The 72,089-nt window shown below is 36.9% G+C and overlaps 2 protein-coding genes across 4 annotated transcripts; one reads left to right on the top strand and one right to left on the bottom strand.

Moving 5' to 3' along the window:
• The first annotated feature begins 5,707 nt into the window (after positions 1–5,707).
• LOC140141237 (D-beta-hydroxybutyrate dehydrogenase, mitochondrial-like) lies at positions 5,708–48,501 on the top strand. 3 transcript variants are annotated; one of them, XR_011857381.1, is made up of 4 exons: positions 5,708–7,007; positions 44,040–44,192; positions 47,051–47,717; positions 47,760–48,501. XR_011857381.1 is itself a non-coding variant. In XM_072163041.1 (3 exons), exons 1-3 carry the CDS (start codon positions 6,668–6,670, stop codon positions 47,512–47,514), a joined length of 957 nt encoding a protein of 318 aa, XP_072019142.1. In that variant the 5' UTR covers positions 5,708–6,667; the 3' UTR covers positions 47,515–48,501. The 3 variants fall into 3 exon arrangements, 1 of the variants encoding a protein (XP_072019142.1); XR_011857382.1 differs by having other exon boundaries at positions 47,823–48,501; XM_072163041.1 differs by having other exon boundaries at positions 47,051–48,501.
• An 896-nt stretch (positions 48,502–49,397) lies between these two features.
• On the bottom strand, positions 49,398–58,737 carry LOC140141235 (sorbitol dehydrogenase-like). The gene is made up of 9 exons (XM_072163040.1): positions 58,648–58,737; positions 56,990–57,026; positions 56,085–56,249; positions 54,523–54,682; positions 53,907–54,025; positions 53,575–53,640; positions 52,402–52,580; positions 52,010–52,131; positions 49,398–51,236 (listed from the first exon to the last, which is right to left on the bottom strand). The coding sequence occupies exons 1-9, from the start codon at positions 58,705–58,707 to the stop codon at positions 51,071–51,073; spliced, it is 1,074 nt and encodes a 357-aa protein (XP_072019141.1). The 5' UTR covers positions 58,708–58,737; the 3' UTR covers positions 49,398–51,070.
• Positions 58,738–72,089: the final 13,352 nt, after the last annotated feature.

Genomic DNA, 72,089 nt, shown 5'->3' on the forward strand with positions numbered 1-72,089 from the left:
AAAATATTAACATGTTATATATATTTGAAGTCAGTCAACCGTGTTCCATTTACCCCAAGTGGATCTGTTGTGGGGTAAATGGAACACCAAACTAATTAATTAGCTAATTAGCATATTAATTTGCATAATTTCATCATTAAAATCTGCTATTTTATTGTTTAAAACATTTATGTTATTGTAGAAAACAAACATATTGCCAATATTGTAAGACAACTTTCAGCACAACATTCAAATATTTAGGAATCAATACCCTTAAATTAGTAATGTTCAATGAACCGTAGCACCACTTCAAGGTCAGTGACAACATTTGAGATTTTCTTCCACTCAAATACCGAGTAAACCCCCGCTTAGGGTATGAAACGAAAGCAGAACGTATGGCGTTGGGGTAAATGGAACAGTCGGTATGATGTTGCCAAATTTTTTTCTTGATTGAGGGAATTGTATTCTCAGCGTTCCATTTACCCCACCGTTCCATTTACCCCAATTTACCCTAATAAGGGCGTTTTGATAATCATATCGTGAAATAGATTTTTTTCTAAAGGAACAGAAAATAATATTTAACAATAACGAACGAACAAAGAGCTTATAGTCTTGGAGAGTAGGCAGTCTCAATGATGGAAATTGTAATTAAATGACATTTCGTGATCCACAGCATCATCTCCCCGCTTTTCTTAAAAACAGTTGAGATTTTTATCAGTTTATACCACTGGAAACCTCTGGCTGCATAATGTTTATACAAAATTTTCTTGTTGCAGATTATTAATTGGTTTAGCAAAAATATCGGGAAATTTGAATTACTTTCTGGTAACGAAATTACAACACATTGTCTATGGCGCAGTGTAATACACATTTTATCATGCATAACCATTATAACTCGCAAACGCAAAATCGGAATCAATTGAAATTTTGGGAAGAAGCTTTTTTCGTAGATATCTATTGAAAAAATGTCATAAAAAGAGGATGTGAGGTGGATCACGAAATACTGCTTTAAAGGAGGATTTCGTGATCCTAGCATCCTCTTTTTATGACATTTTTCAGTAGATATCCACGAAAAACCCTTATTCCCAAAATTTGAGTTGATTCCGATTTTGCGTTTGCGAGTTATGCATGATTATGTGTATTGTACTGCTCCATAGACAATGCGTTGTAATTTCGTTCTGGTATACCAAACGAAATTCAAATTTGACGATATTTTTGCTAAAAGAATTAATCTGCAAGAAATATTTGGTACATCATACATTATGTAGCCAGAGGTTTCCACTGGTACAAAAATCTCAACTTTTTTTGAAAAAAGGGGGAATGAGGCTGTGAATCACGAAATGTCCTTTTAAGTCAATGTTGTAAAATAAATTAAACTGTTTCTCCTCAACTTTAGACCTTGCAGATCTTTCAGAGAGTATAGAACTATAATAATTATAGAATCCTTGCTGCAGCTGTTATTATATAGTACAAAGAACAAAGAACTTTTCTATTTGTTTTAAACATTTGCTCAAGTTGAATAAGTTCTAATTCATTTATTTATCTGAGGTAAATATAATATGGAGAATTCAAACACGTATTAATTACTATCGGGATAGTTATAGCTCTTTTAATAATGATCGTGCCCACGAATATATTATTAGTGTTTTGTTGACCAATCTACGCACGAGTTTCGCGTGCCCATGATAAATACGGTAACAGAGCCATATGCATAAACGCAAAAGGCAGGCTGCAAAATTTCGATTGTTAGTTTCCCGCCAACCATGAGTTTAAAAAAAGTTTAATATAAAATGGATCACCTTGTTTTGTCATAAATTTTGATTGCAATAACCAATGTGCACAAAATTTAGTTCCCACGACTCACCATGCTCACGAGAGTTTTACTTCAATATATTTTCCATCTTTTTGTTCAAGACAATTAAAAGGGCATTTCATGATCCACAACCTCATCCCCCCCACTTTTTTCAAAAAAAGTTGAGATTTTTATACCACTGGAAACCTCTGGCTACATAATGTTTGTACCAAACATTTCTTGCAGATAAATTCGTTTAGCAAAAATATCGTCAAATTTGAATTTCGTTCTGGTATATGCAGAACGAAATTACAACATTGGCAGATACACATATTAATGGGCTATTCCAGAAAATAGGTGCACACCCCCTATAGAGGAGTCAATTTTCAATCAAAGAAATGTCCGGATTTCCAAGTTTGCTTTCTGAAAACGACTGGATTTCCAGTTGCCAATGTTACTGGAAAAAGCTTGGAAATCCAATCAAATGAAGGAAAAATCACGGATATGTTGAAAATGAGCTCTCATATTGAGGATTTCTGATTTTAAACTATTTTTCTGCCGGATTTTTTTTTTGCTTTTGGGCACTTTAAAAGTCTGGATTTCCAACAGTCACGACTGGACAAAAAGTCAGGATATCCGAACTCCTCTATAGGGGTTGTGCATCTATTTTCTGGAATAGCCCAATGCATAACTCACAAACGCAAGATCGAAATCAACTAAAATTTTGTGAGTAAGCCTTTTTTGTGGATATCTACTGAAAATCATAAAAAGAAATGCTAAGATCACGAAATCCTCCTTTAAGTTAGCTTTATAACTATAGGGGTATAATGGACCTGTCGAGTACGTCCATTTTGACAGTTTGTTTTATGGTTGTATGATCTGCCTCATCTGCCTGACCAAATGCTTGATGATTGAATGATGATTGGGTGATTGATTGGTTGATTGATTGATTGATTGTTGACTGATATTGCAGTAAAGTTATAATATTAGCGAAGTTGGCATAGCCGATATGAGATATGCAATGGAAGATAAGTTCACAACGTGGATGCAGGAAATGGTAAAAGTACGTTGTACATTTAAACCCATGAGAACTACCTGCCGATTGGTCGAAAAGAAGTTTTTATTATCAATTAGACCAATCGTCAACATTGTTAGAATAATTTCACCACGCAAAAACATTGGGATGAATTATTTGCAAAGCTCCATTCTGATTGGTGATTAAAGTAATGATATCATGTATAATTGACCAATCAGAGGCAATGTTAGATCGGCAAGTAGTGCTCAAGGGGTAATATATAGATTGTTTTAGCAATTGTGCAGTGGGAGGCCTATTAGGCCAAGTAAAAATAAAAACATGTTTAGCATCATGGTGTTTTGAAAAAAGGGAAGGAGGTTTTTTTTCTTTTTTCCCCCCAAACTGCACTAAATACCAATATTTAGGCCTAACGCCTTATTTTGTGTAGGCCTATTCGGCGTTGTGCATGATATCCGAAAATGAGGAGGGGAGGCACTTTTTATTTTCTTGTAGGGAAGGTAGGCCCCTCCTGTGATCACAAAATTCTTCTGAAATGTGTTTTATACATTTGCAAGGCTTATACAAAATTTCAACTTCTCAAACATCTCAGTGAGAGGAAGTTATAGGCCTAAATAAAAATATACAAAATAAAAAGAAATTTGAAAAATCTCCCAAAAAGGAGGAGGACGGGGACGCTAAACTTGTTTATTTTTTTAGTCGGCCTTAGCATGGCTAAGCATTTGAGTCTGGTCTCGTCAGGGCTCAAGTGTGTCTCCGCACGCACTTACGCGGAGCTGAGCGACCTTCTAAACGGAACTTTGCCACTTTGATGAGAGTAAATCGGGGAGTAAATAAAGCGCATAGTGTGTTTCATGTCGAGTTAAATCGGACTTACTGATCTTGATAGGACTAAGTGAATGAACTTCCGATCGCTAACACTCATTGGTATTACAGGGCCTAGCTCGAATTTAAGTGAACAACTTACTCGCATTCCACGGGCATTCCACGCGTTATTTGAAAGCTGATAAAATATTCTAAAGTTTCGCAATGATAAAATGCACTAAGATCCACAACATGCTCATATTACGGCACAATTCTTTAACCCCAATATAGTTTCACATACATTGAATGACCTTTGAAAATTTGAGTACAAAAACTCATACTCTGCAACATGAAGTCAAATTTTGCACTATGATTGTTTAATTGAGGTTATTGAACTATGCCATTGGGATGAGGCTATTATGGTCCATAGTAATGGCTACTATCTTGTTACAAAAAGGACCACCAAGTTATTGTTTTATTAATATTATTTGTTGATTCAGACATTTGAAACTTGTTATGAAGTTGTGGTAAACATTTGAGTAAAAAGGTCAGTGACAGGAGACCTTTAAGCTTGACCATTTTGGCCATACCTTCCGGTCAACACAACTTCAATGGATGATAAATAAATAAACAGATTTTTATCACATTTTTAGCAGATTTTTATAATGCGCTTACCATTTTTCAGATTTTTTTTATCATAAAATTTTACTGCAGCTGTGTACTGATATAAATTTTGGGGAAAGACTTAACCAATACGAAATAGTTCATTTAGAGGGGTCAGTGACACAAAGACGTAACGCCATCTTGGCAATTCTGAGATAAATGAGTTTAAAGATAGTGGTCCACAAAAAGGGGGTCATTCAGTGTGGGCTCCAAGAAAATAGGGGTCATTATGTGTGAGAACGCTACTAAAAATTGGGGATCATTGACGGTGAAAAAATAACTTTCTGGGCAAATGTGTGACATTTTGCATAAATTTTACATTTTGAAGCTGGTAAAATTGCTACAAAAATATTAAATTTGTTCAAAATTCGCGCGAAGCGCGCAAAATATTTCCAGATTTAGTGTAAGTTTCTATATAAAAAAAAAGGGGGACAATTGTGTGTATTATATGCTGATGAGAAAAGGGGGTCTATTGCACTTTTAGGGCGTTTTTCGTATACTGACAAACCCAAAGACATAAAGACTAATTTATTGCAAGATATATGCCCTATACATTATAATTTTTGGAAAACATATTTTTTAATCTTTTTACACAACCAATTATCAAAAATAACATAAATATTAAAATTGTAAGCTAACTCGTAGCCTATATACTCAGCATTCTGACTGCTTAGACCTGTGTCAAGTCTTTTAATCTAGTAGCTATATAAGAAAACATTAAAAATTATTTTTGGACCATTTCCCCTCAAATTGCAAAAATACAAGAAATTTTTGACTTTCATTGCCAGTTAAAAATAACTAAATGATTTATTAATATTAGCTATGTTTCATTTAGCAAAAACAAAATAAAATAATATATTTAATGTCCAAAAAATTAGTGCTGTATTTTTCTGGAATTTGGAGTTGTAAATACCTGTATTTATATGGCATACCTGTACAAAACGGTGGGTTTTTCTGCATGTACCGTGATGTAATGAACTGTTGGCTATCTATAACAACTGGTCATTATTAGACGAAACCGCAATTCATTACTGTTATTCCAAAGTTCAGCTTAACCCTTTATTGCTATGTTTTGAAAACGTGCGGTCAAGTTTTTTCCTTCATAATAATTTATAATTACCGGTTTTGAATTGACCATGGGAAATGTCCAGTCAGCTATCCATGCCATGGCCAACGACACTGTTACGCCACACTTCATTCTACCCGAGCGCACTGATCAGAAGTTTCAACAACGCGTGCGTACCGGCACTGGTCTACGTAGGAGTCTAACCAAAAGTTTTTACCAGGTGCGTAGCACTAGCCTCGTACCCAGTCTGTTACCAATGCCATTTTACACTCCAACTCCAACTCAACCGCTCGCTGTGCGCTGCTCGCTTCGCTTGATTGTCGAGGGGCGTCGCGGTTTACGAACGGGTCTAATTCTACCAGGTGCGTTACTTTAGAACTAGCAATTGCTTTTAAAAACTTTTAGAAATTTACTAAAAGTGAAAGCGCGGCGGCCAGTGTGTCGGTCGAGCCGGCAGACGTATAAAATCGTGCCAATTCCAGCACTGAGACATGCTTACAACTTTTTCTTTCGCTCCATTTTTCCTTGTCAGAACAACTACAGGGCAATCTGGCAACGGAATAGCCTGAGGGCTTTTGTTGGTGACCCAGATATGGTCGCGTTTGCTTCATAGCTTGAACCGAATACAAGGCCGAAAACAAATCACAAGCCAAGGCTCTCAATTTGTTGCATTGTACACTTGTTTGCACCGCACTACTATACTACGCATTCGCTCGCGTGGAAGGTCACGATTTCTGTATGTACTGACAACAACACTTTTTTTTCTCACTTTAAATAGAGCAAATTTTCTATTTTTTTCTTCACTTCGACGCCATATAATGCGCTTGAATTGTTAAATTGAACTAGTTACTTACATGGCTCGTAACAGGAGTCAAGGCACGAGTTAAGGCATCGCGATTTCACCTTAAATGAGGTGAGATCCCTAGTGACTGTGATAGTATTACGCGGTGGGAGTTGATTTGCAGGGCATACAGGCATTGCCTTGTCAAACTTGTTTGCAGTAAGTTTGGTCCTGGCTATCTTCTGTTTGGCACAAGTTCAGTGCACGTCGTGTCTTCGTATATCGGGTGGTCAAATCGGAAGAGAGCTCTCTGGACTAAAATTCTTCAATTAAAAGTCGTCACCCTGGACGAAATTAGGACCTTTACATGTGTATGATGTGAGAAATTGTTATAATCAGCACTAAGGGAGTCAACAATCATAGAAATTACCAAGATTCGAACCAAGGATGATCGTATGCTGCGTATACCAAACAACCACGTGACTTTATTCTGCTAGCCACTGGTAAAAATTTGTCAAAATTACGGAACATATTGGACTCCTCATCATCATGATAGACCTAATGTTAATAGTAGGCATACTTGTTGCCACGTTGCTGGCATGGAATGCCCTTAACCGACTCCTTCCACGCGGTCATGTTGATCCGCAAAACAAGGCCATTATGGTCACTGGTTGTGACACCGGATTTGGCCATGCATTGGCCAAACGATTGGATTCTTTAGGATTCACTGTTTTTGCTGCGTGTTTAAATAGTAAAGGTTTGGGAGCTGACAAACTGAGGTCTGAAGCATCTTCAAAATTGGTTATTATGCAGATGGATGTTACGAACGATGACGAAGTCTTGGCGGCAGTGGAAACGGTGAAGAAACACATTGCGTATCCCGAAAAAGGTAAACTTTTAATATTCCAATCAATTCCATATAATAAAGTTGAAAAATAATGACTCAAATTAGAGCCCGAACCCAGTGTCACCTGCCAATATTTTAGAATAATTGCAAGGAAGAGATTAGATGAGTTACTAATATGGGAGGAGGCCCGTAGTCAATGCTGAGAAATGCGACGCAACAACCCCCTTAAAGAGTCCACCAAGAACTTCAAGAGGTCCATCTCCCTTCACTGGGGTCTTGCATGATGTAGGCAAATGTACTCCCAAAACTTTTTTGGAAACGTGCCGCGGCAGTCACTGGTCAACATGGTCAAGATTCACTTTCAGTCTTGTATAAAAAGACACCCCCCAAAAAACCCCCAAAAAACCACCCCAAACACACATTTGAATACGGACTTGATTTGGCTTTTGTAATCTAAGGCCATGCGGGTGTGATGTGAAAACGCCGTGTAAATGCGAGAGCTGCGCTTCATTTATATATGACACCTGATTACATGTAATTTGAAGTTCATTCAGCTTCACTCTTAGAAAAAAGGTTCCAAGTAAAAACTACTAAAAATGTGCGTAAGAATTGTAAGGGGCCCTGTTTGTAAAACCTTAATTAGTTCTATAAGGCTTCTGCAGAAAGCCCATGCAAAGAGAACCATTTCGCTATTAACGTGAAACATTCTGTACAGGCCAGAAAGAACCATTTTGGGGCTCATGTAATGTCCTAGAATGCTGGCTATGTATACCCCTAGAACCGGGCCTCGAAAGGGGTGTCATGATTAAAAGGACCAATGATAAAAAAAAGTCAAGGGCCGGTTTCTCGAGGCTCGGCTAGTAGCAAAAATATAAGGACCGGTTATACCTACCATTCTAATTTTTTACTATGTTGACCAAACTTTTAACATATAATAAAACCACAAATATTTTGCTTGTCATACCCCATTATTAAATTAATGAAATAGCTGTTTGAGACCTCAAAGCCATGGTAAGGGAGAAAACGGGGTAGAGGAATACGGTGTACGGTGCTGCTGACTTCCTGAATTCGAATTTCACACATTTATCTGACCTTCCTTAATTTGCTGTCCTGAAGTCTGCTACCCCAGTCCAATGTCATCTTTCAGGATATCTATATGTCAGGGCGGGTCTTCCAGGTTTCCGTTTCTCGTGCTTGGATATCCAATGAAACAGTTTGGATGCCAGCTGAGGAGGCTCCTCGCTTGTGATGGAACAGTTGCAGAACAAATCATGTCACAAGCGTATGGAGTACCGTATAGTCAAAGACGGGGGCATTTATCCTCTCCATCTACACTAATAAGTGAGAGAGATCCCAAGGGGGCCCGGGGGACATGGGGGAGGGGTTGCACATCATAAATATTTGGTGGGTATTGCTGCCCCGGAATTTTGAGGTGGTGGGTCTTTGAGAGCGGACGGCGTACCGGTAAAGAAAAAGGGTGGGGGGGGCATTTTGGGGCTGCGAACATACAAGGGTCTCATTCTTGGCTTTCTTGTTGCAAATCGTCTGAAACGGCAGAAATATGAGGAATGCGCAATTTTGGGATCTTTTTTATAGAGCTGAAATTATCAAATTCAAGGCGGTCTTTATTAGCTCTATTTTGGTCAAATTTAGAGGGTCTTTCGGAGCTGCAAACCCCCCCCCCGTCCCCAAAAAAGGGGTCTTGTCTTTCCGAGGAGCATACCAGTATGAGAGCTAGTATGGTCATTTGTCTTAACCCCCCCCATCATCTTTGCCCTTAAAATGAGATAATGCTCAGATAAGATACAGATAAAGGCAAATGTGACGAAGCCTGAGATGGCGAGAGACGTAAACAGAGACGTGCTCTTCATATCAACATAAAAATGAGTACTAACGAAAAACTCCTAACTTGTTGATAAATTAACCGATTAATTAGCCCAGATGTATAAATGTGACCGTACACCACGAATGAGCCGTAAATGTCCTCAATTGTATTATGAGTTACAGTGTAAAAAGGGCATGAAGGTCGTATTCATAGGTACCTCTATTTGGTGCTACGTGTACCTCATTTAATGAGATACACGTAGCACCAAATTGAAATGAATATGACCTTCATGCCCATTTTACACTGTAACTCAGAATACAATTGAGGACATTTACGGCTCATTCGTGGTGTACGGTCACAAATATTTTAAGTGTATGGCCTACAATCCGCGAAATTAATAGTTGGCACACTTGCACTAAACAAGGGAAACGCGGGCCCTATTAAAATTGGGGAGGCGAGGGAAACATGCATGCAATATATGTGAAGTACAGACGCCCCCCTATATCTCACCCTTCCCCACCTGTCAATGTTGGAGGGTCTCACGGACCTGTTGACAACATGGCTTGGTCCAACATTGAATTGGGGGAGCGGGGGCAGAGATATACCAAAAGACAGGCAAAGTGTGCCAACCTTTTTTTCGTGGATTGTAGTTGCAATTTTGTTTAGTCGTTGCCGTAGTGGTTAGATTTTATTCAAATCTTCAACTGGAGACAAGGACAAGTTCAAACTGGACACAATATCATGTTAATAATACAACTTGCCGGGCCGTTCAATTTGAGCCCTGGAAAAACTTTTCATAGGTTACATTATTACATAAAATCGGCAAAATAATTTAGTTTTACAATTTTCGTTGCACATGTTGCATACTTTAATGCTTTTTAATATTGAACGTAAAATAAGTCATACATGATAATTAAGGGTAGCATAAATAGACTGGTGAACGCGAATGTCACCTGTGTTAATGTCATGTGTGAGTTCCTTGGGAGACCATCAAATTTGAGCCCTGGAAAAACTTTTCATAATTATAAAGCTACATAAAATCGGCAAAATAATTTTGTTTTACCATTTTTATTGCACATGTTGCATACTTATCATGCTTATTGAACCTAAAATAAGTCATGCATGATAATTAAGGGAAGCACAAATAGACTGGTGAACGCGAATGTCACCTGTGAGATGTCATGTGTGAGTTCCTTGGGAGAGTCTGAGACTCTGAGCCATGAAAGTTCGTGGGCTGGACCCATTTATTTAAAGTATTTTTTACGAGTAGCAAAACTGTTAGGTGAAGAGAGTACACCCCCTCAGTAGCGTAGCCAGCGGGGGCAGGGGGCAGAGTGCCCCCTGACAAAAAATGAAAGAAAAAGTGCCCCTCTGACAAAAAAAAAATGAAAGAGAAAATCAGGAGGGCAAAAAAAGAAAAAAGGCAAGGAGCCCCTTTTCTAGCAAAATTCAGGGCCAAAATAGTGTAAAATATAAAAATTTTCCGCGCTACGCGCGCACATTGTAACAATAAAGCCCTTTTTTAGCCGGATAATGGGCGAAAATAGTGTAAAATACCATTTTTTTTTCAAGCTACGCGCGCACATCATCCCAATAAAGCCCTTTTCGGGAAGCTCGAAGACATAACAGTCTCTATGTATTGTATGATGTAACTCCAATTTTCGTCTGTGCCCTCAAAATTTTATTTTGCCCCCCCCTGACCAAGAAAGCTGGCTTCGCCCCTGCCCCCCCCCCTCCGCCAAATTTTTGCCAAATTTTTTGTCAATACTTAAATAACATTATGTTAAAATATTTGAACCCAGCAAACACAGAAATGTTCTTAAAATGTTCTTTTCAAAACCTTTTAATAACATTTAAATGTCGGGTTATATAAAGGTCATGAAAACGTTTTTAAAACGTTATTGCAAATATTTTGGGCAAACATTTTTCGCAAAATATATTTTTTCAACTCCCAAAATAACATTCTGTTTAGAATGTTTTGTATCAAGTTTTCAAGAATGTTTTTGGAATGTTATTAAACCGTTTTTATACCCTTTATATAACCCGACATTTAAACGTTTTCTGTAAAACATTTTTGTTTGCTGAGCAGTAGATTATCAAAAAATGTTTTTTAAGGTAAAGAAAACGTTTTATACTCTTAATATGCCCTTTATATAACCCGACATTTAAACGTTTTCTGACAACCTTTTATAACCTTTTGCGAATGATGTCGAAAACGTTTTGTGTTTGCTGGGTAGTTGCTCTGAATCGTGTTGCTTGGAAAAACTTTGTAGTCGCCAACTCCGCAGTCGAATATATAATTCATGATATTGGTCAGTGCCACTCGTCATGCTCCTTTCAAAATGAAGACCTGAGAGAAGAAAACCGAAAATTCACTTGGCCCCTCAACATGTATACTAAAGTTGCGTATAGTTTCGTATAGTTTGGTAATGTTTTATACATCTTCAGGGGCCAAAACAAATCTTTCACAACCTTTCATGATGTTTTCACCCTGGAACATGCATTATACATTATAAAACACTACACGTAACTTTAGTGTATACATGTTGAGGGGCCAAGTGGGCTTACGGTCTTCTTGCGCTCAGGTCTTCAAATTAAGAAAACAATGGGTCATTAATAATTCAAAGTTATCTCGTCCCTTTACAATCTCCAACAGGAAACTCGCAATCAATAACCTTATCTCAAAACATGATAAAATGCGAACACTCTTGAAATAGCACGTGCATAACGAGTTTATTCATTTACGATAATCTTCAACTGGGTTTATGAATGTATTGCATTGCAATTTACTAAAGAAGTGTATCTGACGTGGGTGGTATATATTTATATTTTAGATAAATAATATTTATATTGTGTTTACTGAAAGAGGACATTGACTGTGCAACCAACGTCAGAGTGCTTCACGTATTCAAAGTTAGGCTCTTGTTCTTGATAAAGCACGCCTACTTTATCTATTTACGCTATTTACTCCAGGTCCGTGAACTTGTGAAGAATAGATGATAGTTCCCATTTTGTTTTGTTTCACGTATTTTGAACTTTGATTACTCGGGCGAAGAAAATAGTAAAGCAGATATTAACTTTTGACATTTAAATTTAATTGTATACAATTTATATTTGTTATTTGAGGTTATTATCCTATTGGTCGTTGTAATTGTAAATATTTTGTTGCTTGTATCTGTGATTACATACACTGATGTGGACCATAATAGCCTCATTCCAATGGCATAGTCCAATAAATTCAATTAAACAATTATAGTGCAAAATTTGACCTCAAGTTGCAGAGTATGAGTTTTTGTACACAAAGTTTCAAAGATCATTCAATGAATGTACAGATCTTTGTATTGGGGTTGAAGAACTGTGTACTAATAGATGCGCATGTTGTGGATGCTAGTGATAGATTCTGGCGATGAATAATGATCAAATTAGTGGCCATACGCCGAATAATCGACGTAAAATATTCGATGCAGCATATCTTCATTATCTTCCGATTTCCGATTTTATTAAATATTGCAGTACCTATTTTTTAGTATTTCACATCAACAGTGGTGTAGATTTCTTTCGGAATTAAGCAATTCAGTGTCATCTCTTTACATGCATTTAGGCCTCTATATCATGTACATCATGTGCAATTTATCTCGATGGTTGTAATATTGGAGCCAAACTAAGTAAGCCCGTATTGTCATCATGTGAACTTGATTGTAAGAACCACGACTGCATTTTTCAAGGCAGTTCTTGTTTAAATTTCTGAGTAATTGTTTGAACATGTTGAGAGGCCCTAAATTGCCCCTAATTTTGCTGAAACATCAGTGTTCAGCCTTTATTAGGCCATCCAGCTTACTATTAATAGTATACTCACTTGACTAACTTTTTGGTCTTATTTTAAAGTCCCGATTGCGGTGAAACAACCCGCGTAATAACTATATATGAGTATTTGTTGCCCGAAATCGGACAAACGGGACTCTCGGACCTGGTTCAGACCAATTTCAGACTGAATATTCGTTATTCAAATCACTTTTATCTTTTAACTAAAACGTTTGTACCGTACCTTGTAAGTGAAAAACGTATTCGCCATTGATTGTTTGGTGGCGAAAGGTATTAACCTTTTCGGTAAATCCCATAAGCCTTTGCGAGTAGACCTACAACCCAATGCGCACATCGTTTATCGAACATCGTTACTGCGCATATTTGCAAGTCGGCGTGACGTCAAATGACGAGTTCTCAGGTGTACTCTCAAAGGCTTATGGGATTTACCGAAAAGGTCAATTGGCTATCATATATTCAATGACGAATAGGCCCTACTTGTTTCGCCACGGTCAACAAAGATTCGTTATAAAAGAAAAAACAACTTGAAACAGATAAGTAACGAATACTTGATGAATCGAATGACCGACGTCGAATATTGAGACATTAGGCCTATACCGTAAAAATTCGTTAGTAAGCATATGTGCCTATTAACGAGTTGCTCGGACAATAACAAATTTTAGGGTAATTTATTAAACTTTTTCATTTTTTCCTGTACAAATATCTGTAACATGCACAGATACACAGATAAAAGTGTATAGGCCTACTCTAAAATTCGTCCTTTGCAACTCGTTAATAGGCACATGCTTATTAACGATATTTTACGGTATAACGATTGACAACCCCCTCCGTGTCATTGCTTACATAAATATGTTTGTTTGTTTGTTCTATCACAACACCAGAAACACCAGTTTTGGTTACCATAATAACGTGTTATTCTGCCTGACGGGACCTTTCTCAAAAGGACAAAAAAGTTACTAATGATTAAAAAAATTCTATTATTTCTATTTTGACTCGGTGTTTATTTTGAATAAAAATATATTGCAAGTTCTTTACTCGGGTTCAGACTGTCTATCCATGGGTCATATCAAAATCATTATCCGCCCACCAGTTTCCTATATACATTGACGGTGAAAAACGCATGTTTACCGGTAAATCATAATAGGTATGGGCATTATATACTTCAAGTTCACATTCACGGATGGGTGAGTGTCATTATTATGTGTGGTCCCCGCAAAATTTATTGCTAAATTGGAGCAAAATTAGGTCGATGACAGATTATTTCATTGCATGGTTTACCCCCAAATCATGCCATTATGAGCTGGCTTGTTTGAAATGTTTGTGTTTTGTCGATATTTGTGGGCATTTAAAATAAGCTTCTCATTCCATGAGGGGGCCACATAACTTTGGGTATCCATGATTTGCGGCCACTGACATGACTGAGCAATCCCGGGCCAGCAATTTGAAACAATGGATCTTTCGGTGAAATTTGTGACACCAAAAACTAGGGTTATTGGGTAAAAAGCCCCTCAATTAGTGAAAATAAAAAAAAAAATGGGGATCGTCATATTACCAGCGCTGAAATATAACATTTGGCAATGTGTGCTGCGATACCGTTTTAGATGTATTATGTAGTTTAACTTGTTTAAAATTATGACAATATTTTGAAAAATATAATGCAATAATGTAGAGAAAAAACCGCAAGGTCCGTCGTATCGGTGAAATGATTGCCATTAGCATGATTTGGTTACTGAAAAGCAATGCATTAGGATGAGAGGGAGTTGATAAAAGACCACTTCAGTGAGTGCGTATTAGTTTGAGTTTCGACGATTTTTGTGTTTTGGGAACTTTTGGCTAAAGATTCACGATGGGCCAACTTTCCGACAAATGTGAAAACATTTTGGGAATAATATAATAATCCACCTATTTTCACACAAAAAAGAGGACATTAATATCAGAAGGCCGAAAATGAGACCCATTTTAGCGGCACTATGCCGGGCCCCGTATAGCCATTTGTACCGAGGACTCACGAGAATGCCCTAAAACTGGCTCGGGGTGCAGGCGCTTCATTTAGCTGCTGACATTTTTGGTATATCGATGGGTGGGTTTTCAGAGAAGACCAACGCTTGGGCGCATTTGGGCAATAATGCACTGAAAAGTATAAAATTTTCGGTAAATTGGGCGCTACTTGGATGCGTATTGGGAAAAATTTGTGTAGGGGGGGGGGGCTACCCATATCATGGATACCGGGTTGCAAAAACAGCAAAAAGTAGGTATTGAGAAAGTTAGCATCAAAAAGTCTTCGTGGCACATCGTACAAAATTGTTCGAAAACAAATCCCGGTTCGTTAACCTGAGTATTTTGCTTTCTGTGTAACATAAACAAATGAATGTTAGTGCAAAATTCTAATTTTAAAACTAAAACGTTTTGATAGTACATCAAGTTCATGATCCAGACGTGTGCTATTCCAGTTAAACCCCCCTGTGGAACTTAGACATGCCCTTAATCTCACATGTTTCAAATGGGGTGTATGGTAAATGGGTGACTCCATTTGAAATCTACACCCCCTGTGAGATTAAGGTCATCATGTCTTCCATAGGGGTGATTGATTTCACCTGGAACAGCGCAATCAGAGGTTGACTGAACCAGGGATATGAGACACTACCGATTCACACGCAGCTGACATGACACTTTTCATGAATAAGTAAATAAATGAAGCTAATCATTCGTGCAATGTTTTCTTTTATTTACTATTTTGTAAATAATCGAATATAAGAATGAATTGAATGACGCGGTACAAAGTTCAATGTCTTCAAAAACATGCGATTTTGATATTGACACAACTGTGCAATGTGGTTTTTGGTTTTGTTGGTTAGCCACTGGTCACTTTTACCATAGACCATTGCTTTTACAGAACTGGACATGGACATGGCAGATGGTATAGTGGAGGTCATTGAACTTATGTAATCCTGATGGGAAGCCGTCAGCATGTTCAAGACAAATTGCTGAAAAGGCAATTCTGCAAAGAAGTACCCCCCCCCCTCCCCACAACCTCTATCATCCTTGTTTAGCCTAACATTCATGCCAACAACAAGCTACAACAAAATAATACCCATTTTGCCCGGACGGTCCGGCGAATAGCCACTGACCTATACAAGGGGTGGAGGCTGGTCGTGTACCGAATTTAAAACTGCCTTATCCCTAATTACTACCTTCACCGACATCACCGTAAATTCAAGTTGGGAACTACTAATTACCTACCACCACTCCTTCTCCTATCTATTTTTTGAAAGAAATGTCATGAGGATTTTTAATCTTTGTCTGCATACAGTATAAAAAGTATTTAAATAATTTACTGAAAACCTTACGTAGCATTAAGACTGTTAATTAACCATATGTTGGTAACGCCGTCATGGTCTACATACGATTTCGTGTGTATGTTCATATCTGCATTTTACATGGTCAGGGTTTGCATCAAAAGCAGAGTAGTCTTTCCGGTGCCCGGGTCTCCACCCAACAATTCGCTCATTGTATACTGCCAATGATACAATGATGTAGTGTAGTAGTACATGCCGTATACAAAAACTTCTTCCAAACAAAACATTTGAAAGAAAACGTTTAAATAACGTGCATGACTGCAAACGTTTTGAGCAACATTTGTTGAAACGTTTTATAACATTTAAAACACAACATAAACGTTTTATACCAACCTTCCTACTGTCGTACATGCCCATTTTAAAAAATGGTCATAATTTAGTAAGGTGGGGTAACTATTACACCAAAAAGTTCGGAAAATACCAGAAAGAACCAATTTAGACCTGAAAAGGCTATACAAAGGCATGCCAGAAAGAAACGTTTTGCGTTTCTTCAATTTTCAAGAACCTTTTCTAAGGGTTCTATACAAGTTATACAGGACAGTATAGAACCTTTTTCTAAGACCGCTATTGGCTCAATACTGTTTATATTAGTCATCAAAGTATGTTGAATTATTATCGACTGGTATTTTGATATTTATAGAAACTATGATAAATCAAATCTATGGCTTTCAAATCTTTTATGAAAATAATAACATTCAATATACAATGTAGTTTTATGGCGTATAGAAAGAGTCGGTAGACTATGAAATTTGAACATAAACATGAAAAATATAATGATAAATCGTTTCTTTGTAGTACACACATACTGGATAGGTCAACCAACTCGCATATATAACTAGAGCTGCAAAAAAGTCTTTCTTTTATCTCTACTTGGCTACCGTCATGTGTCAGAGTTTGTCTGATAAAATGTCAAATCTTTTATTTGATATTGCATGGCATGCTATGCATTTTGACATGCCAGTATTATTATATTAATTATTAGGGTTGTTATCAGAGGCGGATCATAGATGGATACTTAGAGTTAAAATTTGCCGAATTTTTCGATGAATTTAATAGTGTTATTAACTCCCGGTTATCCGGCGTGATTTGGTTTTAATAACTCATACACAACTTTAAAGGCACTAGTGTTTCACTCAATCTAAAAGAAGAATCAAATCAGAAATCTAACATCATTAAAAAAATCAATCAGAATTTCGCATTTTTGTACTAAATGTAAGGCCAAAAAAACTTCATGTTTTGGTACTTGTCCCCTCCCTCCTCAATTTTTGATATTTGTCAGTTTTTTGTTTGTTTTAGATTTTTCAAGACATTTTAACACTTTGGAATGCTTTAGGAAAACTTTATACACATATATATAGGCCTTAATATGTTTATTAGAGAGTCAATACAAATCACTTTCAAGTTTCGGAGGATGTGATTTCCATTGAGCCCTTTGTTTCAGCTTTCAACATGAAAATTCTTGAGTATTTCCAAGTATGTCATTGGTGGTATTTACTAATAAATGCCGAAGATATTTCCCATTGTGCCACACACACAAAATATTAGGCCTACTACCATTCCAAGTACTAGTACTTGTCAATGCAAAGTAATGAAACATGATCTTCATCCACGATTCCACGGCGTTGTCTTTTTTAAAGACAGTTCTTGTTTAGGTACTCTATAGGGGTGTATCCCTCAGAATCTCACATTTGAAAAAAGAAAAAAGGGTCTCCTGCTTTCGAGCACTGTTGGAAAATACAGAAAACTAATATATGCTAATTTTACATTAATTGAAGGGGGGAACTTTCTCCCTTCCAATATCTGTGATCATATTCGCAGTCGCGTCACTTGCAGAGTAATTTTAATAGGCTAGTGCAGTATCCCTAGGGCTCCCATTCTATTTAGGCTGATTAAATGATTTAGTTCTTGTCCAGAGGATTTTCATGAATATAAATATGAGGGAGGGCGTTAAAGATCTAGGCTACATTGCAACTTGGATGTACGGCCTACATGATATACGTTTTATCATCTCATAAGCGCATTTTTTGACATATGGAATGCCCATATCAATAGGTTATATTATTATTACAATACTGAAATATTTTAGAAATTAAAAAAAAAAGTATTTCAACAAGCGACTAATTTTCGTCGGATTTATGCAATTTTTTGTTGTAGTCCATATAAAAATAAGCGAATTATTCAGTTTGCTATTTGGCATATGGGCCTACCTAATACGTTTGCCACCTCAGAAGTGCATTTTGACATGGAATGTCCATTACACGGCCGTTTTTAACGTCTACTTTTATCGAAAACAACGAAAACTGAGGGGGTAAACTATTAGTCTCGTATATACGTTTGTGGCGTGTCAGACGCCTACACAGCGAATGCCCACCGTTACTGATGAGTACGTTGAAGATATGGACACGTAATACGCTTTAAGCTTACTGAAAGTTAAGTTTTTAAGCTTACTGAAAGTTAGGTTTTTAAGCTTACTGAAAGTTAAGCTTCCTTAAAATCCCATTAGATCATGGTTATATAATAGTTAAAGTGTCCAATATCTTCAATTTAACAATAATTTTGTCTCTAAGCTAAAGCAATTAATGTAAGTTTAATTGAATCTATTCCAAAGTGAAAGTCCGATTCTTGAAGACCCGGTCAGTAAACATAAACTGTGACGGTGAATCTGAACATACCGATGCACGCTATTTTAGCCTATTTAACATCGTAAAGAAGTACGACACAGCAAAATGTACAATTTACTCCAGATTTTAGGCCCGTAAAAAATAAGTTACGTAGCTGGTTAAAATAGACTAAAACTTATCGTGTATTGTTGCGTACATAATTGGTCTTTCGTAGGAGCTTAATGATGAAATCGGAACATACCGGTAGGTTATTTCAGCATCGTAAAGTACTACGGAACCCAGTACAGAACAAGATATTAGACAATGTAGAATTTTATCGGGAATTGCTACGGAACCCGATTGCTACCCCGTAAATTGCTACGGAACCCGTAAATTGCTAAGGAACCAGTAAATTGCTACGGAACCCGTAAATTGCTACGGAACCCGTAAATTGCTACGGAACCCGTAAATTGCTACGGAACCCGTAAATTTGCTCCGGAACCCGTAAATTGCTACGGAACCCGTAAATTGCTACGGAACCCAAAAAATTGCTACGGAACCCGTAAATTGCTACGGAACCCGTAAATTAATACGGAAATTTTGGCCCGTAGAGCATTTAGTTACGTAGCTGGTTGAAACAAGCTAAAACTCATCGCGTAGCGTTACATTTGTAAATCGGACCAAATTTATTCTTCGGAAGAGTGCGACGATGATATCAGAACATACCGATACACTATTTCGGCATTGTAAAGAACTACTGAAGGACAAAATATAAAAAATGGAGAATTTATCGAGATTGGTAAAAACAAGCGAAAAGTCATAGCGTATCGTTACGTATCTCACACGAAGCAAATTAATGCTTCGTAAGGGTTTGACAACAAAATCGCAACTCACAATGATTTCAGTCAGCGCACACACACTACATGTTATACTTTTGGGTTTCTATGTAGAGTTTACATGTACATGTACTGTACTGTAGTACAGTATCATGAGTGGCTATAGTGCGTGTATTATCAGTACATGTCATATCATTTCTGCAAAGTATATGGACTGTGACACTGTTATGCTCGCACAAATTATTATCATTAGCATCTGTTTTACTTGTAAATAAAGCGAGGATGATATTATTAACTGTTTTTATGTTCCAATATTCTGACTAAAATACGCTATACCGTACGGTATGATTCGCATTTTGTGCAGTGAGTGAATTTAGTGATGGTGTACGGACATATGTTGTCTATTATCAAGCATCTAAGGAGTGTGAACGGTAACTCTTGGATAGCATTTTTATCTAAAGCTTCTGGTTTACTTGAAAAAATTAATAAAATATAATTGGGAGTGTTTTTGTGGGTCTATTCTAGTGATCAAAATGGGCTATTTTCAACTTCGAAAGGACATTTCGTCGCCATTATCGGCGACCGATTACATTCGGTAACTATGTAGGGTTGGGCGGTATGGGAATTTTGAGTCAACAGTACCGCTATACTTTTATGTGCTAATTGGTATCGGTAGTTTACAATTATAACTCTTTGTATCGCCCTACACCACTTTAACGAAATAAGACTCCTTAAGTCAAAACTGAGGGCGCTCTAGATAAAAGTAGACATCACGCATAGGCGGCGAACGGCCGTGATTAGGCCTATGAATTGACTAGTTGTTGACAACACAATATTTTTTAAATCACTTCAACAAGCGTTAAATTTTTGGTTGGATTTATATAAAATCCCACTGCACATTAACTTGACATGTAAGTCCATTATAGGTCCATTTATATTAGTGACCTATAAAGACCTGCTATGACCCCAAGACCCAACCATGAACCCATTTAATCAACACCTAATCAAATCAAGCATTGTGATTGATATAAACACTTGGACAAGGTCAGTGGCACTAAGGCCTGATACACAATCAGATTATCATGAGAAGATTATCATTAGGTACCCCAATGGTCAATCCCGTGCTTCTATAACCTATACACGGCCAGATTATTACATGTACACGGCCGGATTATTACACATCATTTACAGTCATGTATAGCAATGATCACGATGTGATTACTGATTATTACCCAAACGTTTAAATGTCGGGTTAAACATTGGGTATAAAACGTTTTAATATCATTCAGATAATATTTTTGAAAATTTGATGTAAAGCATTCTAATAATGATATAAGTGTTTACAAAATATTTTCCCAACATGTTTGCCCACATTAACACAAATGACCAAACGGGTATGTTCCCCCAGAACCCCCCCTTTGTGGGAGGGGGGGGGGGTTGGCAGCTCCAAGCTAAGAGACCCCTAAATTTGACCAAAATAGAGCTCTGAAAGACCCTTGATTTTGATAATTCAGCTCTAAAAGATCGCAAAATTGCTTATTCCTCATATTTCTGGTTATTTCAGGCGACTTTCAACCAGAAAGCCAAGAATGATCCTTGATTTTGACTGTTCGGAGCTCCAAAAGTCCCCATTATATACAGTACTTGTTCGCAGCTCCAAAAGGCAGGCCAAGAGGCTCCCTTTTACCGGTACGCCGTCAGCTCCCAAAGAGCCACCAGCTTAAAATTCCGGGGGAACATACCCACCAAAATGTACAGGGTGACTATAATCAAAGTAGAAGCTATCATACGCAACGTAAAGCAGGCCGTAACACTGGTCCAATACTTAAATTGATTAAAAATAAAATCAGCTTAATTGTAAGTGCCTGATGAGCCCTTAGGCCATTTTTATAAAATAAACTTACTTAAAGTGCCCTGTCCGGTAGGATATGGGCATGATGGGTGTGGTTCTCCTTCCCACAACCCTTCCCATACATAATTTTATACCGTATCTTTAGTACAGCTCTATATTAACTTTAACACAGACAATCAGGCTAATGCGAATTTTCTATGATGTATTTAAGGTGGTATTTTAAGCATTTTGGAAGTGCTTTCATGTTGTGAACAGATTAATTGAATAGGACAAAGAACAATGAAGAACACTGATCAACATGTCTTTTGTTTGGAGCTATACGGACATACGGTTTTCATAATACAAACATTTTAAATATCTTTGTATTGTATTGTTTTTATCAATAATCAATATAGTATGACTTGAAAGTGCTCATTAATATGTATGTTTTACCAAAGCAATGCATAAATGTTCATAACAATTTTATTTAACAGAATATTGGCTTCAAACTTGGTCAAAGTCCCGGGTCAAAGTGTTCCTGATGACTTTCAGATAATTTATGCATAATTAATTAGCTAGCAGCCTTAATGTGCATAATTAATAAGCATTTATGCAAATTAGCTCATTAATTATGCAAATTAGAGGGCGGATTCACTCACTATATAATACATTAGAACATAGAAACAATTTGACCAAATTTCAAGGCAAAAATATGCAAAATAAAAGTTCCCTGAACATTTATGCATTGATTTTTAGCAAAATATTGGCAAAAATTACATATTAATGAGCCTGTTCCGTCATATTAACTCATTTTATAACGTACATTGATTATTGATAAAAAAAACCCATTAAGATACAAAGAAAATATAATTGATATATTATATGAAAACCATAATGTCCGATTTACTTCATACAAAGGCATATTGGTCAGTGTACTTTGCCTTGTTCTATTATATCTGTTTAAAACATGCTCATACCATTTTCTAGATTCCAGAAAATGCCTCATATACCACCTTAATTTGTACAAAATTTCCTCGTTAATTCTCACTATGAGCCAAAATAACATCATCCCTCAGTTCAATGTTCCCTCCATCAGCAATCATAAATCTAAAAGCTGACCTCAAATTTTGGAGTATAAGTTTTTGTATCCAACACAAAGGTCAAAATAATTACGAGTGTATAAGCATATTATTGGGGTCAAAAAGCTTTGCACTTAGAGATGAGAATGTTTGACGCGTAGTCACAGTTTATGAGCATGATGAGGAACACTTTAAATTTTTGAAAGTGACTGGGATTAAAAATCTCTGTATCAGTCATGTCAATTAAAGTATGCATATATAAGCCTACATTTATATGTCCAATGATATCATAATTAGGCTATGTCATGTATAGGTATGGAAAGCCAATCCGATCAAAAATTAAAAAAAAAAATTACTATACAAAAAAACCCTTATTTTTGATCGGATTGGCTTTCCATATATAGGTCATAATTGGCTAATATGACCGTCTATCACCGTCACTTTAAAATTAAATATAAGAAAGTTATTAAAGTTTTTACCTTTCAATGTTTGACAGGAAAACGTTGACCAGGACCAATTTTTGACCGCCATACTATAATTATGTCAGTGCAATTTGAAGGTTAGCAACTATTTTAAACTGTTGCGATTTGGTAGTTCACAGCATCTTGCGAATGGTAGCGAGCTTTGGCAAAATTGCATTGATCATTTCATGAAGAATTCAAATATCTCAGATATAGTTTTGTAGGTCCTGTGGTTCTTGAGTTATGTTGTAAGAGTTGTAAAGAGGGCTGAAACAACACTGCACTTTTGTAAAACGTACATAACTCATTAACAACGATAAATCAAGCAAGTATTCAAAGTATATGATTTGTAGAATAAACTATATGGCCATGCGTTTTGAACTGGGCCCATATATAGGTGGAGTTGTGACATCTGCGCGGCACAAATGACATCATCTATTTAATTTTCTCTATAATTATGCAAGATATACAGCTAAATTTGGTATTAAATTAAAGCACTCATGCAGGGCAAGAGGATAGAAGTGATAACACATGTAAAAAAATTATTATGTTCTGTTAATTACTTGTTAATTAACGAAGCTCCGGGTGGAGGAGGATCTGGCGCAGGAGGATCTGGCGCAGCAAAATTGGCATCTGTGGTGTAACTAAGTTAAATCATGTTCATATTAGGATTTATTACATTTGAGTACATAAACTGTGGCTAATTACTAAAACTAATCAGATTTTGATCATTTGGATGTTTGTTTATGAGTGTTAATTACCTTTAATTAAAGAATTATTTCAAAATTACAGGCCTACGTTGCATTGGTAGAACTATGACTGTACGTCAAGTTCTTTGACCAGGGCGATCATAGTTTTGCAGTCAAGGCCTCAAATTGATTCATAGATTCTGAAACTGAACCTCATACATGTATTATGATGTATACCTAGCCTAATCAAGCCAATTAAAAAGCATTTGCATACATTACTGACAAACTTGGTTATGACTTGAGCAAATAAAAAAAAAACACGAGAAACAAGGCCTATTTGTCGCGATGGAGTGAATGCAAGTGATGATATGGATGAGGGGGTGTCAGAGGACTCTGCAGATCAAACAGAAACAGATTCAAATGTGACACAGGTTATACCGGTTTGATTGTTAAGGACCTAGCTGTCACTGAAATTCAACCATCATCTGATGCTATATTCCTATTTCTTGCTTCATGTCATATCAGATGGCGTGGTTCCTCTTGAAAACAATTATATGCAGTCAGATTATGGTCATAATTAATATGTATAGCACTCAGGTACAAAGGTTGTTATTAAGGAAAAAGGAAGGTTTGCTAAGGAAGAGAGCAAGGAGAGAAGGCCATTGTACCACAGCAGAAGTGTGTTTTAAAATATTGTGGTATCAGTCTTTAACAAAGCAAAGAAAAAAAGAGGACCATGAAGATATGTGTACAAGTGCATTATAAATCTGGATAATGAACATGACAATCATTACTGCTTGCTTGTTAACCACCTGTTTCAGTACAAAAAATGTAAGTTTTGTTTTTAGCAATGGTTTGAATTGTTTTGTATAGGTAGTATATAACTCTTCTGTAAAGTTGTTAGCAAATTTGTACAAACATTGGAGAATTTTCACTGAAGTCGACGCATTTGTATACAACGAGATAACGCAGTTTAATACAAGGTATTAATACTTATTTTAGTAGGTTTGCTGCTTCTGTATGCCTTATCAAATTGAATTAGACCATTTAATACATGTCTGGTGTCCTCAAGGGTGAGTTACAGTAAGAACATGGCAAGGTAAAATTTTCTGTTAAAAAAATGAAATCTGTTGGGTCATTTTTCTAGCCCGGCGCAAAATATGGTAAACATTGCCGAGGTATAGAAAGTTATATATGCTTGGAAAGCTCTGACTGTGAGGAATTCAAATCTGCAATAATTAATCTTGTAGGGTATGCAGCATTTCTTCAAAAAAATTTTTTCCAATAGTATTTTTTTTCATGAATTTTGGAGGTTCTCAAATTCATAACCTTTTAGGAGTACATCCTATGTTAATTTTAAGTGCATTTTTGAACTCCTCAGGCAATTTGCTCCCAGAAAATGTATACTTTTGTGGGGTTAATGCATAGTTTGAAAAAGTTATAGCCATTGAAACGAAAATACACGCGATTTACGCAAACTTAAAGTGTGTCACACGAAATGGGCCCAACTTAAAATGCATGGCCATATTGCAAAACATCAAAGTTTTATTTTTCAATAATATATAGATTAAGATAATGAAAATCGATTTTTTTTTGGCTGCTTCGACAAACAATACATCGTGTACCCTTAAACGCGGGATCAAGGCTCCTATCACACACAACCCTCCTGTAAAACTGTAAAAAATTACAGTTTCACCAACACAAAATGTTTTAGATAAAACGTTTAAATGTCGGGTCATACAAAGGGTATAAAAACGGGTAAATAATACTAAAAAAAACCCTTTTTTTAAAACCTGATGCAAAAGATTCTAAACAGAATGTTATTTATGTGTTGAAAACACATTTTGCAAAAATGTTTGCCTAAAATATTTTAAAATAACGTTAAATAAAAACGTTTTCATGACCTTTATATAACCCGACATTTGAAAACGTTGTGAATAAACTTTTTTAAGAACATCTTTCTGTTTGCTGGGTCATGCACACTGAAGAAGAATTCCAAAACATTTTTAATGTTTAAACTGTGTGTCCGAGGGAAAGATACCGAATTAAGGGTGACACAGATCATGAAATGAGCTCTGTGGAAAATGTATCCAACAGTTACAGTAAAATGTACATCAGTTCTTTTAAAACATTTGAATTGCCATACCCTTATGCAGTAGAATACGGTCTCTTTATTTCTTATAAACTTAAAAAAATACTTCAGTAAGAAACAATTGTGAGTGCGGCGATACATTCAAAATATCTGAGGCTGACGGGACGCTTGACATGAACACATGTCTTGATCAATTTAGGGACATTTCACAGCTTTACTTCCGCTAAGGATATCCGCATGAAGGAGAAAACCAGGTCCACCTTAAAGAACTATACGTCATGCACCTTAAACTTGCCCTAAAGAAGACCTCTTTGACTTGCTATATAGTCACGATAATGATGCACGCCGCGATTTAGTAGCCCAATTGGGCGACTTTTTGAATACTTTCAACAGAATTTTTGACTGTTTCCTGTCTCATATAGAAATCAATGGTTAAGAAACAAATTGGGCGACTTTTTGACATTGGCCACGGCGATTAGTTTTATGTTCCATAGAAACCAATGATTATGGAAAATATTGGGCGACTTTTTAGTGATTTGACCCGCCGCGATTCAGGCGGAAAATCATTTGGCAACCCTGTATAAGTTATTGAGATGTGACAGTTGCTGTCAGAAGATGGGCCCATCAAAATATTTGGAGTGAAGATTACAGATAGGCGTTGATGGATTTAACCAACTTCGGATGACTTCAATTAAATAGCATGATATAATGTGAAGATTCAGGTCAACAACATGTTATCATGGTTATAGGTATATAAGGGGCGCACCATTAGATTTCCAGGGGGGCATGGGAGTTTTTAACTAGTGAGAAAAAAAAAAAAAACTTTGCCCACTAGTGAGAAAAAAAAAATTAATTTTGCCTCACTGATGAGTAAAAAAAAAATTTCCCCACCCAACTTTGTATAAATATGTACATTAAAATTGAAAAAAAATAACTTCGCCGCCAAAGGCGGCGAAAAAAAAAAATTTGGTGCTCTTGGAGGCGAAAAAAAAAAATTCCGCCGCCTTCGGCGGCGAAAAAAAAAATTCTGCCTGACCCAAACTCCCATGCCCCCCCCCTGAGAATCTAATGGTGCGTCCCTAAATGGTGACAATAATTTGAGGGGTATGAGTTGAGAAAGGTTTCATGGCAGGTTTAAATGTCCCTGGATTTGGAAACGAATTCCTTAAAGCAACACAGTGCTTTCGTCATTCAGAAAATTCAGTTTTTTGCACTTTTGTTAATTAGATGTGCTATTTATCTTGGTAGAGATTGAAAGCCATGTATTAAAGACAAAACAGGACATTTTATCTTCTCTGCTTTAATATGTAGAGAAATTAGCTGCATACCGGTATGTATTTGAAGGGTGTCTCAGGTGAATGAACTGATATGGTGGGAATTACCTTTGTGGCAACTTTATGCTAAGGAATTTCCCAGGTAGGGTATAGATATGTGACATAATAATGCGAAAGAGACTATGGTACTAACACGGTAATAACTTAATAGGGCTGTTGTCGACATGGCTGTTGTCGACAATCGGAAAAAATTGGGCTAATTGTCGACAAAAACTAGTCATTAAAATATTAGAGATAAGCTTAAGATCACACAATTATTTACCATTAAATAAAAAAAAAGTAATAATTGAGCATAAGATAACAATCATAGGGTGGATTTTGCAATGATAAGTTACCGATATGATTACGTGTAATTGACAGTAATATTAAGATGTGAATAAACGACGCATAACGTGGTCTCTGAACTTAATATTTGGACTTTATTGATGTATTGCTTTGTCAACAACTAGCCGACGTCGGATCATGAGATTTGACGGTTGCCGGCTAGTCGACAATGAAAATTGTACTCGACAATAGCCCTAATTATATCACGATACTGCCGAAGCCCCATGGTTCAGATGTGATGTGGAAACCGCTCATGATGCAGTCATGTCTACAGTAGAATTCATCTCGACCTTTGGAGGACTTAAACCCCATTAAAAGCTATTAAACCAAGATAACACTCATTGAAGCAGCTCAACTGATTAAATCAGATCTTCTCTGGTTGTGCACAAGTGTCTGTTTTACATGTGCGACATCGCAATAAAGCTGGTATTATAGCTTCAGTTGGGTAACCGATTATAAAGGAAACGAAAGGAAACAATGGTATGTGTACCTTTGTCACGAAATGAGACAATGACCTGCTTTTTGTTAACCAGCATTCTTAAAATGAGCAACATAATGATTGTTGACTTAACACGGTTTGGAAATAATTTCTTCATATTTTTGGTGTTATCTGTCGTTTACATATCCTTCCTAAAACACAAAAGTGCGACCCTCTCCAAACATCTAAATTAGCTAAAATTTAGGACATGTTACAAAACTATATTTTCTAGAACCTATTTAGAATAGTTTAAATGTAGCTTGTACCGTTTTTTGTGGCATCCTTCAGAACGGAGCGGTCCGTTACCAATATAGCTCAATATTTTCGGTCAAATCTCCATTCAATTAACACGGGGAGTTGGCTAGCTATGAGCTAGCTATGCTTTGCCCTCACTCATATTTTACAAAAGTGCGACCATTTCTGAACATCTAACCTAGCTGTAATTTTAGGTCATGTTAGAGAAATATATTTGCTAGAAGTTTGGAGAATAAATTAAATATTGGCTGGTTATTTTTCACACAGTGATGTTAACTAGGCAAGTGTCCATTCTTCCAACATACATCATTTGTAGAGGTCACGCGTCAATGGTGAGAGCACTGTGTATTGTGTATAGGAAAACGGACAGTAACTGCAGTATGTCTAGTTTAATAACAATCATAATAAGGGCTCAATTTTAGATATCTTTCTTGGTCTGATCTATAATAGTTCAAAACCAGTTCAAAAAGTAAAAAGTTGCAATCAACTTTAAGAATGCATACATTGAAGATGTCCTGAGATGACCCTTCGCTAAAAGTGTTCAGTCAGGTGGCAGCAATACGCTCACACCTCTCTATATGACGGATTGTTGACTTGCAATATCCGTTGCTCCCTTACATTGTTACCATTATACCCCGTACACCTGTAGGTTAACTCTCCAAAGGAATGACATGGCATGCATACCCATGTGTGAGTACCGTTCACACGATGCTCACTAAACTTGAGTTTAAAGATCCCGAGCCGCGGCTGTCAAAGCTGTAGGCCCTACGCAATATACACAGGACCTAAATATGAAAGCGGCGCGTTGAGGCTCGTGATTTAGGCTGAGCTCGGCCTGAAAACCTTTAAGGAAGCCCTGCCAGAGCAGTTCGTCTGGGGTGAACCAAACCTGTCTGGTTATTAAATTAATCAGTGACAAGGTTATCTCTGAATTTGACAGGTGCTAATTGATGTTTTAATGTTATTGCACCAATTTCCACCTGTCAAATTCAGAGATAACTTTGTCACTGATTATTGATTACCAGGCAGGTGGTTCACCCCAGAAGAACTGCTCTGGTGGGGCTGTCTAACGACTGCAGTGCTGCAGTGCCTACCCAACTTGCTCTGCCTTTATCAAGCCCCGGAGGGGGTCAAGCTATATGACTTTCAGTTAACTTACACTCTAGTTTAGTTTATGCTCGTCTGAACGGACATGTGGTCTCAAGACGAATCAAGTCATACGAATGATAGATACATGACCCACATAAGAGTATCATCAAAATTGTTAACAGGTATCCTCAGGCGCAGGGAAAGTCCCCTATTATCATCTTACACAACAGAGCAACTTGAACCAGAATGAACCCTCTTTTGTGTCCACAACATACATAACAATGCCTAAACTTATCGAGGAGCTCGCGGCTAGGTCTTGAGGTTGCCCTTAACAGCTTGATCCTTTCTTCTTAAAGTTTGGATAATTTTTTTTGCAACGTTTACACCTGTTTTGTGATATGAAATAGCCCATTTTTAGCGAGATCCAGAAATAGCTGTATGGTAATTTTATCCCGGGAATTTGATACACGAAGATCTTCTTCTGCGGTCGTTCACCTCCTCCCAAGCTGCAATTTTGAGCTATATTTTGTATTAAAGATATACTTCTAGAAAATGACTGCATCGATCATTTCATGTCCTCGATCATCGATGCGGCCCATTGACTATATTGCCCATGAGCACTTACTAATGCTTGTAAATAAACTTCAATGCATCCGCCTCCGGACCTTATAATGTGAAAGCACCTAAAACGCGAACTTGAACTTACGAAGTATGTTGAAAAGCACATAATTAAAACATAAGATCATGGAGGTGACAATAGATAATAAATCCTGAATGCATAGTTGCGTACAGTTATATATCTACGCCTTTTCTATTCTTCTATTCTATTCTATTCTATTCTATTCTATTCTATTCTATTCTGCTCGAATCTAATCTATTCTATTCTATTCTGTTCCACTCTATTCTATTCTATTCTATTCTATTCTATCCTGCTCTATTTTATTATATTTTATTCTATTCTATTCTATTCTATTCTATTGTTCTATATTATATGCTATACTCTTTTTTCGCTAATATATTCCATTCTACGCTACTCTGCTGTATTCTATTCTATTCTATTCTATTCTATTCTATTCATCCGTTCCGTTCTCCCTTTTTCTTTTATTCATTACTGCAGATCCGTTCCATTTAAGTATATTTATTCTATTCTATTCTATTCTATTTTATTCTATTCTATTCTACACAACGCTACACTATACTATACACTACACTATACTATACTATATACTATACTATACTATACTATACTATACTATACTATACTATACTATACTATACTATACTATACTAACTATACTATACTATAAATCCGTCCCATATCATTCAAATTTACTCTATTCTACTATTCTGTTCTGGTCTGTGTGTTCTATTCCGTCCCATCCATTCCATTCTATTCTATTCTATTCTATTCTATTCTATTCTATTCTATTCTATTATTCTATTCCATTCCATTCCATTCCATTCCATTCTATTCTATTCTATTCTATTCTATTCTATTCTATTCTATTCTATTCTATTCTATTCTATTCCATTCTATTCTATTCTATCCCGTTCCATTCCATTCCATTCCATTCCAAGTGGTTGAATATATTACTCATTAACAGTATTCTCATCCGAAACAACTTATCAGGTACCGTTTCTTTCATTACAAATGATGCTTTCACACGTGCAATATCCGTTGCCCTATTTCGCAAATAGGTCAACTTTAAGGGTCTATTCCTCTGTGCTGTTACGGCAGGAAACTGCCTGTTTCCTCCCCCTATATCAGTATGAGAGTAATGACTCCTTCGCCCGGGATTTAAAAAAATGAGTCCAAGTTCATATAAAATGTTAAGAGGATCGGTAAATCAGCTACTGAGGTATTTTAGCATGAAACAATAATTCCATTACTAAACTATGTTTTTACACATGTTTGTGCTACACGTCTATGAAGAAAACTCGAAGATGATGTTCTACCGAACCTTATCCTGCATAATACTGCACCGTCCTCCTACCAAAGATCCCGCGTTTGCTTGCTTCGGAATCCGGGGGGGTATACCAAAAAAAATTGGTGGGTATGTTCCCCCATAATTTTGAGGTGGTGACTGCGTACCGATAAAGGGGTCTTTTGGAGCTACAAACAAATAAAATGGGGGACTTTTGGAGCTGCGAACAGTTAAAATCAAGGGTCTTTCTTAGCTTTCTGGTTGAAAATCGCCTGAAAAGGCCAGAAATAGGAGGAATGTGCAATTTTGGAGTCATTTAGAGATGAAATTATCGAAATCAAGGGTCTTTCGGAGCTTTATTTTGGTCAAATACTGAGGCGGTCTTTCGGAGCTGCGAAATCCAAAAAGGGGGGTCTTTTCGGGGGAACATACCCGTATGGTCATTTGTGTTAAGTGCCCCCGGGGAAACCATGTTTTTACACATATTTGTGCTATAACGTTTCTATGAAGAAAACTCGAAGATGATGTTCTACCGAACCTTTATCCTGCATAAGCCTATACTAGCACCGTCCTCCAACCAAAGATCCCGCGTTTGCTTGCTTCGGAATCCCGTTCGGAATATTTTTAACGGTGTCGATATCAATATCTATGATATCTGTAGCCCGGATCTGCAGTACAATATTTGACTACTTTCCTTCTTTTCATGCTTATTTTGTAAACCTGTAACGTGTCAAAAGCAACAGTGAAAACAAGCATTATCTTTCAAATCGGTGAACAATACCGTCCGACTTTCGGCAATTTGTAACTATATCGCCCACCCCTGGCGGCGATTTAGCCATGAGCTCCATGACCCACTCCAGCATACGTGCTCTATCACACTTTTATCAGCTTCCGATTGTTTTAATTACACTTTGTGCTACACCAACTAATTAGGATTGCCTCATTGTGATTTAGATTCCTTAATCATTGTTAATCTAACCACAAAGCACGGTTTGAATATCAAGGTAATTCAAAAAGTTCTGCTTGAACTCAAACCCGGGCCTCAGTATCAACTCCACTTTTAGATGGTTTCCCGGGTATGGTTTGCAATTGCATAATTAAGTTTGTGATGTTAGTTTCAATATCTTTTTGCACGTTTCAAATACATTAACACAGTATAATTGACAAAAACTCTTTTAAAAAAACATTACGCCGCTGTCGCGTCGGGCACCGCTGTTTAGCAAATAAATACTGCGATAGTAGCTATAAATTCAAGAATGTTCTTAAATCATACTTAAAAGTTTTGACAACAAGCTACTACAAAGTCTCAAAAATGAAAAGTCTTAAAGAACTGAAGATGTGGACGTGAGGGGTGAAGGAGAACATTTTGAACGACCCTCATAATTATCGATGTAAAACTAGGGATGTAAAACTTTATTGTAAATGTTACCGGTGTGTGATGATGTTATGAAATTTCCTTAGTTTAATAATGAAACTGTTGGTAATTATTGTAGGATATTTAGTAACTAAAAACATGTGATATTTTACGTGATTGGTTGGGAAAAATCATGGGAAGAAGATCATGGTATTCAAGTAAGAGTCTCAAACATCAACTAAGCTTGTTAAGGGTCACTGACCTATGATTTAAGGTCATCGACCTATGACACATGAACATAAGCTGGTCATCCAGCTGGTCAGCATGATGGTCAGTTATGTTTGTGTGCTGTGCCATGTAAAGCTACCCAAGTCGCTTTGAAAAAAATGAAAAAAATTTGTTGTTATGCCAAAAATCTCATTCGCAGTGTGAAAAGTAGCAGATCGTGGTTCTTAATATTGAAGCGGTATATAAGGCAGTAGGCTTGATTTATACAATGCACTCCCCGCTCAACATTTTGTGCGGTTTTTGGTAGATATGTACACTCTAAATTACAGGGATTTAAATTCAAATCCAAAAGACTTACTTTCAAAACTTTCAGAGACTGTAGTTAGGGACCAATCAATATAGGATTAAAATAAGTCTTTACAAAGTTTTATAAATTTCAGTCCCACAGGGATTTAAAAATGCAAGTCCATTGGATTTAATATTCAAGTCCTTTAAGATTTACTTTTAAGCATATCTGGGATTTATTTCAAAATAATATAAATCTTTAAGTTTATGGGGATTTAAATATCGATATTAAATACAAGTCTGTGTGACTTCTTATCAAGCAGATAAGCAGATTCACGGCAGTAATACCAAGTCAGGACTACTTCTTTCATAAAGTTCAAGTGTAGTCTGCAGTGCCAGTGATAATTTCAGTGTCACTGCAGTGGCCGAGTGTGATCCTTCATACCCATTTATAAATTATATTATGTGTATAGGTAAGCTTATACAGCAGAAGCACAGACTACTATGCCTCGGCGATTGAAGATATTCGTTCACATTGGCCCTTCGTGCACAACAATTTTTTCATGGAAGCTTTTTCATGGAAGTTAAAGTCACTGACATGGGCAATTACAGCATCTGTGATGCCATTCTGCAAAACAAATTCGTCAATATCACTTCATTCATTCGCTCGCCACCACACGAAATCGCAAAAGAAAGATGGCGGCTGAGCAATCCAGGAAAACGTTTCGATTTGATCACGTGCACGCACCATCGCGTTGTGATTGGTTTACTGTTTAAGTCTTTCGAAAGATTTAAAAATAGATTTTCTTTTTCCCGATCCCAAAGAAAATTTAAATCAAACCCCGCGTAAAATAAATCTTAAAGACTTAAAAATATTCAAGTCTCAACTAAGATTTAAATTTTAAGTCTTTCTGATACCAAAAAAATAAGAGAAAAATGCATTTTGCCAATGTTTTTCTTTTCCTCAACGCATGAATCACGCAAGACTTCTCTCGGATTGCCAGTGCAATATTTGCATTCCTCGACATATTCGTACGATGTACATATACCCGTTTCCTGGACCCAATAGAGAACTGATTCACTTAGCAAAATAGGGTCTCTATAGTTTAAATCATCGAAAATTATAACTTTGAAGTGATAACTCTTAGATACATAGGCCTATCGTCGAAAAATGCATGGCGAAGCAAGGATCTTTATGTCTGGTCTAAAATACTAGTATGCCGAAGTCGTCAAGAACTGGGAACTTCCAGAGATTGAGAGGGGACAGATTGAATTGGTACAGGTCTTGACAGCCATACGGTATCTGTACGTATCTCGTTTATAATTAACGAGGATCACTCTCCCTTATATCAGTCACTTCTCATCCCTTTCCTCCTTTCCTGAGGATAATGAACTTTTGTGTGTTCGGAATTTTGATTTTTTTTTTTAGATCATCGACCCCGTCCAAAGATTCCAATATTCACAATAGCATAGTCACGGCTATTTGTTTGTAGTATAATCTTGCATTGCTGGCGTGATTTACCATGACTTTTAAGCCTTAAACATATTTTCATATTCCAATCATAAAAATGACACATTTCACAAGCTCGCATAACTCAAATTGTTGCTTAATTAGCCATGCCAGTTTTATAGTTCAACAAATATGAACCGACAATATCGCATGATGTCCAATAGCACAGTAAAATTATGCAACCAAATCCCCCGGCAAAATCCACCAAATTTAACAAAAAATAATGGCGCACAAAAAATTGATATACTCTTCCTGCTTTACCAAATCAATTGTGACACGATTGGGTATCACAAACCGATAGGCCTACATGTAGGCTATGGTAATTTACAGTTAATGTTCAGATAGACCCTATTTTTTTATACGTCGGATTCTTTTTTACACACAAAAAATTTCATTGGAAGCCCTCCCACTCGGCTACTTTTAAAAGGTAATCCGGCTTCCTTAGCCTCTGTGCATTAAAGTACCGTTGTTTTATTTTATTCTAAAAACACTTTCAGAAACTTTTCAGTATGACGTGCTGTGGTGTAGGCGTGGAATATAACTTTTTGTATCAAATTTAAACGTATGCATGGGTGCGGAATTGGCAAAATGTGGACTCTTTTCCAAACAAAATCGCTTACATTCATCCAGAAAGTGAATTTTTAAAACCACTAAAATCGAGTTTTTGGTGCTATTCTGAAGATTTTGACGTGGAAAAGTTGTTCCTTTCTCATTTTTCCTTTGTAACTTGGACCTTATTTGGTACATTTTAACATTTTTATCCTGAAAAGGGGACCTTTTGTCGACGCACCTATTTATGACTCACGGTACAGACAAACTAGTGTTGGGAAACTACATGTATAGTGATGAGGGATGAGCAAAGCGACAATCTTGGCAAGCTGCTTCAATGATATATTACGAAAATTGCAGTTCAAAAGTTTTATGTGAAATATACTCCTACTTAGATCATAAATTTGTCAGGGAAAGGTTTATATTATATCTTGGTCTTCCTATGACCTTTCTAACAGCCATATAATTCAGATATGCATGACGTGTAAAATTTATGAACTGAAAGATATTTAAAACACTCTGCAATTCTATACTTCCTGGTCTTTCATATATGCACAGAGGCCTATATATGCCTATAGTTTGTTGACCATTTTTAGCTAATATACCTTTGATATCAGAGACTGGATTCACGAAGCTGATTTGACAAGAGAGCACTTATAGAGAGCTCTACATTACTATCTTATGACCTTAGCTATAGTATATCTTCGGAAGATATCACTGCTATCTTCGGTCATATAGCATCACTAGATAACACCATTATCTTAGGCAGGTATAGAGAGGTATAGAGGTAGAGAGGTATAGAGAGAGACCCACTGTAAATTCCCATTCCAATTTGCAGCCAAAAAGGGGTTTTTTTTTCGTTTGAAGACATGGATTATTAAAAAAATAAAAATAAAAAACCGCATTTCGCATTTGACTTTTTTGACCTGCTACAGGAAACAAACATGTTTTTTTTGGCCTAACGTCGTTATCTTAGACAGGTAGCACATCTGTCTTAAGTAGATAGCATTGCTATCTTCGGTAGACAGCATGCATTACTACCTATAAAAGGTATAGTTAACATCGCTATCTTAGACAGATAGCACGGCAATTAGGTAGATAGCACTGCTATCTTCGGTAGACATCACTGCTACACCTGAAGTACAACATCGCTATCTTAGACAAATAGCATGGCTATCTTAGATAGATATCACTACTACCTTAGGAATAAATAACATCGCTATCTTAAACAGATAGTACGGTTATCTTAGGTAGATAGCACTGCTATCTTCGGTAGACAGCACTACTATAATACCTAGATGACATCGCTATCTTAGAAATAATAGCATATCTATCTTCGGTAGATAGCAATGCTATCTTCGGCAGATAGACCACTACCTTTAGGTAAATTAACATTGCCGTCTCAGAGTAGCGGTATGGATAAAACAACTGTAGCACAGTTATCTTAGGTAGATAGCACTACTGTCTCCGGTAGACATCCCAGCAAACACAAAACGTTTTCAACATCATTCGCAAAAGGTTATAAAAGGTTGTCAGAAAACGTTTAAATGTCGGGTTATATAAAGGGTACATTAATGCTCTGCGTGCTAGCCATGCGCCTCAATGGAAAAAGTTTTGAAATATTTTCTCATAATATCAAGAGCTATCTTAATAACTACTGAATCAATACTAGGCTTGTTTGTACTCATTTTAATGCATTTTTCATGCTGATTCCAAATATGGTCATGAAAATTTACATTTCTGAAATTTTGAATTTCTAAAATTTTTTGAAACTTGTCGTCTGCAGTCGACACCCGCGTGGAGAGAGTTAGGCCTAATGGTATAAAACGTTTTCATAACATTAAATAACATTTGTTGGTAATTTACTGCACAGCAAACACAAATGTTTTACAGAAAACATTTAAATGTCGGGTTATATAAAGGGTATAAAACGTTTAAATAACATTCCAAAAACATTTTTGAAAATTTGGTACAAATCATTATAAACAGAATGTTATTTTGGGGTTGAAAAAATATTTTGCAAAAAAATGTTTGCCCAAAATATTTACAATAACGTTTTTAGAATGTTTTCACGACCTTTAAATAACCCGACATTTAAATGTTATTAAAACGTTTTGTAAAAAACATTTTAAGAACATTTCTGTGTTTGCTGGGTGCAAATATTTTTACATAATGTTATTTAAGTGTTGACGAAATATTTGGCCAAAAATGTTTGCAAAAATAGTTTACAATGACATTTCGAAAACATTTAAAAAATATTATTGTAGTGTGTTTTCATACAAAACGTTTTAAAACGATTTCATGACCTTTATATAACCCGACATTTTAATATTATTAAAACGTTTTTACCTAAACCAAAACCCCAAATATAACTTATTTCAAACGTTTTAAAAACGTTTTTGTGTTTGCTGGGATCGCTACTAGCTTAGTAGATAATCGCTGTCTTAGACAGATTGCACAGCTTTCTTAGGTAGATAGCACTGCTCTCTTCGGTATACAGTACTACCACCTATATATCATCGCTATATGATGTAGATAGTATGCATGTAGGCCTATACAGGTACATATATCGTCGGTTCTATCATTTAAAACCTTTAGCGAAGATATCTTCGGTAGACAGCACTACTACCATGAGATAACATCTCTTTGATAGACGGGTATAACTGCTATCTTAGGTCGATAGCACTGCTATCTTCGGCAAATAACACCACTACCTTTATGGTATATAGCTAACATCGCCGTCTGCTATCTTAGGTAGATAGCAGTGTTATCTTCGGTAGACAGCACTACTGCCTTTGGTAGGTAACATCACTATCTCAGGTAGATAGCACTGGTATCTCCGGTGCTATTATTTAGAAAGATTAGCAAAGCTATCTAGATACATATAGCGTAGCTATCTCCGGTAGACAGCACTACTACCAGGGCCTTAGTTGTGTTGTCAAACTGATTGAGTGCCCCCAGGTTAAGGAAGAAATCAAACAAACAAACATACTACCTTAGGTAGATATCATCACTATCTAATAGATAGAGAGCATATAGCTATCTTATGTATATATCATTGTATTCATTGACTATCTTCGGTAGACAGCACTACTACCTTATAGGTATATAACATCGCTATTATATAAATAGCACATGTATCTCAGGTGCTGATTTAGAAAGATTATTTATCAAAGGTATCATATGGTTATCTTTAGTAGATAGCACCGCTACCTTTAGGTAGATATCATCGTTATTTTCGGTAATATATCTCAACTAGACTAACATCTCTGATGTAGATACACATAATACTACAGGTAGATAACACATCCAGCTTAGGTAGCACAGCTATCCTATAGCTTCATGCAACAATATCTAACCCCAATAGATACATAATAGTACGGTACTCCTTTCAAACGGTAACACCGTTATAATGTATAGACAACACCGCTAAGTCTGCTATCTTGGGTAGATAACACCACTACAACACCGCGACTTATAACAAAAAAAGCGTTTTATTTGATTTAAAGTTATTTAGAAGTTTTATGCACAATCGAATTCTTATGAAATGTATGACAAATATACCAAATACCGATAGGTAGGGCACCTGTACTCAAAAGAATTGCTGCCAGCTTGCCTTTGCCATGTATGTAGAATGCAAGCTGCATGATTTATGAGCCTACTGTTATAATTTGTCAAAATAAATATGGCGTCATATTTGTAAACTTTAAAATCCTTTGAAACATTTTACGAACCATTTTTGTGAAGTGCACTTTAGTTGAACCACGAAGTATTATTATAGTTTTGGTTATTGTTTACCTGTATTTGGCTGTTCCAGTTTAAATCATTACCCCCCCCATGGAAAAAAAAAATGACCTTAATCTTCCTCACAGGGAATGTACATTTCAAATAGCGTTATAGCTGAATGAGTGACTCCTTTTGAAATCTACACCCCCTGTGTCAGTGTGTGTGGGAGATTAAGATAGTGTCTTCCATAGGGTGTAAGGATTTCAATCGGAATAGCTTATTTTCGTTCTAGGGCCCATTCGTTGACGTTTTCACACTTGAAAGAACCTATTTTTGTCTGGATGTTTTTGACCTGAAAATCAGAGAGTAAACAACAAGGCCAATGTTCTCAATGAACTTTTTGAGCAATAACCTAGAGAATGTCGTTTCTTAGAGACAGTAAATTCTGAGGTTTACTTGTATACATGGGTCATACTAATTGTTTATTTGTTTGCTTAAACGATCGTTGCTAATGGAGATACGCTTTAGTACCGATGGGACCATCAGGCTCAAACAAATTGCTCAAGCCAAGCTAAAACGCAGGCTGGCTGGCATACAGGCCTATACTTTGATCAGCTCGTAATCGGCAGGAATGGTTAGGTTTTTACCGCTATACCGAAAAGTAAACCCACGTTGACCTGTCTGGTCTACATTGTGTGTTTGAATAAAGTAGTCAAAGTATAGGTTTTCAATTAATACTTTATGATGCTTCTCGCGAGATGTCACAAGGCAATTCTCAAAATAAAATATATTGATATTAATCCGTGATGTTATAAGGCCCGCCGATTACGAGCTGATCAAACTATAATAACCAGCGGGGTGTGATTGGGCTCTTCAGTAAAGAACACAATCTCCTGTTCCTGCAGCAATTGCCTCATCTCCTTAACTCTCTCCACGCGGGTGTCGACTGCAGACGACAAGTTTCAAAAATATGTGACCGTACAGCACGAATGAGCCGTAAATGTCCTCAATTGTATTCTGAGTTACAGTGTAAAATGGGCATGAAGGTCGTATTCATAGGTACCTCAATTTGGTGCTACGTGTACCTCATTTAATGAGATACACGTAGCACCAAATTGAAATACCTATGAATATGACCTTCATGCCCATTTTACACTGTAACTCAGAATACAATTGAGGACATTTACGGCTCATTCGTGCTGTACGGTCACATATTTAGAATTGTTTTTTTATCAAGTTCAGAATTGTACATTTTCATGACCATATTTGGAATCAGCATGACAAATGCATTAAAATGAGTACAAACAAGCCCAGAATTGGTTCAGATATAGCTGTTGATATTTTGAGAAAATATCTCAATGTTGAAGCCCGCAGAGCATTGACTCGTATCACGCGACGAATACGGAATACATTGCAAATATTCAAATTATAGGAAACTAAAAACATATAGGCCACTATTCAGGTTATTGCCCTGCTCTTCATGCTCTTGTTGCAACAAGTTGTTATTCAACCTGATTTCACTCCTGATTGCAGCCATTTATGCCTATTGTAGGAAGATTTCCGACGTACGCCTACATTTCAGTATCTTGTTTGTTGAAGGCTTCATATACCTTGTCATATATGACAGTTTACCAAATGTTTACCTGTTGGGTGTGTCTTTCTTAACTTGCATAATATATATAGATATATATAGACATGTGGGTGTTCTGATCCTTTTTATTGTCTGGAAGCAGATATTTCTCATGGTTTCAAAGCAGGTTAATGACATGATGTTGATGTTGGTGTGATATGCACTTGTGCACTTTTCATATTGCTGACTCAACCAAGAAGAAGATGTTTTTCAAAATTGTCGCACCGTCAACAATTTGGTACTCTCCAACTATACGCTCGTATAGGTAGCATATTTATGAGCAAACTGACAGTTTTCTTTACCGATGCTATAAGCCTTTTTGAAATATGGCGGGCACAAAAGGAGATGGCGTACTTTGAAGTGCGTAATCTTTTGTATGCTATACTCAGCTGACAAAAGTACTCACTTCAAAGTACGTCCTCTCAAGTTGTGCCCGCCATACTTCAAAAAGGCTTATTGTTGCAGTGACGATCTGTGTACAGCTGATGATTTCTGCTGCTTAGCAACGGAGTTGCCAATTGATTTTTCTTCAGTTATCAGATCGTCAAAGACGCCACTCAAGTTGTATTGCCCCTCGTCTCTGTTCATCAACTGGCAACTCCGTTACTAAGCAGCATAAATCACCAGCTGTACACAGATCGTCACTGCAACAATTAAAGCATCGATAAAGAAAACTGTCAAGTTTTCGAAACGTCTGCAAGTAAGTGGACATATTTGGACTAGTCGTACATGAAATTATAAATAACAGTTTACCATGAACAGTCCTGGAGAACATCTTCAAGAAGTTTGTATATCGACAAGACACTGCTGTCGTATTATAATTGCTGTAATGTAAACCGTGTTTGGCTCATCACTGGCTCATCACGTTGACTGGGCTATTCCAATTGAAATCCATATTCCCCCTATATGGAAGACAGGACATTATTTTCTTACACAAGGGGTGTAGAATTCAAATGGGGTCACCCATTCAAGTAACCCACTTTGAAGAATAAGGTATATGTCTAATTATTGGATGTTACCGAAGGAGCACAGCAAGATGCACAGAATGTAACATAAAGATTGTAATTCTGCGTCGTAACATTATTACTATAATCAGATAATCAAATCATGATTTTAGTCGATAATTTAGCTAAACCAGGTAGTATCATACCAAACTTTATCTTGTATAAATAGCTGAAAACATACCGCACTGTTTATAAACATGTATATTATCAACTAAAATCAAATTATATAAATTGGATGATAGGCCTATCTGTACAGAGGTTAAATAAAGTCGTGCAGATATCGCCGTGTTCACTGGCCTATGATAGATCTATAGAGCGTATGAATTAGAGCGTAATAGCATTGAGTCTTTTCATAGAGTGAACTGAGCTTAAATTTATTTTCCAAGGGTAAAAATATGAATGGACATTGAACTTAAGATAAGCCGGAAGGAAGTGATATGGCATATATTTATGACTATTTGTGATATTTGTGTATTAAGGCGGATCGGAGGGGACTGTACTGACCAAGCATTTTTTTGTACTTAAATATTGAGACAAATAAAGCCGACACACAACACACAAGAGGAATGGTGTGGGTTCTATAAAGGAGATCCCAACGCTTAAGGGAGTACTACACCCCTGCCCAATTTTGTGCCTATTTTTGCATTTTTCTCAAAAATTATAGCGCATTGGTGACAAGTAAGATATGTATATTATTGGGGCAAGGACTACAACTACTGCACTGAAAATTCAGCAACTCAAGCGTCCTTCCTTTTGAGAAAAATGCAATAGGCACAAAATTGGCCAGGGGTGTAGTACCCCCTTAATATAACAAATCATATGAACAAGTTTACTGTCAGCCTTTGGGTCAGAAGAGAGGACATTCTATAATTCAATCTCACCAGAACTGACATGCTACTCGACAGCATTTTGAAATCATGCAAGCGAGAGTAAAAAGAAGAAATTAAGCGCAGATTTATTGTGCGCTACGTATGCAAATACCTATACACAATCCTCAGCACAATTGACAAGAAATCGCTAACCAATGTGGCCTCAGCACACCATATAACAACCAGCTTCTTGCAGAAGCGCACACCCTATATGTACCAGAAACCATCGCAACCAGGATCAGCTCCCCCGAGTTCTTGCGGTGGAATAAGGTGATGATACTATCCGGTGTTAAACTTCTGCGCATTGGGCTATTCCATTTAAAATCCCACTACCCCTGTGTAAGATTTTGGAAACATGTTCCACAGGGGGAGTATATGAATTTCAATGCAATTAACACATTAGGCAGCGCCATTTGATTCTGAGAGAGATTCAACCTGAATCTTCCACAGAGGGAGGATGAGTTTCCAATGGAGCTGTCTAATGTGTTCATTCCATTTGAAATTCATACTCCCCCTGTGGAAGATATTTCCAAAATCTTTCACAGTGGTAGTGTTGATTTTAAATGGAATAGCCCATTGGTGTGTTTGCATCGATGTGAGTTCGAAAACTGGTGCAGTCCTTGTTTGTTTGTTCTCCTGACGTGAGAGAATTGAGCTATAACTTGAAAATCCCATTGTCACGTCAAGAAACCATTGTCAAAAGTTGGTGACGATCCATGATAATACCATTTCTTCCTTTTGATGATTATACTCAGAATAACATTATAGGCATATTCCAGATCGGTGCTGATGTTTAGATGAAATGAGTTGTCATTACTGTATTACCTGCAATCAGGGAAAAACTTTTGGCACACTTTGACTGTCTTTTGGTGAATGGGCAAAGCAATTATGTTGACACCAGGTCTGTGAGCATAGGCGTAGATCCGGGGGGATGGGGGGATTTATCCCCCCCAATATTTTGCCAGGGGGATGGTCCATACAATCATCCCCCCCCCAATGTTGACGCCTGATAACCTCATATTTGCCCATTTTAGCCCCAAAAGTGCAAATTTTCGCGCGCTTCGCGCGCATTTAATCTACTTTTATACCATATTTCATCAGTTTAGCTTCAAAATAGCAAAAATTCTTGCGCGCTTCGCGCGAATTTATATCATAAACTAATTCTGTCGCCAAAGGGTGCTGGATTGACTATACTTCTAGATTTTTTCCAACTTCATCCCCCCATGTCAAAAAGAAATCTACGCCACTGTCTGTGAGACCCTCCAACATTGAAAGTTGGGGAGTTGGGAAGGGTGAGATACAGGAGGGAGTCTTCAAATTCATGTCAGAGCAGCATCACTATGTAGCCTTCATACTATTGATATGACATGTATTTGAATTGTTTTGAGCAAGTGTGCCAACTATATTTAATGTATTTTGTTTTCGCTGATTGTAAGGTAAAACTCTAATACATAAAATCAGCCGACGCATCGGTATAGTAATAGTGGCTGCCATCAACAAAATATATTTAGCTTGCTGCAGAACTTTTTGAATGACCCTCATTATTTGAAAAAGCAATAAAGCTCTAATACATAAAATCAGCCGACGCATCGGTATATAATAGCGACTGCCATCAACAAAATGTATTTAGCTTGTTGCAGAACTTTTTGAACGACCCTAATTATTTGAAAAAGCGGTTCTTTTAATGCGAGAGCATAAAAAAGTTAGATTTTTTTTATCAAACTTATCTTTTTGTCAAATGGTCAAATGGTGGACTTTCTAGCTATTTTCTCTGCCATAAAGGCTTCAAATCGGTTCTTGAACCCATCGTATTGTTCTACGCTTCCTATTCAGGCCATTGTCTTATCAGTCACGTGATCAATTAACCTTCGCTCTTTCTTCTGACCATTTATAATAATTATCTCTTTTTCTATTGATTTTCAGGTCTTTGGGGTTTAGTTAATAACGCAGGCCTGTCCACTTTTGGTGCAATAGAATGGTGTTCCATGGATGTATATAGCCGGTTACTAGAGGTTAATTTATGCGGTATGATACGGGTCACTAGAGCTTTTCTACCCCTGGTGAGAAAATCCCAAGGTAAGTCTAAAGCAGTGACAGTGTCATGGGCCCAGTCCAGCCATCCCGCCCGCCCGCCCCCCCCCCCAAAAAAAAACTTTGGCTCCCCTGGTTGTACCCCACCCCACTCAAAATAAAAACTACGAAATCCCACTATTTACAAAACGTTCAAACCTGACTCGTAGCCTATTGTTATAATGTCATCCTTTCATATTATGATAAAGTAGTCTTCGTAAGATAATCCCTTCAAGAGGTGAGCTCTTACAGGAAGTTTTAAAGGACTGCCGACTCTACGATTTACCGTTATATTGATCTTGAAGTTTGATATTTATTTATTTATTTATTTATTTATTGGTTGATTGATTGATTGATTGATTGATTGATTGATTTAAATTTATTTATTAGTTTAATTTGATTTTAATTGAGGCTTGTATTGTTTCTTTATGATTATTTTTGGTATTCAATATTAGTTTTATTACCATTATCATTTATTCTAATTATCAATAGTTAGGCCTTAATATAGGCCTATTATAATATGCTCCGGTACTCTACAATGTTTATTTAATCTTTGTTTGTTTCATTTATTTGCTTATTAATTTTTATTATTTTTCAATTTATAAACTGAGTCTAAATCTAACTGAATTTATTTATATATTCATTTATAAATTCATTTATTAATTTATTTATAAATTCATTTATTAATTAATTTATAAATTCATTTATTAATTAATTTATAAATTCATTTATTAATTTATTTATAAATTCATTTATTAATTTATTTATAAATATTTATTTATTTACTCCTTGCAGCCTTGTTACTTATAATATATTTGTACTTGAAACTTGAGAACTTTTGTCAGCCTGACGATGAATGGGTAGGCCCCCTATTGATTTATGGACAAGTCAATTGGCTACAATCTATTGACACACGATCGGTGGTGATCATGTCATCGAGGAAAAAATAATCCCACTTATAAATTAGGCCTATAATAACAATAGGCTACGAGTCAGGTTTGAACGTTTTGTCACTATTTGGGGCACAAAATGACACATTTTAAGCAAATATTCCGATTTTCACTTGACCATCCACCCGGCTGCCTCCTTGCCGCCCTGGAAAAGTCCCGGTGGACACCACTTGTTAAAAGTGAGCGTAATTTTAGGAAAGTAATCGCCACCTGCCAATCCTAAACTTTTTTATCTTCTTAGTCTTATCCATAAACCATAACTCTTATGGATCCCTGAACTCTAATCCGATTAACCCTGATATAATAATAATCCTAGCTTGACTTGACTTGACTTAACCTAATCCTAAAAAAAATAATCTCTTAGCGTGCACGTGGTGGCAGTTATTCTAAAGTCGTACTCAAAATTCGATGCTGTTTTGATTGTTTCTTTCCTGAAATACTCTAAGCAAAAATGATGCCGAGCCAATCCATGTCAACTCCAGGGATGTGCACCGCAGCACCTCTTCAATTGTTTTCTTCTTTTTCTACGTGGTGGTAGATATTGATGAGAAAGTAAAATCTTGAAAATTTGAGCTTCATACTCCATTTCGTTTTCCTGTGGCATCAATTTGAAATTTAGGGGGGTCAGCGTAAAAAATGTGTCGCAACGCGAAAGACGACGTTTGGAGGTCCATAAATGTATAAAGGGAACCCCTACAACTTTAAAAAGTATGTATCCTGGGGTACTTTTTTGTGAAAAATTCAAATCTGGCATCAGAAAACTTGTAACTCCTTTACTTAAAAAGATATAGGGCCCTCAAAATGCAACTTCGTCCATCCAGGACCAACTTCGGGGGGGGGTCAGAACTCCAAAAGTAAAAATAATTTTATTGTCCATTTTTTGGCCAGTCAGAGCCCTTTGGTAGGACATTACTCTTATCCAATATTGAGCCTATTAGAATACTTTTAGCTGAGATATTACCCATGCAAAACCCCAATTGTACATTTTTTGTACATTTTGACCCCCCCTGAAAACCAATGTCAGACATTTTGCACCACCATCAACTTCAGGTATGTTGAAGATATGTTCTTGGACAACATTTCTGAGAGATATTGGCTTGGGGTCTTGATGGCTTCAACACATCAGTTAGGTTTGCCTACTCCATAGAGTTGTACACATTTTTGATTTCGCATGTATAATGACTTAATGTACAACTCTATTGAGAAGGCATGTAGATTATTATAATATAAAAAGTTATTACATTCTGGGCATTTCAAGAGTATCGAATGTTGCAGTTGGAAGAGGTAGGCTTTTCAATAAAAATCAAAATTGATGAGTATCAATCATTTTGATATAGGCCTAGATACAGCCTGTACATGGTTCAACACAGCGCTCGAAGATAAATGGCTACATTCAAGAATCATTGACGGTTTCCTGCATGGAGAGTAAAATAATGAGGAACCTCTTTTTGAACTTTTTTGAACTTAATTTTCATACCGGGCTTTCTTGTTTTACCATAAGTTCTTGCCTTTGAATAAATTATTCAATTTGCTAAACTACCATTATATACTTCCAAATTATAGAGGGCGACATTAAACTTTCAAGAAATGCGGTCAGATGGTGACGGACACAAAATGAGTTGAAATATTGCATTCAACGCCAACCAATGCGTATAATTACGGCAAAAACCAACATCTAAAAAGACGCGAGATTTTAAAGTTTATACTTTTCATTAGGGGTGAAATCAAAACTCGACCGGTGGTTGACCGCCGGTTCTCATTGTTTAGACCAATAGAAACCGGACGGAACCGGCGGTCAACCGGTCGCGTTTTGATTTCATCCCTTACTTAATGATCTCTATTGCCCCCTTTTTGTGATGATTACACTAACGATTTTTCCCTTTTTTCCCTCCTTCTTTTTTCTTCGTCATCCAGGGAGAGTAGTGAATATGGGCAGTGCTGTTGGTCGTCTAGCGGTCCCCGATTGTTCCTGTTACTGTGTCTCCAAATACGGCGTGGAAGGGTTCAGCCAATGCCTCCGATACGAAATGAGAAAATTCGGCGTGGACGTGAGCATAATAGAACCGGGCCATTACATTGCTGCGACTAGCATCTACTCTGAGGACTCTGTAAACCAGATGGGCGATTCAATGTGGAAGAGTATGAGCGATGAAGTTCGGAACGCCTATACTAAAGAGTATTTTGACTCTAGAGTACAGGGCATGCATTATTACAGGACCATGGGAACAAAGGATGTTAGCCCTGTGATTAATTCTTTGGTGGATGCACTTATGTCCAAGAAACCGCAATTAAGATATGAGAACAAGGAACTTTATTGGCATATTCGTCTCTTCTCGATTTTGCATCTACCTGAATTTATTGTAGAGAAAATATTTTGATATGCCATAGGCTTAACGTGTATTTTGATAGACCATAGAAGTGTTATTCTCTTTTTTGAGGAAGTGATGAGGAGGTCAATGGTCACAGCAATATAAATTAGTTGTGCTCGTTAACTAGTATGGATACATGCGTACAAAAGCGGCACGTTGTTACACCACTGCCTGAAGTACAGATAAACTAGTAAGAATACATGCGCACAAAGGCGGCACGTTACAAACTATAGTATGGATACATGCGCACAAAGGCGGCACGTTGTTACACCACTGCCTGAAGTACATATTAACTAGTATGAATCATGGGCATAAAGGCGGCACGTTGTTACACCACTACCTGAAGTACAAACAAAGCAATATAGCAAGGAGGCCCGACGGCTGCCTTCACAAATGGCAGCAATATTGCAGCAACTCATCACGTGACCATTTCAACAGATATTATAATGCCATAGTTCAATATTACAATTTAATAAACTCCATACATCAAAGATGACATGAATTTTCGTATAGGCCTACCCGTGATCATTCTACAAGTTTTCAATACAATGCGCCAAAGAATTAAGGTACAAGTTATGTTTACCACTGTATATCCTAAGCAAAGACAGATATGACATAATTGGAAACCTGCAGCAGCCAATAACTGCATCTTTTAGCTCGGATTTAAGACCTCATTCGTTGAAATCGTTCAAGAAATAAAGACACGATGATCCAAACACCCAATGAAGATGCAAATTCAAAAGTTGCAGTTTTATATTGCTCCATTACATACCCTATTGATTTGTTCACAAGAGATCTAGCGCCGTGCTTGCCAAACGTTTCCCTTCATATACTAATATCGTTAGAATCCGAGAACACTGATATTTCAAACACATGCATGCCAACATGGCAAGCGAAATGTGTTCTGTTTAATCTGTAGTAAGTCAACAAGTTAAACATTAAAAAAAAAAGTTGACAGTCTACCGAATAATTATCATTTGTAAAATTAGACATGACCGGTATTAATGTATAAAATAAAGGTAATCGTACAAAATTACTCTATTGACAGTGACTATAGTATAATAATTGTGTTCTATCTAGAAGAGAGTGATACATGTATGAGGCGCGTTGTGCTAGCTGTCGGCCCGGAGAATACGATCTGCGAGGGTTCGACTTGTGTTTGCCTAAGCTTAGGTGAGAATTTTCGTCCGCTCACTATAAGGTATACACTCTAAGGAGAACCCTCCCTCTTGAAGCTCTAAAAAAGGCTCTTTAATTTTGGAGAACCGAAAACGATTATGTTTCACATTTGTGGGGCCATTTTCGATGGTTGGAACCACTTTTGGTTCTTTAGACGTCACGTCATGCTCGTGGTTTCGAAGTAAGTCACATAAATCCGTTGATCACGTGTACAGGAAGAGTCATCTATGTGCACGTTACTCGTTAGGTGTCAGAGCTATTCATCGTTAGGTGTCAGAGCTATTCGAAAAGAGAAGGGGGACCATCACCGGTTGTGATATCTGCAATCAACCAGGTCAACTCTGCATGTAAAGCCTGTGCAATTATACTCCAATTGAGGTACAGCACGTATTACATATAGGAAGAAGAATTTAATATAAGTTATTCGGCAGTACGGAACAATTCTGACGATCGATGATACGCGCAAATTGTTCCGCTATCGTGACGTCACCAAATGTATATATAGGCCTAGTCAGTTTAGTTCAGTTCGGTTCAGTTGTTATCCGATATTTTATAAACCACATTGTGAGAAAGAGTATAAGAAGTTTCGACATCATTCGCAAAAGGTTATAAAAGGCTGTCAGAAAACTCAAAATATTACTTGTTTAAAACGTTTTTTGTGTTTGCTGGGACATGATTGAGGAATGAATGAGGATGCCACTGAACGCCCATCGTGAGGTTGTGTAATTTAATAAAGTCTTTACCCATGCATATTTTGTGTAATTTAATACGTTAATGCAGGCGTCAAAGGGAGTCTTGAACCCATACCCTCCTCAAGCCATTCACCTTGGTTTACTCAGGGACCGTATTTTTAGGCAAAGAAAACTATTCACCTTCTGTCCAAAATATTCCAGAAAACGTATTAATTCAGATTAAGATTCACCAGTGTGAGTATGCCTATTGGTTTATAGCCTACAACATGTAAAATCAGCCGTTTTTTGGCGATTTTAGCCATTAAGCCCCCCCCGGCATAAATCGGAAAGCCCCTCTGAGCCCCCGTAGGAAAAGATCCTGGACACGCCGGTGGCCTATATACATGTAAAAGCAAATGAAACATGTAAAACGCGGGCAAAGATAAGTCAAAGATTCACAAGTTGCGAATATTTGTTAGGCTGAACTTTCACCGCATCTGAAAAAGCTTGAGTTATGCTGGTGTCATATACTTTCTGCCGCTTGCCGCTGAGCGGAGTGACGCTTCATCACGCCGCTTGCACTTTTCTGCAAGCGGAGCGGCACACCACTGAGCGGCAGCGGCATGACTATGAAAGCCAATGTTGCCGCTCAGCATCGCCAAAAATCTTATGTTCTCATACGTCAGAGCGACACCGCTCCCGACTTGACTTGTGGGCAAAGCGGTGGCATGATCGCCCCGCTAGCATTTCTGGTGCAACTGCGCAGTGAACATAGTGAAGCAAAATCGTCATCCCAAACGGCAGGAAAGTATGAAACCAGCATTCAGTTTCACCATTATGGTTTTGACCAGGAGGAAGGTAATGACTACACACATTTTCACCAACGAAATGGTGAGGGCTTGCGGAGGAGGGTAGGGTCAAGATTCCCTTTGACTCCTGCATAATGGAAGACAATCCTTGTAAATAAATATTACATGTAAATTATAACTGAGAGAAATACATTGATATAGTTGCATATAATTATGACAGAGTTTATAACCAGTACATACAAGTAAGTGGATTAAATGACGGGATTCAAAATAAAAATGACTTCTGAACAATAATATTCCCACAATTGAAAAGTTAAAACATTGATGCGGACCTCACCGTGTTTTGCATGTTTTCCAAGCTTGCTCGTGTACTGGAATAAGATATTGGGCAGCAGTGGAACAAGTTGAAGTTTTGGGGCAGAAACGGCACCCAATTCCATCCATTAACCGGTGTCAGCCCCCACGTGATGCATAGTTTCGGTACCCAGAGAAGACAACAATGCAGGGACGAGGCGTAGTGCCATATGGAGTCACTAATCAATGTTTGATAAAAATCACACGCATTCATGTGTTTTGGAGGTGAAGGGGCATATTTTGTGCCTGTTTTAGATGGACATTTGCGAAGACCACCAATTTCTTTTTAATTTGAGACATTTGACCCCAAAATGAAGATGCATTTTTGGTATGTGATGGACCAGTGCGCGCGAAACCCGAAGACTTTCAATTTTACACTATTTTGGCCCAAAACACGGATTTTTTTTCGGGCTTATGTATAGGGATGAAATCAAAACTCGACCGGCGGTTTACCACCGGTTCCGTCCGGTTACCATTGTTTAGAACGAAAGCAACCGGACGGAACCGGCGGTCAACCGCCGGTCGAGTTTTGATTTCGTCCTTTAGGTATCATCATTCCTTCTCCTCGTGGCAGCTGATTATGACTTTGATGGCTTTGGAATCTCTGCTAGCGGCTGTCTTGAAGGCTTCCTCTGTTTCCTGAAGAGTAAACCGATGTGTCACTAATGATTTGACGTCTATGGAGCCACTGGTTAACATTGCTAGAGCCTTGGGATAACTGCAAAGAAAATATCGTCAAAACTCGATAGTTATCATATATGTGCTTACTATCGAGCGTTTTTGAAAACATGAAATTGTACCAGAGTCAAGCGCTTTACCAACTATTAAGCTAATGGGGCTGAGGCACAAATTTGCAGGTTTACTTGTTCGTATATAACTATGTGTGTCGATGATTTGCTCAAAACCCTTTACACTTTTGTGGATGGGGCTCTTCATGTTTGTATGTTTTTAAAAGCGCTCGATAGTAAGCACATATGCTAACTATCGAGTTTTTACAATAGAACATTAACTTTGTTATGTAGGTTATCTATCGCAAACAGTGCTCTCGTGTGATCAAAGTATATGCCTTTTTTTTTTTATATTGAATAACATATTTAAATATCTACAGTGCTCTAAACACGCACATAAGGCTCTGTCCACTTTACAAATTGTTGCTGACCACTGTAGGTCACAATCGGTTGAACTCGAACAATTTAACTGCAATTTTGGTTTTTTTTAGCTTAGTAGCGACCACAATAGACAAACTATACAATTAACAGTCGTAACCAGTACGCAATCAGTTTCGTATTAAAGCCTCCACACAAATGAATCCGGTAACTGATTAGTTAGACTCGCGAATAGGGTCGCCAACCGAAGGATTACAATCATAACTATAAATACATACGCGCTGCTTTTTAAATTTTTTGATTCCGATGCCTACTTCTCGACTTATGACCAAATTCATTCACCGGTAATTTTTTTCTGGGACACCCTGTATATTCATATACTCACGCATTGGCATATCGGAATATTCCGTTGATGTTCAATTCCTTTGCAGCGACTTCAACGAGTGGTAAGGAGACATCCAATGAACCACGACCAACGAGAACTATGGTACCACCAGTACTAGTTGCCTGGAAGTGCAATAACGATAAGCTAAAATCTGTGTGTAACCCTATGTTTTTGTCTGACGATTTCGGTGCCATAATGATCATTTTGGGCTTAAATAAAACTTAGAAGAAAAGAGACATTTGCTTCCTTGAATAAAAACATTTGTTTACGGGTAATTGACCTATAAATTAATTAGGGGGGGGGGGGTGGTAAGAGGGACAAGACTTCTCACAGGGGGACAATGTCATTATTTGTTTTCCAAATATGAACCAACATCTACCACGTCTACTCACGTGTATACAAGCTACTAAGCTGAGATCAGAACCGCTACATTCCATCGATATATCAGGCTTCTCCCCATTCAGAGTCTCCACTACACGTTTGGCGATATCATCGCTGCTACAACCAGTAACATTAATTGTATGAGTCGCTCCGTATTTTTTCGCGATTTCTAATCGATGGTCATCGATATCTGAAAAATAACATACACAAAATTGAACTATTAATAATAATAATAATAATAAATTTCGGAATTTATATAGCGCTTTTTCCAGATTGATATAATTATCTCGGCTGTTCTTGGATCACGACTTTCATATTTTTAGGCCTACATGGTCATATCCAGATTGATATAATTATCTCGGCTGTTCTTGGATCACGACTTTCATATTTTTAGGCCTACATGGTCATGATGGTGTATAGTGGGAAAACCGTGACGTGACGTGACGTGACTCGACACCGGGCGTGAATTTGGTACTGGCTCGTTGACACAGTTCGTTGACAAAATGAGTTGCAATCATGATATATCAGGTATATTAACAACCTTCAGATCATACATTGAGTGTCCGATCCCCCACCCCACTCATTTAGAGCTTGAGTCGGTCCGTACGTCAGTACCGCGATCCACCTGGTAATTGTCCCAGGGAGCGGATCTGTCCTCGCTCTGCACCACTGAGATCACGGGTTCGAGCCGGGTCCGTTCCCAGACGACTTAAGGTGTATTTGGTTACCAACCCGTCGGCCCTATCCACAGATTTTCTTTGGATTCTCTGGTTTCCCATTGCATCTTTAAAGTGGCTTATCCTCACTGAGACCGAGTATATTGATCATGTTGATCTCCCTTGTCTCCCACATTGGACATGATGATAGAAGTATTCGATGACCCAATGGTCCGAGTATACTGAAGTGCGTCAATAAATCCAAGCACCCAACCAAACAACTAAAGCTGTTGTCGACAAGGCTGTTGTCGACAGTATTGATGTAAATAAACGACGTATAACGTGGTCTCTGAACCTAATTTTTTTGACTTACCGCTTTGTCGACAACTTGTCCGCGTCGAATCTTGAGATTTGACGATTGTCGACAATTCAAGTACTACTCAACAACAGCCCTACAACCAACCCAGTGGGCCTCGTGGCTAGCCCGACTATGTGCATAAACGTCGGGTATTTCATTTAACGCATTACCTGTAATTGTAAACTCTACTGCCCCCATTGCTCTAGCTGTCATCATCGTTAGCAAGCCGATTGGTCCTTCACATGGCATAAAAATAATCAAAATTAAAAAACGTATTATGTTCAATAAAAGTAATTACAGTTCCAATATTAATAATAATAATAATAATAATAATAATAATTAAAAAAAAACCAAACAAACAAACAAACAACAACAAAAACAACATCAACAAATGACGAAAATATGGCGTCATTTACTTCAATTTACATCACGCGTACGATCGCCGTTTAACGAGCGAGAATCTTATCCTCCTGTGTAAATGAGCTAATTAGGTGCAACATACCCGCTCCACAAATGAGCAATCTTGATCCTGACGTCACACTGCCTCTTTCACAGCTGTACACGGCAACAGCCAATGGTTCCATGAGGGCGCCTTCTTCATCAGTCACATTGTCAGGTAACCTGGATATGTATTCTGATTTCAGGTTAGTGCGATTTTCAATGACATATTATTTTTAAAATGGTAAAAAAACAACAAACATGATAAGTGACTATTTTTTTATGGCTATTATGCATACATCCACGTGAGAGCACACACCCCAAACACACCACTGCGAGCTCGCACATCCCACCCGAGGCACGCACACCACACCCACGCACACCCCGATGGGTACGAGTCATACTACTAAATTCTTCATAATGTTAAATCCTGACACAGGAAAGGCGACGTTGTGTTATACATGTACTTGCTACCTAATTTATCGATATATCTACATGTGCATTGATGACAAAGACATGAACTTTAGGCCTATATTATATAGTATCTCTCAGTGACTCTATCTGTCTGTCTCTATGTATGTCTGTGTGTGTGGGTGTCTGCCCCTGCCTGTCTGTCTTTCTTTGTGTTTGTATGTGTCTCTGTCTGTTTTTCTCTCCGACCATGTTGTAAACATTCTCACCTGAAACAGAAGTCTGCTGGATGTACGTAATATGTGCAAAGATTACCATGAACAGGTGGTGTTGCGCAGAATTGCACATGAGCACACAGATTATAGCGACCCTGCTTACAAAGGCGGCACTGTCGACACGGGATACCTGGTTCAACTGCTACCCTGTCACCTTTAGATAGAGATGCAACAAAAGGAATAATGCCATATTGTAATATTTGCTGAGGAGAATGCCCTAAAAAGTTCTGGTTTTTACACGATCTTAATGTACCTCAGTAACGCTGATAGCCAGAATGGAGTCAAGTGACTCTCAAATTGGAGTAAACTAGCACTGACTCTCAAAAGGAGTTGCCTGACTGTCACTCAAGGGAGTCAGTTGATTCTACCCGTGGAGTCAATTGACCCTACCTGCGGAGTCGTGCACGACGTGGTAGTTAAATTTGACATTGACTCTCAAAAGGAGCCGGACCTGAGTTTCACTACAGAGTCAATTGACTCTACCCGTCAATCGACTCTAAATTCAGAGTCCTCAACACTGTACACGTGTTTGCTGTGGTAGCGGCCATTTTGCAATATGCTGCTGCTGTTTGCTGCTGTTCAGCACGCTGGTCATTCGCACCGGTGTAGGCCTATCATGTGTTGATGTTTGGACAGTGTGATGTGGTATTTTCATGCTGCATAGGCTAACTTAGTCTTGAGCTGGATTCCACAGGATAATTTTAACCTGACGGTGAGATAAAGCTAATAATATCCTACCTGGAGTCGGACTGTCGAAGTGACCCTGTAATGGATGGAGCCGATCCCTTTATAAATGGAGTCTGGGTAACTCTAGAAGCAGAGTCCAGCCACTGCGTGACTTTATGTCTATAAAATGACTCCATATTGGGAGTACGTCAAATGACTCCTGTTCAGGGTCATCAACGGTGACTCTTTAGTGGAGTCAACAAATTATGACTCTTCAAGGGAGTCAGATGACCAATATGGAGTCATTTAAGACAAAGAGTCGCAGAGTGACTGGACTCTACTTTTAGAGTCACTCTGACTCCAGTTTGGCTTTCAGTGAATTACAGACCCTGCAAAATTCAAGGCTTTATATATAGGTGCTAGTAGTTGTGACAAAATGTGAAATTCTCAATGGAACGAAGGAGCTCGTCGTTCAATTATGAAGACTATACTAGTCGAACGCGCACGCGATGTTCATAACACTGTATGTACATGGCATCTGTGGTAAGTGAAGAAAAACAGAGGGGGAACGAAAGAGGCAAAGGAAAGGCGAGAGTCAAAAGGACAAATATAAAGGGTCGGAAGAGACAGAAAAGGAAAGGAGTGGAAGGGTATATAGAGGAAATGAAGAGTTAGAGTAGACAAAGTGGAGTAAGGGGAGCATATTAGAGTAGAGCAGAGTGGAATAGAGTAGAGTATAGGATAGAAAAGTGAGTCATTCTCGGGGAGTCTGATATTCGGGAGAAACTTATAAGCTCCTTCATATGCGGTCACCCGTATTTGGCGGTTCTCGGCTGTTGCGATTACCTAGCAGATGGTGACTGTACCCACTATAGCCTACATGGTCTTACCTATTTTAAGGTGTTTAACTTTGGCACCTATTGCTATCACTTGTCCACTGGCCTCATGTCCTATGACCATCGGCTCATTCAATACAAATCTGCCGCATTTTCCATAGGCCCAATATTTGATGTCAGATCCGCATATTCCCACCGAACGCATACCTAAAAGCACATCTGATTGAAAAATGAAAAGGAACGGAATTTCTCATCAATATTAAAAACGATCTGTTAAACGAAAAAAAAAAACCACCTCAAAACAACAATAACAATAACTCCCCCAAAAAAACAACAAACAAACAAAAACACCACATGATCAGGATGAATGTTGGTGGGAAACGGGCAGCGCAGAAGATGCACCTTGCAATTTTGGACCCTTCTCTTCTTTTTTCTTTCCCCTTTTTTTCCTTTTCCATTTTCTTTTCTTTTGCCTTGCCGATTCTTAGTCGGGCACTTTTCCCTTTCAATTTTTGTCAGGGTGGTATTCTGCCCCCTGCCCCCGTTGTTGGCTACGCCACTGTCACATTCTCTTTCTTCACAAGACCTCACCCTCTTATACTAGCTCTCTCTCACTCATTCAATGCTCACTCACAATTCTACATAAAAATATACAACATGAAGTGATTAGGGGTCATTTTGGTTGACAAAATAAGCGCTCACAATGAGTCTTATGCACTTAACAAAATGAATTTTTACCATCGATATGCTTATAAAATTTAAGAAGGCGGTGAAATGTTACATATATTTCTTGTAGGCACATATAACGTAATGTGTTAGGGAAGAAATGAAAACTCGACCGCCGGCTGACCGGTGGTTACCGGCGGTTGAACCGCATCCCATTGTTTGGAACAACAGAAACCGGCTCCAACCGGTAATGACCGGGAACTGATGCCATATCAATGGCAACATTTACATACCTGTCTCACCCAAACATGGTGACATCGGACGCTTCTCCTGCAGGCAAACAAATAAGAAGTATGATGATTAGTTACCTTTTGTCAACCTTTTTGAAGTGACGTATTTTCTGGAGGGTCCTCTCTGATTGAAGGTGTAAGGGGGTATGCCACGGTTTTAGGGTTACCTTTTCAGCGATTTTGATATATCGTCGCGTTGGGTGAGTTTTTAGTGAAGACCAATTTGGGCAAGAGTGCCCTTAAATCACCTAATTCGAGCAATTTTTGGTGCTATTTTGTCAAAAATTGGTATAGGATGGGTTGCATAATATATAGGCCTATAAAAGAGTGAAAAAAAAAGAAAAGCAAAAAACACACTCTTTCAGGAGCTATAAAGAATAGGCATAGATCTACTATAAGAGCCATGAAATATCTAACTGTACAATCCTGTTTAGGCCTAGACATTAAAGTTGTCATAAATAGGCCTATTTTTGAATTTAAAAAAAACACTGAGAAAACAATAGGGTACCTGCAGGGAATATGGGACCATTAAGGACGTTTAGCTTATTTGCATAAAAACTAAAGAAGATATGCCCACAAGAGATTGTTATGATGAACAACCTGTCCTTTAAGATTAATAAAACAGACAATATGTTACCTTGTTTTTATGTTTGTTTGGACGCTATGACGTCAAAATGACGTCATCGTCAAGTGTCCTATATTACCTGCATGTGCAGGTAATATGGGACACTGTGTTATCTCTATGGTGAAAATCAAAAAGTCCAGAAAATCACTCTTTTGTTCTAAAAACATTTTTGTTACATGATTTTGAATGTTAAATGCAAATTTCTACAAGAAAATTCAATTTTCTAAATAGTTTTGCTTTTCGCATTGACAATGCACACAATTTCCTATGTGTCCCATATTACCTGCACCCATTCAGTTGAAAATCAGAGAAAATAATCATTTATAAAAGGAAAGTGCCACTTGTCAGTGGAATTTTTACCTGCTGATAAGCTTAACCCATTACCTAAAGATCATAAAAATGACAAATGCCCCTCAGTACCAGAGTTTTTGGATACACAATCATAAAATGTGACGTCATTGATTTTATATCAGGCCATAAAACGACATAATTTTTGGGCAATTTCACTCTTTTTGGCATTGATTTCCAAGAGTTTGATACACAGACTCCAAAACTGCATTTCTAGAAGCACAATTGATGTCTCTAAACACTTAACAAATCAACTTAAAGTGTTTACCTTCTCTAAGCTACTTTTTGTTAAAATGAAAACAGGTGTCCCATATTACCTGCTGTCCCATATTACCTGCAGCTACCCTATTAGCTATAGGCTCTAGCAGTTGCAGTACCCCATGCGGAAAATACATCAAAAATATTGATATGAATATAGTTTCATGTATTTCAAACAAAGGTGCAATGAACTGAATTTTCAATATTTTTAAAATTTTGCGAATGAGCACTCGCTGATTTAGGCTTCCCTCATATTGTCATATAATCATGATAATATGAATATACAATTTTTTTTGCACATGCAGGTCATATGTAAGCTTATGTACTTCTGTTCCTTAGTGTTTAAATTCATAGGGCCTATTAAATACACGTCCATGACCTCAACACATACAATGAACAAGTAAATACAATAATTAAAAATAATACTTACCACTCGTAAATCGTTAGCAGCATATAGCACAGCTGCAAAATTTTCTTGCGTATCGACCATGATGAAAATAAAATAATTATTTTTAATAGTATAAATATTGTTTCACAGTGTGGATATGTTGCATTCAGCAATATACTGTACTATTCTGTATAACAGCTTATAACTTTATATTCCCGGGATTCATGGAGCTACTCATTCATCATAATCATGATAACCAGACCCCAGCACAAGCCTCTACACTATCAAAGAACATTGTATCTGTATGTATGTGAAATGTGCTGATTATCTTTTATCAGCGAGGCAGTACCTGTAAGCTTTCCGTATACAAGATTTACTATTCATGGCCATGATTTGATTTTTGACCTTTGATTTTTAATACAAATAAAACCCAACCTTGACAAAATTTGTTCAAAACCCAACGTATAATAACGGTGGCGTCCTTTATGCAAATCTTTATCATCAGGTGGTGTGTGCCACGACAATAACCTCCATCCTGGCTTAGTCACCCCAACTTTTGCATAATCAAGATTTTAGGCACAAGGCAAGATCCAGGTGTTTAGAGCAACATAAAACGGCATCCTTTTCATTTGGAAAATTCCTTAGAATTTGCCCGGAGAATTCCGAGTCAAAAATGTCTTTATGTGATCAGAAGCTGAGAAATTAAAATTTTGAATGCAGATATCGACATATACCCCCTATACTTGCAGAACAGAATAAAATACTTATCTTTCATAGATGAAATACAAATGTAGATATGCAGATATCGACATATACCCCCTATACTTGCAGAACAGAATAAAATACTTATCTTTCATAGATGAAATACAAATGTTTAGCCAATTTCAGACTAGAGGGGGACTCACATGGGGCATCTACCCCCTTTGCTCCTGTCTACGCCCAGGGCCGGATTTACCTTTTTGGGGGCCCTGGGCCAGGCCAAAATTTGGAGGCCCCAAACGCACCATGAGGAAGGCAAGTGTACTCAAGTGGCCAAGTTTTTAGATTTTACTAGGACATTTGCGCGCGAAAAAAATTCAACTTTATTTTTTTAGACTAATTTAGCCCGAATTGAAGCTGAATTTTGCTATATAATATGCCAGTGCGCGCGAAGCGCGCAATATTTTGCAATTTTGTAGGCTGTTTTAGGCTAAAATGGAAGATACACACTGCACAGGGCAATTTTGGGGGCCCCCGGGATTTGTCTCCCCCAGAATATCCCTTTTAACTGACAAATAGCACGAACCCGACGTTACACAATTTTTCCAACATTTTGACAGCTGTCGGAAATCCAGAATTCTGACATCCGTCGGAATTCTAGAATTACGACAGTTCCAAAAATTTGACGCACCAAGGCTAGTCGTCCTTGCACATCATTAGCATGATTAGACCTACATGCATATCATGTAGGCTAGGCTACAATGCATAAAAACGTAAACATGGAGAAAAAATAAATAATTCATGAAGCGAGATCAGATATTAATAAATTAAATAAGTACAAAATCTAATCAACTGACCATCCTGGATACAGGGTGTACTAAAAATGATACAAATGTGTCACATAATAAGGGACCGTTCACAAATACTTGTAACAGGGGGTCCTGATGCAAAGAGGGGCCCTGCATTTTTTCATCCCTCTGAAATCCCTTTTAATCCCCTTAATTTTTCTCGTAAAACATGAGGTTACACTATTTTCTATGGGGTTGACCGTTGACCTTCATTTTTCATGACCAAAAAAAGGGGGGGGGGGGCTGAAATAAACAAAATCATCACTAATTTAATACATTCAATTTATGTGCAGGCCTACGTGTGAAAATTACATTTTTCGTGATTTTTGTGCAGTTGTGACCAGTAAATGTAATTTTTACATGGGAATTTTGCATGAAAAATGACTCATGATAAGTGTATCAATTTATTAAAGATGGATGTTTGGATTACAAAAGACCAATTTTGCCCTCTGAAAATCCACCATCAATATACCAAAAACGCCATAAAAGGTAGGCCTATACCCCCGAAAACCGTAGCATATATCCGCTATAATACATGTATATCGTCATATCTGCTTCAATGATAATCAGTTCAGAGACTTATTTTAAATCGTTAAAAAATCATGTGACTAGGCCTACTTCGCCTTTGTTTGGGATCTATTTTTGCGGCCGAGATTCGATTTCATTTCATTCTGTGTTTCGACAAGGCGACGATGACTTGATGGTGGAGTTGCGATACCAGACTTGTGATCAATCCTGACAAAGAAATATCATCCCGGATAAATGCCATAATTTCCTAATATTCCCTTGATCTTCGAGTTTTTATAGAACACTGGTTATAAGTAAATGATAATCTCATCCGTTTTATGATACACTCACTCTAAAGAACTTCCTAATATTCCTATCATATCCTTGATCTTCGAGTTTTTATAGAACATCAATGACAAATAAATGATAATCTCATCCCTCCCATCCTTGTTCTTCATCTTTTCATATGATACAATTCACTCTTATCCAATAATTGGCTAATATTCCCATCATAATTTCCTAATATTCCCTTGATCTTCGAGTTTTTATAGAACACTGGTTATACGTAAATGATAATCTCATCCGTTTTATGATACATTCACTCTAAAGAACTTCCTAATATTCCTATCATATCCTTGATCTTCGAGTTTTTATAGAACATCAATGACAAATAAATGATAATCTCATCCGCCCCATCCTTGTTCTTCATCTTTTCATATGATACAAGTCACTTTAATGAATTCCTAATATTCCCATCCCATCCTTGATCTTCGAGTTTTTATAGAACATCAATGACAAAAAAAAAGATAATTTAATCCGTCCCATCCTTGATCTTCATCTTTTTATGTGATACAATTCACTTTAAAGAAATTCCTAATATTTCCATCATATCCTTGATCTTCGAGTTTTTATAGAACATCAATTACAAATAAATGATAATCTCATCCGTCCCATCCTTGTTCTTCATCTTTTCATATGATACAATTCACTCTTATCCAATAATTTGCTAATATTCCCATCATAATTTCCTAATATTCCCTTGATCTTCGAGTTTTTATAGAACACTGGTTATAAGTAAATGATAATCTCATCCGTTTTATGATACACTCACTCTAAAGAACTTCCTAATATTCCTATCATATCCTTGATCTTCGAGTTTTTATAGAACATCAATGACAAATAAATGATAATCTCATCCGTCCCATCCTTGTTCTTCATCTTTTCATATGATACAATTCACTCTTATCCAATAATTTGCTAATATTCCCATCATAATTTCTTAATATTCCCTTGATCTTAGAGTTTTTATAGAACACTGGTTATAAGTAAATGATAATCTCATCCATTTTATGATACATTCACTCTTAAGAACTTCCTAATATTCCTATCATATCCTTGATCTTCGAGTTTTTGTAGAACTTAAATGACAAATAAATGATAATCTCACCCGCCTAATCCTTGATCTTCATCTTTTCATATACTACAATTCACTTTAAAGAATTTCCTAATATTCCCATCACATCCTTGATCTTCGAGTTTTTATAGAACATCAATGAAAAAAAATTATAATTTAATCTATTCCATCCTTAATCTTCATCTTTTCATATGATACAATTTACTCTAAAGAATTTCCTAATATTCCCATCACATCCTTGATCTTCGAGTTTTTATAGAACACCGGTGATAAGTAAATGATAATCTCATCCGTTTTATGGAAGATCAATGACAAATAAATGATAATCTCATCCGTCACATCCGGCATCCTTGATCTGCATCTTTTTATACATGTATGGTACAACTCACTTTAAAGAATTTTCTAATATTCCCATCACATCCTTGATCTTCGAGTTTTCAGAGAAGATCATTGACAAATAAATGATAGTCTCATCCGTCACATCCCTGATCTTCATATTTCCATATGATACAATTCATATCAATTTGTAAGCGCTCTTTTTTAAAAGTCATAGTTCATTGAATTTATAACCTTATGACAAAACAGGCGAAAATAGTAACTTTTTGCACAAGATTTGCAATTTAAAGATTTGACCATTGCTCATTCTAGTGACTCTAGTATATGGACAATATAAGTGTGCTTTTTCATTTAATGACATAAAATTTGAAAAATATTGTAAGGAAAACTTGAAGTTTTGACTTTTAAAACCTACATTTTTGTCAAAAAATGTGCTTGGATAGGTAACTTTCAACAGATTTTCCACATTCGCCTTGATATATAACATTGAATTGTGTTATCTGTTGACCTAGTTACTAAAAGTGTTTTTAGGGGGAGTGTTAGCTTTCGTTTGATACAAAAAAAGTTCTGATTGGATGAAGGGCACACTTGAGGTTTCGACAAAAACCAAACAAAGAGGCCCATTTTTAGCTAGAAGCTTCACAGCTCCTACATTGCTATGCACTCAACCGTGTAGTGTATTCAAAGACTGTGGTGGAGGCATTCGCTGCTTGTTGTTCTCTTCTTGGAAGCTCTTGGGACGGAAATGTGTGCTCAGGTGTATCGAGGTGGAAACTGTGCGCATGATGGTTTATAAGAGAATCGTTTTTGTATAGAAACCTTTCCATATATGCATTCTAAAGAACTTCCTAATATTCCCATCATATCCTTGATCTTCGAGTTTTTATAGAACATCAATTACAAATAAATGATTATCTCACCGCCTCATCCGTGATCTTCATCTTTTCATATGATTCAATGCACTTTAAAGAATTTCCTAATATTCCTATCACATTCTTGATCTTCGAGTTTTGATAGAACATCACTGAAAAATAAATGATAATCTCATTCGTCACATCATTGATCTTTATCTTTGCATATGATACAATTCACTTTAAAGAATTTCCTAATATTCCCATCATATCCATGATCTTCGAGCTTTTAAAGATCATCAATGACAATAAATGATAATTGAAAGAATTTCCTAATATTCCCATCACATCCTTGATCTTCGAGCCTTTTTTTTAAATAAAACTTTAAAGACAAATACAAAATAATCTCATCCGTCCCATCCTTGATCTTCATCTTTTCATATGATACATTCACTCTTACGAATATCCTAATATTCCCACCCCATCCTTGATCTTCGAGTTTTTATAGAACATCAATGACAAAAAAAAAAAGAAGATAATTAGATCCGTCCCATTCTTGATCTTCATCTTTTTATATGGTACAATTCACTTTAAAGAATGTCCTAATATTCCTATCACATCCTTGATCTTCGTGGTTTTATAGAACTTGAGGCGTGGGGTATGGGCGAACTTGAAGTATCTGGAGAGGGGAAGCAACGAATTACCCCAAATCACAGCGGCAGGTGCGAATACAATATGTTTATTTTGGAAGGTTCGTGTTGTTTTTAAATTTTGGGGCGTTTTTCCAAAATTTGATATTTTTGGTGATATTTCAAAAACGACATGCCAAAGACAACTCTTTGGGCACATAGTTTGTTATTGTTATTACAGTTCTTTTCCACATACCTACGTTACCATTCGCTTGGGTGATTTACTAATATTATAAACTTTATGACTGCAATTTGGCGTTTTGAATGCGTTTTAAACTTATCATGAAATTAACGCAAATATCTAGTCACGCTCCTTTTAGAATTTTTACCTGATCGTCGGCTTTGGCAGGCAACAGAATGCAGATTGACTCACGATAGATGTCGTATTCCTCTATGTGGGTCACTTGATGATAAAATTACTTTGAATTCCTTGTAACAACACACAAATTGTCGTCTGGAAACCGGGTCTGGAACTGATTTTGGAACAGCTTTAGACTTCTCCCGACAGCGCAGTATCAAATCTCATAAAAACCGCACGACTTGCGAGTATTTTTTTATGATTCCCGCGCAAAAGCTTGCGTCTACATCTATACTAAACGTTGACCTATGACCATTTATTGTATAATGCCCTGCTATGACCTTGATATGTTCGCTTGATTGGGTACGTTATATAGCATCCATTTCATTGAGTTGTTTAGCACCTGGTCAGTAGATAATCCTACAGGGATACAGTAGTTTAACTTTAAGTGTGAGCATGGTGAAAGACTCATTATTGAATAGGCGCGGACCCGGGGCGCGGATATTAAAAGCACAGGTCCTTTGCAGAAAATTATAATAGAATGTTTGGAACTAAAAATATTAACTGCATTCTGCATCAATGACAAATAACTGATAAGCTCATCCGTCACATCCTTGATCTTCATCTTTTTATAAGGTACAATTCACTTCCTTGATCTTCAAGTTTTTATAGAACATCAATGACAAATAAATGATGATCTCATTCGTCACATCCTTGATCTTCATGTTTTTATATGATACAATTCACTCTAAAGAATTTCCTAATAATTATTCCCATCACCACCTTGATCTTCGAGTTTTTATAGAACTTAAATGACAAATAAATGATAATCTCATCCGTCACATCCTTGATCTTCATCTTTCCATATGATACAATTCACTTGAAATAATTTCCTAATATTCCCATACCATCCTTGATCTTCGAGTTTTATATATAGAACATCAATGACAAAAAAGAAGATCATTGACAAATAAATGATAATCTCATCCGTCACATCCGTGATCTTCATCTTTTCATATGCTACAATTCACTTTAAAGAATTTCCTACATCCTTGATCTTCAAGTTTTTTATAGAAGATCAATGACAAATAAATGATAATCCCATCCGTCCCGTCCTTGATCTTCATCTTTTCATATGATTCAATTCACTCTAAAGAATTACCTAATATTCTCATCATATCCTTGATCTTCGAGTTTTTATAGAAGATCAATGACAAATAAATGATAATCTCATCTCTCGCATCCTTGATTTTCATCTTTTTATATGATACAATTCACTTTAAAGAATTTCCTAATATTCCCATCACATCCTTGATCTTCGAGTTTTTATAGAACATCAATGACAAATAAATGATAATGTCATCTGTCACATCCTTGATCTTCATCTTTTCATATGCTACAATTCACTTTAAAGAATTTCCTAATTCCCATCATATCCTTGATCTTCAAGTTTTTTATAGAAGATCAATGATAAATAAATGATAATCTCATCCGTCCCGTCCTTGATCTTCATCTTTTCATATGATTCAATTCACTCTAAAGAATTACCTAATATTCTCATCATATCCTTGATCTTCGAGTTTTTATAGAAGATCAATGACAAATAAATGATAATCTCATCTCTCGCATCCTTGATTTTCATCTTTCCATATGATACAATTCAGTTTAAAGTAAAGTAAAGGAAAGGAAAAGCATGTCCAAAAGCATACAGTACCCCAGACAAACATATATTAGTTTCATGTCTTAGTAGTTCAATATTCTTAACTCTCTTCACGCGGGTGTCGACTGCAGACGACATGTTTCAAAATTTTTTTTAAAAATTCAAAAAATTCAGAAATGTAAATTGTCATGACCATATTTGGAATCAGCATGAAAAATGCATTAAAATGAGTACAAACAAGCCTAGTATTGGTTCAGTAGTCCTTAAGATAGCTCTTGATATTTTGAGAAAATATTTCAAAACTTCAACTTTTTCCGTTGAAGCGCATGGCTAGCACGAAGAGCATTAATCTTAATGAATTCATCCAACAACCTGTGCCTCAAATAATTTACAAAATATTTTCTTCGACATAATCCCACATTTGGACTAGCTTCTTAACAAGGCTTGTGTCGGTAATAGACGGGCTAATGCCATACAGAAACCTCAACGGAGCCGTGACCTGCCTGTATAGCCCTTCATCATACATATGAACAGACGCCAAAACATCATCTACAACAATGTAATGGTTAAGAGTCATTGGATGTCGAATGCCATTCCAGGACTCACCGATGTCGATCACCGGTTTTGGCGTGAATTTACGGCAGAATTTCTCAGCCACACGATATCTCCGATTTTTACGCTTTCAGCGGTTACTGGATTCATCGGTGGATAACGACAGGAATCAGTGATGGGTGTCACATTTGGTTCAGCTTTCTCCTCAACACTGCACGCGTAGACCAAATGCTTCGAATGTACACGAAGAGATAACTCTTTCTCATCTTCGAATCCGAACACTAACTTTATCAAGCGAGAGGAGTTGCTGGTATCATCTTCATGAGATATGAAGTACACTTCAGAAAATGCTACCGAGTTGGTTTCTGGGTCAAAGCTTTCAACGTGATCTTCTACTTTCAGTTGATTCATTCTTTTCGTTCTGTTTTTGTGTTGTTGGTGAGAAGTTTCACACGAACCATGGAGTCGGAAGCAAAACATGCTGATAAAAAAAAATATAATGAAAATGAGAAGTGAAAAAGGATATTATAATCTAGAGGTCCCGATTACCTTGATTGACTATAATTGAAGACCGAATTAAAAAGACTAGTTTGCGTATGACGTCCTGTCAACCAGACCAAAAATGCCGTACTGCGCAGGTCAGCAACCAATCACTCCGCGAAACGAAATCGTTTATTTTAAAATTGGTTCCGTTTTGTATACTATACAAGGCGTAAAACTTTTTCGTTTTGAAAAGATTCGTTAGGTTTGTTGATAAAAATAAGTATTTCCAGTTTGCTTGACAAAACAAACATATAAATGTTTTATGCATATGTGGTTATATGTACATGTAATTGATGAAAGCTTTAATTCACCAATATTGTTTAAGTTTCTCAATTTAATCCAGGCTTCAAATCACTCACAAGAAATTTTCTTCAACATGAGCCCACATTTGGACCAGCTTCTTAACAAGGCTTGTGTCGGTAATAGACGGGCTGATGCCATATACAGAAACCTCAACGGAGCCGTGATCTGCCTGTATAACTCTTCATCATACATATGAACAGACGCAAAAAATCATCATCTACAACAATGTAATGGTTAAGAGTCATTGGATGTCGAATGCCATTCCAGGACTCACCGATGTCGATCACTGGCTTTGGCGAAAATTCACCGGCAGAATTTCTCAGCCAAACGATATCGCCGATTTTCACGCTTTCAGCGGTTACTGGATTCATCGGTGGATAATGACAGGAATCAGTGATGGGTGCTATATTTGGTTCAGCTTTCTCCTCAATACTGCACGCGTAGATCAAATGCTTCGAATGTAGACGAAGAGATAACTCTTTCTCATCCTCGAATCCGAACACTAACTTTATCAAGCGAGAGGAGTTGCTGGTATCATCTTCATGAGATATGAAGTACACTTCGGAAAATGCTACCGAGTTGGTTTCTGGGTCAAAGCTTTCAACGTGATCTCCTACTTTCAGTTGATTCATTCTTTTCGTTCTGTTTTTGTGTTGTTGGTGAGAAGTTTCACACGAACCATGGAGTCGGAAGCAAAACATGCTGATAAAAAAAAAATATAATGAAAATGAGAAGTGAAAAGGATATTATAATCTAGAGGTCCCGATTACCTTGATTGACTATAATTGAAGACCGAATTAAAAAGACTAGTTTGCGTATGACGTCCTGTCAACCAGACCAAAAATGCCGTACTGCGCAGGTCAGCAACCAATCACTCCGCGCCTTTCCCCTGATGTCAGACGCAAACTAGTCAAACTGTACAACCCCAACCAAAAGCGTTAACTTTGATTAAATTTTTTTGTCCGGATAAGATGGATAATACACTTTGCTCAGCTAGCCGGAGGCGGAACTAATGAATTATTAAATACTTGCCTTTTCCTTACACGAAAGGTTAAAATGTCTTATAGGCGGCCCCATATCTCGGTACTATATACAATTCAGGGATGTCAAGGGGTTGTATCTTAAGAAACCTTAATCAATTGGCATTCTGTTGCTCACACTATGCCGTAATAACATTCCCAACGATAATACATAACAATTCAAACTTTGTTTGGGAGATACTTTACTTAATCATTTTAATGAAGGAATTAGTTACGTGACTAAGGAGGGGTTATTAACAGCAATCTTTGAAAATCTCCTTTAGCAAGGTCCTTTTGGGACACTCCTTTAAATTGTAAGTAAGTGGGATCCCTCTGGGTGACCTATGGGAGGCTGGGTGTATACTGTTAGGTATCCAAACAGTTAACTGGTTATGTGAGCTTTTGGGTATTTTCAAAATGGCACTCAAAAGATGATGGGATAAGTGAAGGCGGATGCTCCCTTGCAAACTTTGGTTTCAATAAGATATAACATTAAAAGAAAAAAAGGATAATTTACAATCTTCTTTGCATTTTCGTCTATCTTCATTCCTTCCAGGACAATCGCCAGCATTTGGTTATCAAAGAAGATAATAATTCGCCAATCTACGTCTACACCCAAGGCAAACATATTGATAACATACTTTTATTAAATACTCTATCATTAAATATTAATGCGTACTAATTTATGTGAGTTGGTTTTCAAAAAACTGATCATGTCGAAAGCTTGCCGCAATGTTAAATAGTGCCAATATTGTTCAGTCTAGTTTAAAATAAGCATCTGGCCATTTAAGAAAATAATAATAATCAGTCTACACCTACGGCAAAAATATCAAAATTATTATAGGCTACAACTTCATCTAGTTTAGTCTGTTCCACAGAATTCTAGTATACACAAGAACTGGTCATCCGTATACCGATGCGTGGCGGCATAAACGTAACCGTCCCGGCTGAAAAATGAATCAAAAAAGGTACGGCAAGAATTTTTCGCATTACGTACGTCGAAGTTCACTTTTCAATGTGCAAGCTGTAGTTAAGATAGTGAAAACGACTGGTAAGCAAGTCTACTAAATAACCTCAAAATTTGAAGAAAAAATGGCGGACATATCGCCGGACCCTTTCCAGAACTAATACAGTATATTTAGCCATTGTCAACATGGGATCATCGACAAGAAATAACACCTTCGCTATATATGGTATTTCACGATAGAACATTAATGGAGAGAAAAGTACAAATGTTTTTCGTGTTTCGAATCGGACGAGTGACAAGCTCTAATGACGTCATGATGTAAACAACGTAATCGCCATTAATAATTTATTAGGTAAACCCAAATATGGAGGTATCCAAAAGTATGCTAATTAGAAGTTCAACGAATCAGAATATGACCCTGGTATCCAATTCTATGCAAATGAGTTGAAGGAGGTAAGGTGAACATGTACACTAGTTCAGATCTAGCTTTGGTCTGTTCACAGCCTTAATCTTTGCATTTGTTTTTGATCATTTACTAGTATTTTGTTTACTTTAATAGCGTATCGAACGAGAACGCTAGCCACTTCGCCACTGGTGCAGGCTATCGCGCGAGCCTAAACGCAATACATCGCGGTTGGGCGCGAATGAGTTGACTTCAGCATCTGCATGTCTATAATATTATAAAAATAATTTATATAAATTATGGTCTCATCAATGACAATCACATCTTCTTATTTTTATATGATACAATTCACTAGAGCAATTTCATCTCTACATATAAAATTCCCATCACATCCTTAATCGAGTTTTTATAGAACATCAATGACAAATAAATGATAATCTCATCCGTCACATCCTTGATCTTCATTTTTCATATGATACAATTCACTTTAAAGAATTTCATAATATAAAATCCTTGATCTTTGAGTTTTTATAGAACGTCAATGCCAAATAAATGATAATCTCATCTGCAACATCCTTGAGCTTCATCTTTTCATATGATACAATTCACTGTAAACATTTTCCTAATATTCCCATCACATCCTTGATCTTCGAGTTTTTATAGAACAGCAATGACAAATAAATAATAATGTCATCTGTCACATCCTTGATCTTCATCTTTTTATATGATACAATTCACTTTAAAGAATTTCCTAATATAAAATCCTTGATCTTTGAGTGTTTAAATGTCAAATATATGATAATCTCATCCGTCACATCATTGATCTTCATCTTTTTATATGATACAATTAATTCACTTTAAAGAATTTCCTAATATTCTCGTCTCATCCTTGATCTTCGAGTTTTTTAATAGAACATCACAAATACATGATAATGTCATCCGTCACATACTTTTCAATTCACGTTAATGAATTTCCTAATATTCCAATTACATCCTTCATCTTCAAGTTTTTATAGAACATCTTTGATCTTCAAGTTATTATAGAACATCAATGACAATTAAATGATAATGTCATCTGTCACATCCTTGATCTTCATCTTTTTATATGATACAATTCACTTTAAAGAATTTCCTAATATTCCCATCACATCCTTGATCTTCGAGTTTTTATAGAACATCAATGACAAATAAATGATAATGTCATCTGTCACATCCTTGATCTTCATCTTTTTATATGATACAATTCACTTTAAAGAATTTCCTAATATTCCCATCACATCCTTGATCTTCGAGTTTTTATAGGACATCAATGACAAATAAATGATAATGTCATCTCTGTCACATCCTTGATCTTCATCTTTTTATATGATACAATTCACTTTAAAGAATTTCCTAATATTCCCATCACATCCTTGATCTTCGAGTTTTTATAGAACATCAATGACAAATAAATGATAATGTCATCTGTCACATCCTTGATCTTCATCTTTTTATATGATACAATTCACTTTAAAGAATTTCCTAATATTCCCATCACATCCTTGATCTTCGAGTTTTTATAGAACATCAATGACAAATAAATGATAATGTCATCTGTCACATCCTTGATCTTCATCTTTTATATGATACAATTCACTTTAAAGAATTTCCTAATATTCCCATCACATCCTTGATCTTCGAGTTTTTATAGAACATCAATGACAAATAAATGATAATGTCATCTGTCACATCCTTGATCTTCATCTTTTTATATGATACAATTCACTTTAAAGAATTTCCTAATATTCCCATCACATCCTTGATCTTCGAGTTTTTATAGAACATCAATGACAAATAAATGATAATGTCATCTGTCACATCCTTGATCTTCATCTTTTATATGATACAATTCACTTTAAAGAATTTCCTAATATTCCCATCACATCCTTGATCTTCGAGTTTTTATAGAACATCAATGACAAATAAATGATAATGTCATCTGTCACATCCTTGATCTTCATCTTTTTATATGATACAATTCACTTTAAAGAATTTCCTAATATTCCCATCACATCCTTGATCTTCGAGTTTTTATAGAACATCAATGACAAATAAATGATAATGTCATCTGTCACATCCTTGATCTTCATCTTTTTATATGATACAATTCACTTTAAAGAATTTCCTAATATTCCCATCACATCCTTGATCTTCGAGTTTTTATAGAACATCAATGACAAATAAATGATAATGTCATCTGTCACATCCTTGATCTTCATCTTTTATATGATACAATTCACTTTAAAGAATTTCCTAATATTCCCATCACATCCTTGATCTTCGAGTTTTTATAGAACATCAATGACAAATAAATGATAATGTCATCTGTCACATCCTTGATCTTCATCTTTTTATA

Source organism: Amphiura filiformis, chromosome 19 (genome assembly GCF_039555335.1).
Source record: "Amphiura filiformis chromosome 19, Afil_fr2py, whole genome shotgun sequence".
Classification (NCBI taxonomy): Eukaryota; Metazoa; Echinodermata; class Ophiuroidea; order Amphilepidida; family Amphiuridae; genus Amphiura; species Amphiura filiformis.

What these genes read in the sequence shown, in the direction of transcription:
- LOC140141237 (XM_072163041.1), top strand. Translation starts at nt 6,668, where the DNA reads ATGATAGACCTAATGTTAATAGTAGGCATACTTGTTGCCACGTTGCTG. An exon ending in CATTGCGTATCCCGAAAAAG is followed by an intron (nt 7,008 to 44,039) that starts GTAAACTTTTAA and finishes ATTGATTTTCAG; the next exon opens with GTCTTTGGGGTTTAGTTAAT. An exon ending in CCTGGTGAGAAAATCCCAAG is followed by an intron (nt 44,193 to 47,050) that starts GTAAGTCTAAAG and finishes TTCGTCATCCAG; the next exon opens with GGAGAGTAGTGAATATGGGC.
- LOC140141235 (XM_072163040.1), bottom strand. Translation starts at nt 58,707, where the DNA reads ATGGTCGATACGCAAGAAAATTTTGCAGCTGTGCTATATGCTGCTAAC. An exon ending in AGTAGAGTTTACAATTACAG is followed by an intron (nt 52,581 to 53,574) that starts GTAATGCGTTAA and finishes GTTATTTTTCAG; the next exon opens with ATATCGATGACCATCGATTA. An exon ending in ATATTCCGATATGCCAATGC is followed by an intron (nt 51,237 to 52,009) that starts GTGAGTATATGA and finishes TTTTCTTTGCAG; the next exon opens with TTATCCCAAGGCTCTAGCAA.